Source organism: Henckelia pumila, chromosome 4 (genome assembly GCF_033568475.1).
Source record: "Henckelia pumila isolate YLH828 chromosome 4, ASM3356847v2, whole genome shotgun sequence".
Lineage (NCBI taxonomy): Eukaryota > Viridiplantae > Streptophyta > Magnoliopsida > Lamiales > Gesneriaceae > Henckelia > Henckelia pumila.
Genome location: NC_133123.1, coordinates 16,365,882 through 16,437,970, shown reverse-complemented (window position 1 = coordinate 16,437,970; position 72,089 = coordinate 16,365,882). Strand labels below are relative to the sequence as shown.

Genomic DNA, 72,089 nt, shown 5'->3' with positions numbered 1-72,089 from the left:
TCCGGCGAACAATACCGTCCTAAATCTTCAGACGAGGATCAGAAGACGGTGCAAACAACTCCAAAACCACCTAACAAAAGCCACCTGATGTGAGGTATTCATCTGAGTCCAAGATTGACAAGGAATCAAATCCAAGGGCACATATATGCGACAGGAATGGGATAAAGCACCAAAATTTCCTCAAATACCAACACTGCTTACAAAGCCACGCCACTGGAAACTATTACCAATAAATCAGCATGTGATGTTCTTTCGCACGACACCCACCTACTGCCTTTGGCATCAACGAGTAACTCAATTCCCTAAATGATACTAAAAAAAACTTGGCTTCTGCAAAGGCTAAACATCTTTGCGGAAATCCTAGTGTAGACTATCAATAAATTAAACTAACACATAACAAGTAATAATGATATGGAATAGAACATAAAATAGGCAATCAAAATCAAGGGGCTTATCAGAAGTAATAGTGTATTCACAAGAGGAACAAAGCAATGTCTAATCCCGAGGCAAAAGGGAATACTCTTTTGCTCTCGACATTTAGGTTAGACAAGCAACAACTTATAAAGACCAAATTAAAACATTAAATCGAGCTACCACGAAACTAGAAAACTTGACGCTCCATTGACTATACAATACTGGAGAAAATAGAAGAATGAATGATTTGGGTCATTCCAACAGAAACCACCGACAAAATAGAATGTCTAGGGTCATATTACATGCATGAAACTGCTAAATGGCTTCAAGACAGGGAACCTCGGAGTGAATTTTAGAACTACATGGAAAAAGCACCGCAGTGGACCAATGAGACTAGAAACAGAACCAGCAGAATACCAAAAGGAGATTACCTCAACAAACATTGACATGCACAATAAAAGTATGTTCAATCCCGTAGACCAAGCTCGACCTCGAGCTCGTCATCCTCTTCGAACAGCTTCAGCAAACGAGCATACTGCTCTTCACGCTTCTTCTTCTGCCAAAGTTTGAAAAGGAAAAATGATAAAATCGCAACTATCACAAGCAGGAAGCATATAACAGCTATCGTGGATCCCTTGCCGCCACCAGAGTGAGCATGATCTGCTGTTGCTGTTGCATTATTGTGACTCATTGAATCATCAGCATAGCCTGCCATAAAGTAAATTACATAAGATGGGATCAATTGAATTAAAAGTTCATCTTTTTACTGGGACTTGGAGAAGTCATTCCACATCGATAGCATGAAACGGCCACAACATCCAATGGGCTCAATTAATTTAGGCTATATAACTTCATTTAAAACAGAATGCTTACTGTAGAAGCAAGCATCAAGACACATCTAATCGCAGCAACACGATGTGTTTCACAAGTACACACAGTGATAATTACAAATCCAATACATTGTAAGAAAACACTCAGAAGAAAAAGGGTTAACATCGATTTCGAGAAACAAATTGAACAACAGAATGACAACATTGCTGCCGTATCCTCTTTATTCTCTGAAATTGAGAGATGATTAAAATCAGAGTACAATCGCAAAATGATCAGAAACCACGAGACCTAAATCAATTCAACCAGACTCCTCCGAGAGCTAAACAAATCAAATAAAAATGAAAAAAAAAAAAAAAAACTTGTACAGAACATAATTCCAATTTCCACCAAGAGATGATACATATCGCCTAATTTAGCAGTGGAAAATTGAAGAAACAAGGAGAATTCGGTGAAGATCTGAACCTGATGAAATCAGTGAAGAAATTGAAGAGAAAAATGCGAGAAAAAACAGCCCTCTCTTTCTTAAGATCTCGCTCATCTCTGTTTTCTTCTGAACACGTTAGCCGCCTCGCCGAGGTTTCATGTATCTTTCATTATATTATTATTATTATTATTATTATGTATTACTATTATTATGCAAAAAAATCATTTAGTTGGTCTCTTGACGTCTCAAAATATTAAAATATATTTTTTAAAAAAACACACATACACTAAAACTGCTTCTTTTCACTATTTTTATTTTTTTCTTTTTTATTTAATTATTTTTATTTAATATATAATACAATCATTTTATTTATCTATTTTCAAATTCCAAATTATTTGAAAAAAACTAATGAAATATGAAATACCTAATAGAAAAGATGGTATTTTAACTATTTAGGTTGACCATTCTTAAAAAAAAATTTATTTTTATTGCTAAAAATTTATTAATTTTTTTATTAAAATTAAATATAAAAAAAAACTTTCGTCACACACATCATGCGTACAAATATGCTAATTATTATTATACTCGAGCCGGCGGAACGTTTTGTGCTTGTATTTCATTTCTTTTAAAAAAATTTATTTGTAGTTAAAATTATAAAATATGATCGGACTATTTTCACAATTTTTAAAAGAGATCATTACAAAAGAAAAGAAAAATAAATGATAACATTTTATAAAAAAAACCATGAAAAAATAAGAAGAAAAAAAAAACAGGCCATATCACGCCATATCGTTGTGTGTTTGTACCATTTTTTAACAAAAAACCAAAAAAAAACTAAATGATAAAATAAAAAAAGTACAAAAAATTAGAATTTTATGAAGATGTGTGGTGCTTTTGTAAATTAAGTAAAATTAAATGACACAAAAATAGATGACATTTTCGTAAAAAAACCATTAAAAGGATTTAAAATGAGGGGTCTTTCAAATTTTAATATAGTATAGATAATATACATGCATGTGTACATGTTATACATTTTTTAAAAAAATAAAAGTTTATGTTATCTGGTGATATCCCGGTGAAATTTTCCGGGTTATCGCCAAACCCGAGTGGTTGTCGAGAGCTCGGACGTGGAATGATTTCTAGGTTGATGGGTAAGAGAAGACCGAGAAGAAGTAGAGCCCAAGCGAAATAGGGAGGAGTCATGTCTTGCCAAGGGCTGTCCTCTCTTGCCTTGCCTGCCAGGAGGAGTCCCTCCCTTTTCTTGCCAGGAGGAGTCTTGTCTTGCCTGCCAGAGAACCCTTCCTGGAGCACCCTGTCACCGAAGCACCCTGGCCTCGAGCACCCGGAGCACCCTTGCCCCGAGCACCCTGGCCTCGGGCACCCTGTCACCCGGAGCACCCTGGCCCCGAGAACCCTTGCCCCGAGCACCCTGGCCTCGGGCACCCTGTCACCCGGAGCACCCTAGCCTCGAGCACCCAGTCATCCCGGAGCACCCTGGCCTCGAGCACCCCGTCATCCCGGAGCACCCTGGCCTCAAGCACCCTGTCACCCGGAGCACCTGGCCCCGAGCACCCTGTCACCCCGAGCACCCTGGCCTCGAGCACCCCGTCATCCCGGAGCACCCTGTCACCCGGAGCATCCTGGCCCCGAGCACCCTGGCCTCGAGCACCCCGTTCTCCCGAGCACCCTTCCCGGGCTAGAATCAGAACGTGGGCCCCACAGCATGGGCATCATCAGGGATTGCCAAAAAACTAATAAATAGATATGGACTTTATCCAGAAATTGCGGGAAACGTCTTGTCACATTAAATAGCTGTCAGAAACCCATACCGTGCAATTATTGGGGTCTCCCAGGATTTCCTTTAAATACCAGGCTCCTTGTTTGGTTAAGGTATGTTCTCTTACGTTCATCTACATCTTCACGTTTACACTCAATTTCTCTAAGTCTTATAAGCCCACTTCATACATCTTAATCTAACTTAAGCATCGGAGTGGCAACGCTGAAGAACCCCTCCGACGCCCCCACTAACGAGTTTAATTTTTTTGTTTCTTGGTGCGTAGGCCTCAGAAAATAGTCTTCACGACGAAACAAGGAAGCTTGCTGCTATTTTATCCCCAGGATCATACCCATCCCAGGTACCCTTTTTATGATAATCGCATCATTATCAACTACTATAAGATCAAAATACATAATCATCTAGTTCTCTGTGCATATGTATATGTACTCAAACATATTAATTCTAAAAATATATATTAATATTAGTGTTGAACGAAGTGTAGGAGAATTATTCGTGTAACTAGTATATTGGAACACGTATTGTTATTCGTGTAACTAGTAAATACTTATGAAATGTAGAACATATAGGGAAAAATATATATATATATATATATATCTATATATATAGAGTTTTGCTATCTTGCCCACCCACCGTGCCCACCTAATGTGCCCATTATGAGGTGACACTCAACTATTGGACACACAATTCATCACATCCAATAGTTGAGTGTCACCTCATGGTGGGTACATTAGGTGGGCACGGTGAGTGGGCAAGATAGCAAAATTGTATATATATATATATATATATATATATATATATATATATATATATATAAAGAAATATGACATATATAATTTTGGGTATGCTTGCAAATTAAATAAGGCGGAAGGGGTCGGGCTTATTTTAAGGATCATGAACCATCGCTTGCTAACCATCCAGAGGAGAATGTTTCCATGGGCAACACACTTATTGTGCTTTTACTAAAAATAATTTCTTAGTCAAAATATATCTTAAAGTCTCATTCATTCACATATTTCAGAAGAAAATACACCAAAAACCTAAAGATGTTGTTGCGTTCGTAAAATTTATGAATGCTTAATCGTAGCCACATCTACTAAAAAAAATAAATGATAACATTTTTTAAAACCGATATGATCAACATCGGTAGTGTTTGGAAAAGCTTCTAAGAAGCACTACCATCATAGATCACAAACCCATTGCTTACTCCGACAATACTATATCCCAAATCATCGACAAAATCAACCGCTGCTGCAGGCAATTGATTTGGCGCCGAATGAGCATTCATGATGGGGTGCCTTCATCACCAGACAATTTTTGGCCGTAGGACTCGTGGCCTCATTTTCTTCTCTTATATTCGAACCCATATCACTTCTACTTCACGTAAACAATTTTCATCGTGGGATGTATAGGTTAAAAACCACGAGTAAGCTAATTCATCTAAAAAAAGAGTTGATTTGGGGATGAAATGTGTCTCCTAAAGAACAGATTGCGCATTCTTCATCAAACTCACTCCCGATTCCAATAGCTATGGCCCATAGTTTGCCTTTGGAAGTATCTAGTAATTTCCACAGGGATAATTAAATTTTTTTTTTTTTGGGTTTTGTTTTTAGGGCAAGTTTGGTTATAGAAGCATTTTGCTTTAAAAAATATCTTTTAAGTTGGCCTTAAAAACTATTTTTTTAAGTAAAAGCTGTAATAATTTTGATTTTGGATAAATAGATTAAAAGAATTTTTTTTAGTTGAGTTATAAAAAAAATATTTGAAAAGCTATAAATATCGACTTTTAAAAAAGTACTTATTTTGACTAAAATAAATGTTTTTAATTGCATATCTATCCAAATATATATGAAACAATAAAATGATGTAAACAATTTTATTTTTTTGTAAATTTGAAATTGGAAAAATATTTTTGTATAGAGATTATTTTTTAATATAACTAGTAAACATGAGAGTAATGTTTGTATAGAGATTATTTTTAATGAAAATGAAAGTGTATGAGTTTGAGACATTTTTCAATTAAATGTCCATCCAAATCTTTTTTTTTTTTGGAGAAAGTCCATCCAAATCTTTAGGTTGGACCAAAGACAATTTTTGACATTTTATTGTTGTATCTTAGGCTTTAATTCTTGTACTTAATAGAATTCCATGGAGTTTTAAAAAATCTATTGACATTCTATTGTTTTACCTTAAGCTTTAATTCTTGTACTTAATAGAATTTCATAGAATTTTTAAAAGTCTATTGACATTTTACCTCTAGACTTTTATAGAGTTTTTAAAAGTTTAGATTGAATACTTCTAAAATTTTAAACTCTACAAAAATCATTAAAAGTCTAGAACCAATACACCCCTAACATTTTGAAAGTTTCAACGATTAGTTGATCTCTCTGTTAATTTAATTTTTAAAATTAAAAGAGAAAGACCTGATTTAGTCCTAGATGATTGCCATTTTTCTTTTTGATGTTCCCAATTTTGTCCTAAACATTTACAATTTTAACTGAATTAATGATTTTTTTCGTAAATATTATAGTTAAAACTAATGGTAGATATACATGTATGGGTCACACTCCGATCCTAAGTCCCCAAAACCAACTCCACTTATTGTTTTATTTGCTCTACTTGTTATCTTATTTCCTCCGTTAGCATCGCAGTCGCAACTTGGAATTCGCAATGTTTGATGCACGCTGCTGGTTCTTCATTTCTAATTCTATAATCAATTAATCATTCAAATTTATCGATTTTTTTGGATCGATTAAGATTTGTGTTAAACTATCACTGCAAGTTGCACTTCATGTAGATGAAACAATTGTTTATGGTCAGGGGCGGATCCAGGATCTAAAGTTCGTGGGAGCCGCATATTAAGTGAAGGTTGTATGAGACAGCTTGATTTATGTTTGATGCACAAAGTCGATGTGAAATGAGTGCAATTTGATAGCTGAGACTTTTTCATTTTCAGAATTTGACGGGCTCTTGTTTTGGTTGTGTGTGTTTATCAGAGATTCTTGATTTCTGTCATTGAATTTCAATCTGATCTATTTTACTTTTACATTTCAGTTTGCAGGATCCATCAAAAACTAATATTACAGCCAATCATAATTTGATGAAGTTAGAAATGAATAGAGCAAATTCGTGTACTCCTATGTATGTGCCTAAATTGGTCGTGCACGTTTGGAAAAATCTTTGTTTTGTCTTTATGGATTATTCTTGTTTGAACGCTTTTAGTTTTGTGGGAATACTCGTAGATTCGTGGATGCATAATTGTGGATTGGTGGATATACTTGTGTATTTATGGATGTTCGTAATTTTTGGATGGATAATTTATCAATCTAATTAGTGCATTTTAAGTTTAAGATATTTTGGTGTTATTGTATCTAATTAAAATTGTTTAATTTTGATGTAGTGAAACATATGTTTTTACTTCACTGTTTGATTAAACCAGCTTGGTAGTAGTCAACTACGTCATCATTAAAAATAAATGGTGAAGTAAAAAAGAATTAATTACTTCACCAGAATATATAACCTGTGAAATTACATAAAAAATTTAATTCATCAGTCAATGTAAATGTAAAAGTCATATATGTTTTATTGCTTCGTCACTTAATAAAATTGCTGAAGTAAAATAAATGTTTTTACTTCATCACAAATACATAACCTGTGAAGTTACATAGAACATTTACTTCATCAGTCAACGTAAATACCAAAGTCATATATATTCTATTACTTCGTCACTTAATGAAAATGTTGAAGTAAAAGACATGCTTTTACTTCGGAACCGGTCCAACCCTGAACCGGTTTTGACTCCGTGAACCGACCAAAGACTTCGGTAATTTTCTGGCTAAGACTTCGGTTATTAAGCAAAGTAAAACGGTACCCTATTACTTCACGTGCATCTACTTCGGTACTTATCTATCTACGACTTCAATTAATATGCGAAGTAAAAGGCAAAAATTCTATTAGTGGCGGAAATACCAATTTCCAGTGGGGGTTTCCACTTCCGCTCTTTCGGAATTGTGGTTTATATTTGAGTATTATAAGTATAAAAACAAAAAAATTGAGAATTAGAAAACATGAACCTTTAGCAAATGCAAAAGGATTTCACGATCAATAACTTTATATTGGATCGTGAATAAATAAATAAATAAACAAATAATATATACAAACATATATATATACATACATACATACATACATATGTTTTCTATAAAGCAATAATATTTAAAAAAAAGTTCGAGGGCCAAGGAGATCCACCATTACTAGCGAAATCAAATTTTAACTTAATAAAAACCCTATTTTTTGTCATTTGCTACTTTATTTTACAATTTAATTTAAAGTCCATAAAATATTTGTATCTTTACTAATTTTGTAGATATTTAGTGGAAATAAAATTTTAGGTTTTGGTTTATCTCTATGGGAAATGTTCATGTTTAAGGTCAATATAAAAAGACAAAAATTTAGTCATTTCAACAAAAAATCAATCTGTATTCGATAACATATATTGAAATTGATTTAATAAAAAAAATTGTAGATGGGCTGATTAATTAATAAGACCAATAAAAACAAATAAGTAAAACTTAAAAAAAAACAAAATTATAGTTAAAAAAATGCAACAGAGTACATTAACTATTAATAAACCCAGAAAAAGGCAAATGAGTAAAAAGTTAAAAACAAATGAAGGGTCCAATAAAAACACCCATTAACATTCGAACCCTGCCAATTTGACGATGACATTAACGCCCCACCAACTAAGCTGCTCATTCAGATTTTCGGGTTTTTTTTAATTATTAATTTAAAAAAATAAAATTTTTTCAAAAATACCCTTTATGACTACTGCAATCCTCCGTTACAAAGAGCGGACGCTGCAGAGAAATGCAACGTCCGCACTGCCAGCACCTTTGACTTGGGGACCTGCAAATCCCCAAGTCACTTTCTTTTCTTTTTTTTAAAATTTTTTTAATTAATTATATAATTAATAAATATTTTTATAAAATTATTATTTAGATAATCTTTATATTTAATATAAATTTTGTAAAAGTTTGATTTATGTTCGGATCGAGTTCGGTTTGAAAATTTTTTTAATAGTATTTTACGTCAATCCGATCCGAATATAATTGGTTAATTTTTTTAACCATTAATTTTTTTTATTTTCGTTTCCTTAATAATTTTTTTAGTTGGACATCAAATCCAAAATTTAAAATTAAAATTTAAAATTTTTTAGAAACAAAATTATATATTAATAATAAATAAATAATGATTTAATAAATATATTTATCAATTATATAATTAATTAAAAAAAGAAGACCCGAATATATATATCCGAATTAACTCCTTTAGTTTGTTAATAGAACTGAAAGACCTCCATAAATCCAAACAAATTAAAATAAACCAACAAATTTGCTAACCAACTTTATAATTAAAATATAATATAAAATAAAAAATAATAAAAAATATGTCTTAACCAATATTTCTATAAAATAAATGATCACAAATAAATTCATTTAATCGGTTTAATTTTTATAACCGTTAAATTTTTTATTTTTTGTTCTTTAATAATTTTTTTAGTTGAACATATCCAAAATTTAAAATTAAAATTTAGATTTTTTGAAATACAAAATTTTATATCAATTATAAATAAATAATGATTTTATAAAAATATTTATTAATTATATAATTAATTTTACAAAAATTAGCAGTTAAAATAATTAAACCGATTAAATAAATTTATTTGTGATCAGTTATATTTATTGAAATATTGGTTAACACAGATTTTTGATTATTTTTTATTATATTATACTTTTAATTACAAAGTTGGTTAGTGCAGTTGTTGACTTATTTTAATTTGTTTGGATTTATGGAGGTCTTTCAGGTCTATTAACAAACATAGATGAGTTAATTCGAATATATATTCGGGTCTTTTTTTTAAAAATTAATTATATAATTGATAAATATTTTTATTAAATCATTATTTATTTATTATTAATATATAATTTTGTTTCTAAAAAAATTTAAATTTAAATTTTAAATTTCGGATTTGATGTCCAACTAAAAAAATTATTAAGAAAACGAAAATAAAAAATTTAATGATTAAAAAAATTAAACCAATTATATTCGAATCGGATTGACGTAAATACTATTAAAAAAATTTCAAACCGAACTCGATCCGAACATAAATCAAACTTGTACAAAATTTATATAAAATATAAAGATTATCTAAATAATGATTTTATAAAAATATTTATTAATTATATAATTAATTAAATAAAAAAAAAAAAAAAGAAAGTGACTTGGGGACTTGCGTTTTTGCTGGCCCCCAAGTCAAAGGTCGCTGTCAGCACCAGCGGACGCTGCATTTCTCTGCAGGTTCTTTGCAACGGAGGATTGCAGTAGTTTAGGGTATTTTTGAAATTTATTTATTTTTTTAAATTAATAATAAAAAAACCCCAGATTTTCATTTTGCTTAACTTTTTATTTATATATATATTCCTAACAAAAAATCATATATAATAATAAGGCTTCGAAAAACACGGCCCCCCGAGTTACACTGTAGATCAGTCCCTGTTTATGGTTGTTTATCCATATACGAGTTAAAAGATATTATTGCATATCATCCCTGCTCCGATATAGAATGGTTCATTTCACCCTATCTTTACAGACACTACCCCATGATAAATCTAAAGGTCCTCATTTATCAATACACGCGGGATCCATTAAAAAATAATGAACCCCACATTTATTGATAAATAATGACCGTTAGATGTATGTTAAGACAGTGCCTGTATAGATAGAATCTAACTTATTAATAAAAACCGTGGATAACCATTGGATTTGTTTTTAGTTTTCGTCCCAACTCTCATAAACACCTTGTTTGTGCCAAACAAACAATATATGTTTTCTCCTATATTTGATCATAAAGTGAAATAATTAAAAATTACTTGAAAATAATATGATTAATTTACTCCTCAAATCAAATAAAGAAGACTCACCAAATTATGAAATAAAAAAAAATTATATTCTACCTTGCTCAAAAAATAAAAAAGTTCTAATATTCTACCTGAAACAAAAAAAAAAAAAAAAAAAAGAGAGAGGAGAATTTCATCAACATCAGCTTCCATAAAATTTAATTTAATTTACTGCTCAATTTGTTTTATATTAAAAATCAAAATTATGAAAAACCTCAAAATTACAAAATCAAAATATGGGTTCTAAAAAAATAGCAACATCAAAGGGAAAAACCTAATCAATGAACAAGAACTCAAAATCCAACCAAATAACAACGCATATCCACACAAATCAATTTTTTTTTAAAAAACCCTAAATTTAAAACTCTACAAAAATCTTGGAATCTGATAAGAAGACAATGTGGTTTTCGTATGAGTGAAGAAGCCAGAGTTACACACCACATATTAGTTATATGCACCGGCAACGATTTTATTTTGAAGGTTATGCCAAAATTTCCGAATATGATGTAGCCATCCGTTCCAAGTAGACCTGGCCAAGGGCCGGGGCAAAACCGGACCCGACCCATGGTAAATGGGTTTGACTTGGAACCGTGACCGGACGGGCCACTGTTTTTCATTTTGTAAACCGTCGACCCGGCGGGTTTGTCCGGGTCAATCCAGCGGGTCGGCCTATTTTTAAATAATATAATTATTATTTTTTAAAAATTTAAATAATGTTATATAATATATATTTAATACCCACACATGTTGGATTTGAACCCAAAACCAAATGGTATTGGGGCATCACTCTTTTTTTAATGACGTGGGAACCCGCAGCCGCTATCTTTCGGTGCGCACTGGATAAACTCCCGGACTAACGCAATAGCTTGCAAACTACGTTAACCATGTAAATCATACTAGACAAGTCCTGTATGACAGACTAGTCCAAAGTATTGGGGCATTATTCTTGCCACTAGGTCAAGAGATCATTGACTAATAGAATGTGACTGGATATAATTAAATGTAATAAATTTTTTTATACAAGATGTTTAAAGTTGAAATTTAATAGATTTTTTTATTGAGATAGATAGAGTTTTTAATATAAGATGTTGAAAGTTGAAATATAATATATTTTTTATTGAATAAATGTAATAAATTTTTTATTGAGATAGATATAATTTTTAATATTAGATGTGAAAAGTTGAAATGTAATATATTTTTTATTTAATAAATATAATATTTTTTTTATTGAGATATATATAGTTTTTAATATAAAATGTTGAAAGTTGAAATACCATATATTTTTTATTGAATAAATGTAATATTATAAGATGTTAAAAGTTTAAATGTATATTTATTTTATTGAATAAATGTAATAGATTTTTTATTGAGATAATGAAATATTTGATGGAGTTTTTTAAAAGATCAATTGTAAAAGTTTTTTTTTTTTTTAAAAAATATTTTAATTTTTTTTCAAAAACAAGTGTTGACCCGGTCACAGAACCGACGTTTAATTGGACCTGGACCGGAACCGGCCATGGGCGGACCGGTTAAGGGTTGGTAAAATACCAACCCGGACCCGAACAGGATCCGGCCCGTGGCCACGTCTAGTTCCAAAATCACCTACTTGTTAAACTAAAGACATGCATTTAACTTAAAATAAAAACAAAATTAGATAAAACCAGTGGAAGTTAAACCAAGATAACAGTACAACCGTCACAAAAAACCCAATTAAACATGTTATACTACCATATTGAATAGTACGAAATACCCTCAACTAAACCAGAAACAAACATCAATCTTCGAAAACAACTACAATCCTAGCCTCAGTAACCGCTCCAACTGTGCCCGTCCAACCTAGGGGTGCCAACGAGCCGAGCTACTCGTGAGCAGCTCGTGAGTAGCACGGTAAAAGCTCGACTCGAGCTCGGTTTGACCGAGCTCGAGCATACAATCGAACTCGAGCTTCAAATATATGTGTTCGAGTAGCTCGCGAGCTACTCGTAACACACACATATATAAAATATAATATAAATATATATATAAATATAACGTATATAATATTTTATTTATTTATTTATTCATATATTTTGTATTTATATATATATATATAATTTTCGAGCTATAGACGAGCTCGAGCTCGAGTACGAAACTAACTACTCGATCGAGCTCGAGTAGTTAAATACGAGTTGAGATCGAGCTCGAGTAGTATGCTACTCGAGCTCGGCTCAATTTCACCCATATTCAAACCTAAGCCCTATCCCATGGAATGAGGTCTCCAACACAAAACCGAAGACGTAAGCGATAACAGCGCTCAGTACGGAAAAATGAGTATACACATGCTATGAGCGCGTGAAAGCAAATGAACAAGGTACTGAAAACCTATCACAATCTAACTCTGCTTAGTCAGGTAAGGGCCATGCATGGTTTGTAGCACTCTGAGCCATCTCATCAGGAGGTGGCTCACACACTAGAAAGATCGTTGATATAGGTGATCTAATTCCGTACTAGCGGGTCCAACCATCCACTAAAGAATAAGGAGCCGAGCAACCCCACTATAGGCTATAACAAAGTATATGCTCAACATAATGCATACATCATAATAATAGTTACATAATATATGCACATAAAACATGCTAGATAAACATGCAACACATAGACATGCATACTCAACCATGATATCTCGGACAGTACGTCCGTACCTCTAACCCGAAATCTAGCAACTATTTCTCACAAGTTCAAGCCTATAAGAATGTAATTACCATATCACTTATTGATTACTAAACGTCTTAGCTAGACTAATAGCTACTTCCAAAAGATATTAAGAGTCTAGACTTATACCTGTGTCTGTTGTTAGTCCTTTGGAGTCGAAGGTCCCGTCTCTTGGACGAAGCTCCGCCGATACTCCCGAAGCTCTCCGCTAGTGCCCAGACCTCGATCGGATGTCTAGAACTCCCAAGAATACACAATTTATGAGTGCATGGGAGAAGGTTAGAATATGAAGTGAAATCGGATGGCCTATATATAGGCGTCGATCGAAAGCTCCTATATCTGCATGCATTCCACATTCCAAACTGGCCACTTCGAAAACTTCGATCTCCATCTTCGAACCTTTCGATCCCATGCATGCATCGACGTTTCTAAAGTTTCTTGACACCTATGTGTCTAGCTGAGTTCGGACCTTCCGAATTATCACATGTTTGTGTGTAGTTGACACCTCACAAATTGCATGGCATAACCCTGATTGGACATTCCAAACTCTACCAATGTTTCCGATCTCAACTTAATTAGATCAGTTCGGTGCTTTCAAAGTGGCCCGTTTGGAAAGTGGAAATGCATGCAGAGATCGGACCTTTCGATCCCATGCATGCATCAACGTGTCTAAAGTTTCTTGACACCTAAGTGGTTAGTTTTTCGGACCTTCCGAACTCTCACGTGTCTGTGTGTAGTTGACACCTCACAATTTGCATGACATAACCGTGATTGGACATTCCGATCTTAGTTCGGATATTCCGAAATCTACTGATGCTTCCGATCTCAACTTAGATTAGTTCGGTGCTTCCAAATTACCTTCGGATCTTCCGAACCCTTCGGAGGGTCCGAAACCTCGAAATTGTATTTTGAGTTCGATTATGCAGTTGATTTGTTTAAATTAATTAATAACTTTTTATCGTGTTTTAACTTTTAATTATCTAAAAATGATAATCGGGTTATCACAATGATGACAATGAGAAAGAAAAAAGTTTTCTACCTGCTTCAATTGGACTAAACATTAAGGCATTTGATTTGGACTTTGATGATTTCATGGACATGAATGTCACATATGATGTCTACCGTTATTACAAGAAATCTTTATTGACTTTCTCAAAAAAAAAAAAATCTTTAATGACTTTAAAGCTTTTACTAAAATTTCTTAAATTAAAATTTTTGAGAGAAAAAAATCTTAAAAAGTATCACTACCTATTTTATATTTAATATCTTCAATTAAATTCTAGACGAAACACAATATGATGAAAACAAAGATATAAATTATAAAGTAAAATTATAATTTTGCAATACGTTACCAAATTTTAAGAGTTTAATTTTTTTCTTATAATACTGTATTAATTTTAATTGCAATAGAAGTTAATTTAGTTAAAAAAATCTGTTATCTTCATTTTACTTTTTATTACTACTATTAATATATATTTAATAAATACTACTACAGTAATATAGTTTTTAAATAAAATAAAATATTTAAAGCAACAACTTCTAATTTAATTTTTTTTATTATATCTCAATATTCAATAAATACCAGATACTCTTGTACAATAACAAAACACAAAAAATGAAAGAGATATCAGTTGTTTATATGAGTAATAATTGATATGAAAATTTAGTTATTAAATTTAAATAGGTATTGCTCTTGGACTAGCTAGCTAGGTGTGGATGATAAAAGATAAGATTACTCTTTTTTTTTTTTTTTTTTTTTGGTGTAATGTGAAATGCATGCTCGCTTAAGTTCTTAATCCAAGATAATCATCTCATGATCCATGATCGAGCGGCCTACTAACATTAAAATCATACAAATTACATGGATTAATAAGACGTCATTATTAATAGAAAAATAGAAACATTAATAATTTATCATTCTACAAATTAAAATTTAAGATGCAAATCACAATCATTGAATTGAGAAAGTTTTTTTATAATAAATAGCGAGTCAGTTATTTTATGTCAATCTTACAAATGAATATCAGAAAATTAATATCAAGAATTCAACTCAATGATCAAACAAAAGGTATCCAAAAGAGTGAGAAAATCAATCATTGGCCTAAAAAAGAGAAGGGTGAATGAAAAGTGGCCATGGAGGGATCACAAAGTTGAAGTATGAAAGAGCATATGGGAGTTGATGGCGGTAACATCTCGTGGAACCATCCACAATAATCAACTCTCTGCTCTTGAAATCATACGAATAAAGACCCAGCTTTCCGTTAATAATATACACAATGTTGGAATCGAATGGATGAAAAGACAACGGCACCGATGAGTCGCTTGGCTCTTCGAGGCCGACTCTGTGTTGCAGGCACCATCTCGCTGAATCGTAGTCGTCTAATACCCAGATGCTTACATTAGTCCATCCGCGGTCATCCAGTTTTACTTCGGCATATCTCAAATGCCCTCCATGCTCGTCGAACAAGGCGTCGTCGACATCTATTTTGCTTTCTTCATAGCTGGCAGGATCATCACTAGGCAGTCGAGTAAAGCGAACGGAGTTATTGTAAGGATCATAAGCCAATAGTCTGTGTTTGGTGATCATCCAATGCAGGGTTTGCCGAAAAACAACAGGATTCTTCCACTTATAAAAGTAAATTAGACTGTGTAGTTGAAAATATTTCCATTTACGGATTTCGGAAAAGTAGACATCGAACCTAACAAAGCCAGAATCCATATGATGGACATCTACGCGTACAACTCTAAAACTTTGGAGAACGTTGTCTTGGACTTGAGTCACAAAACCCGTGGCGACGAACTCGAAGCAATGTTGGGATGGAGGCAGTATAATCCTCTGGCCTGTGATGGGATTGCATATATCATAACTATAGATCAAAAGTCTGCTAGGACACTCCACACGAGGACCATATAGCAGCAACCCGTTGCTGATGGCGACGACTATGAAGTCCCAACCGTCCACGCCGACCTCCTGACCATGCCGCAAAACAATCAGATCCAGGCAATTGGCTCCGATGGAATTACATCCATCCAGTACTGCCAACTTCTTATTCGAAAAATGATCAATCATGGCCTTGTTTGCGAAGCTAGATACAAGAATCCAAAGCGGGAACCGCCATATTCGATCAGCGTATAACATCCGAGCAAAAGAAGGGTCTGAAATCATACAACACCATTGCTTGGAAACAACTTTACTCTGAAATAAAACTTTCAACGGCAGTCTCATCAGCACCTCCCATAACATCCATTCCGGGATATCGCCGACATCGATCAACTCCGCCGATCTCAGATTTGATGTCTCATGAGAATCCATAACCGTTTCCGAAACACAAACGGAAACAACAACTGGTGGACGATATTTTTAAGTCCAAGTTTCACTTTTATAAATTTCTTCTCCAATTCTAATCTCATTATAGTTTCGGCCACGAATATATATATAGTTTTAATTTCTTCCCGGTATATGTTTTTTGAGTTATCCTACTTACACAAGGAATGTTATATATATATTTTTGATTTATCCTACTTATAGAAGGAATGTTATCGTAATTGAAATAGCTTTTGAAAGCTTTTCGGGAATAGTTTTATAATTCTAATAATTTGCAATCTTGCTTTTACATATCTAAAATTAACTTTTATCTGCTACTCTATTAAATATTAGCTATTTTTAAGAAATAACCCAAAGTATTTTAGTTCTTAAAATAAAAATAGATGTTTCCAATTCTCGCGATTTCAATTCGTGATAGCCTTCCTTTAATACCTAATAATAATAAATTTATTTCACCCAGTAATTAAACATGTAACTAATTGCATAAATATTATCTTTTTTCTATATATAAAAAAATGCTATCAGTTATATCTTTCTCTATATATAAAAAATCTCCCCTTAGACACCATATTTTATATTACCAAAATTGCCTTTATGTATATAGATATTACATTTTTTTTATATTATTTTTTAAAATTTTTTTTGACATTTCAATTTACAGTTTAGTCTCTAAATAATTTTTACAATTAATATATTACTTTTATTTAAATATGAATCAAATTAATTATAAAAATATTATGTGCATCAACACACTAGTGTTGAATGATAGTTACACAAAAGATTGAGATCATTTTTAAGTTAGTCCCTCATTTTAGGTTGTGTTCTTGATTTCACACCCTGTTTTTCAATTGACCCGCTTTAGGCTCTGTTTGGATTTGGTAGATATTTTTTAAAAAAAGCACTTTTTTAAGCTATTATTTTTTGCTTTTGAAAAAGCTCTAATTTTGACTTAAAAAAGTGCTTATTTAAGCATTTTTTTGATCAACCAAACACTTTATTAAATGAAAAGCACTTAAAAAAGTGCTTTTTTGGCCTAGCTTTTGAAACCAAACGACCCTTAATCCTTTTTTTCCGTCGTATCTCCGCAATTGATTATTCCATCCAATTTAGTGTTAAAACTAATAGAGTTTACTTACTTAGCCCATATGTGAAGCAAAAGAAACTGGTCAAAGAAGGGAATCTTCAACGAATTAATTACAGCATGGAATCATCGGCATTTATAATCGAACGCCTACTTCCTATAATATAACCAGGTTAATAAAACCAAGTGAATATTATTACATTCTCAAAATTTATCAATACTATACAACATAGTAGTTACGTAATTAAGTTGCTAAACTATGGCAATTTATATAATAATATTATAAAATATTTATATTAATAATTAGGTGCAATACATATTATAATAGGTCGGATACCCGATCTGATTTTGGGTAGGATTTCTCCTACCCGAACTCGACCAAGGCTTTTTGCTCTTTCTTTCTCCAAAAGTTATTTCTTCTATGGATCCCTTCTTGTTAAATGACTTTTTTTCATCCTTATTTGGTCTGATACATTATGCCATGAAGTGTTCCTTTCTTTCACAGTTGTAACATGCTTGATCATCATTCATTGGCTCTTTCCTTCGAAACCTAGACTTGTTTGAGCTTTGAAAATTATCGTGGTTCTTTCTCATTAATTTGGAAAATTTCTTCACAGACAGTGACATGGCATCACTGCAAATTTTTTCTGCTGAATTTGAGGTGGAGATATTTCATCTAATGCTGTTAATGTTATGGATTATGCCGGAGTGATCATGACGATAATATCTTGCGGAATAAAATAATCAATAAGGACACCAAAGATTTACGTGGTTCATGAAAGAGTGGGTGCCCGGTTAGCCAATTTGTGGCTAAGGGCTTTTATGACTCTATGTATAAACAATCTTTGTTTAATATAATTTACATTCATTAATGGCATTTTCTTTGTCTTTCTTCATATTGTTATATTGTGATATACTATTGTTGTTTTGATAAAGACCTTGAATATACTATAGTGTAAGTAAGATGAGATAGTGAATAAAGAGAGATCACTATTATGAAATACATCTTATAGTCACTGTATATTCTAAACAGTTCCTAGTCAATTGAGCCATCCGCTAATAAGGATAAGGATCGCTCGAGATTGAGACTAGCATTTGTGATGCCAAGTACCACGTTTTATTGGTAATGGATATGGAGATGTTCAAAGCATGCAAATGGATATTCATATGATGAATGATCGAACTACCCTATTCGGACTTTCCAAGTGGTTATTATTATTTGAGTGGATAAGTCCGCGGTTTTGGTTGTACACCATTAGTCCTTACTACTTGAAATATCATTGAGACTCTATATGCTAGTACTGTACTTTGACTCGTTTACCGACTCTATTGGGGTCATTAGGTGTCGGGATTGGGTACAGTTACGACACATATAGGAGTCGATGCTTTGTTGTCAAGGATTCACCACATACTTGCGAGTGTGGATATCCTATGCGATCTGAGGAGATATTAGTGTGACGAATCTTTGGCCAGAGTACATGATGTGTTTTAGGTTACTCGGTTTTCCTAGTAGCACATGCGATGTCACTATTTGATCTTCAAGATGCATTGCATAGTTATCGAATCTCGAACGACTCTTGATGCACCAATGGTTGTTGATTCGATCGGGATATATGGATGAAGGGACCGTACTGTACGCTAACCAAAATCTACTGGTTCTTGCAGACACTATCAGTGATACCTAGGGAATCATGGGACGATGTTGCTAGACGCTCTTACCATGATTCGATGGGTAAGTCGGAAATTGTTGTTCCGAGTCACAAGGAGTTGTGAGCCCACGGCTAGCTGTATTCCTGAACCATTGAGGGTCACACAAGTAATGGATTACTAAACCCCGTTGAGATAGTTAAATTTAAAGAGTTAAATTTAATGAAAGAGAAGTTGGACTTCTTAACTAAAGGGAGTGGAATTTTCTAAAATGACATAGGGATGGACATTTTTGGAAATCACTGAATTCGGATTCAGAAAAATTATCTTGACTTTAAAAGGTGCAGAAATAGTTTCTGTGCACATTGGTAAAATCGGTTTATCAATCGGAGTCATGATGAATTTTATATTAATATCTATAATAACGGGCTTGGCTTGTTGGGCTTAAGTTATGAATTATGGGCCATAAGGAGTTAGAGTCCTAATATAATTATAACTTAATCTAGTCTAGAAATTATCTATAAATATAGGTGTAGTGTTCGAAAATTAGAGGCATTCCATCCTTGAGATTTTTGAATTACACAAAATATTTTCAAGGGGCTTTTTCGAAAATCCTCTACTCCCTTTTGAAAAAAATTCGGTCTGTGATTTTTCTGAAAATCACTTTCTGAATTAACAGATCAAATCTATTTATTCTCTACGATAAACATCTGATTGATTTCTAATGCAATCAATCAGAGGATTTTAGTTTTCTATTCGTGGACTTAATTCCGGAGGTTAATCGTGATAGTCATCGGTTCCCGGGATTTACAATAAGAGCATATTAAATTCTGTTGGAGTCCATAATCAAGCCTTTACTTGAAGAGGTAAAATATTTAACTGTGTTTATTATTTTACTTGCAACAATTTTAATCGTTAGGATTTGATATCCACGATATGGAATCGTTCCATATCGAAAAATAAAATTTTTAAACTTTCGCTGCTTCGGGTTATCACATCCGTGTGATCAGAGAACGCGTGTTCCAACAGTGGTATCAGAGACAGGTCGTAAACTTTGATCAAACGATTAAAATTAATCGATTGTACAAAATTTTTAGCCTCGGTTTTTGAAATAAAACGAAAAATTTTTAAAATTAAATTTGAAGGGAAACAAGGGCAATCGGGCAGCGATTGTCGCTGCCCAGGGGCAGCTGTAGACCGGCAGAATACAACCGGCTAATCAAACTCGATTTATACAACCCAATCGAATTACTTTTAATAAAACCTACAGCTAATCCTGCTGTCTTCAAGTTCACTGGTTACTCCAGGCTCCTGATGCTCAATCCTGCACCTACACCTGCCCCATCGAATAGGGTATCCAGATACACAGAAAAATACTGGACGTGAGCTCTAAGCTCAATACGGGAGCACGGATAAACATACAAATATGATGCATGCAAATGACCGGGTATCCATATCTGGGATAACTGTATACAAACTGCTCAAATTGGCGCCTGGGATATAAGCTCGTCACATCGGGGTAGCTAACCACTGTGTGCGACCACTCATTTCCGAATCTCGGACGCGGACCATGGAGTCTTGAGGTATCAGTACCTAAGGGTACTCGATATCAAACGTCCTAACAGGGCTGAACAACTCTAACTGGCTCATCTCGAAAGATATACAGATGTACAGACACAAGATGATATGCACATGCCACATAACAATAATAACATGCAAACACATAAATGCAACATATAAGCATGCATATCCGCTGGCAATCTCAGTTAGTACTTACGTACCTTTCTAAGGCAGTCCTAGTAGTCCCACTCTAGGTTCCAAGCCTATCATCAAGTCTACAATGCAAATACCCATGCATAATTCAATAAGCTCTAAAAGCCTTAACTAAGCTATTGCATACTCCTAAATAATTTAAGGAGACCATAGCTATACATGCATCCGTCGTCAGCCCTTTGTTGTAGATAGCCTCAAAACTTGGCCACAACTCCGCTACGACGCCTGGATTGCTATGCCACTTCCGGATTCCCCACGGGACGCCTAGAATTCCTTAGATCTGAGTTAGAAGGCTAAGGAATTGAGAGAGAAGAGAGGAATGGTGCACTTCAAAAATGAGCTCGGCACCCCCTATTTATAGACGGCGATCGGAGCTTCCGAACCGCGATCGAAACGTCCGATCCTGCCATCGGAGCTTCCGATCTTTCATTATCCGCCACGTGTCAAAATATCACTGGTTGACTTCGGATAGGGCGATCGGAGCTTCCGATCCCGATCGGAGTTTCTGATCCTGCCACACGTCATGCATGACGTAATATCGATCGGAGCTTCCGATCCTGATCGGAGTTTCCGATCTCACCTTCGGAGCTTCCGATCCGTCTGATACCAAATTGGTTTAATTAAAATAATTAATCTCTTAATTACCAATTTCGGGTACGGGGTACTAAATTCTCCCCCACTTAAGATATTTTCATCCTCGAAAACAGATCTTAAGTACTGAATGCAGTACAAGGTACAGAAACATTCCTTATTCAAATCAAACTTTACACCTGAATACAACTCAAAACAACTCAGGATGGTCTTCACGCATCCTTTCTTCAAGCTCCCAAGTAGCTTCCTCAGTGCCTCGGCGCTGTCACTGAACTAAAACCAAAGGAATGACTTTGTTCCATAAAACCTTATCCTTATAATCCAGGATACGAATAGGTTTCTCAGCATAGGTCAAATCCTTGTTCACTTGAACCTCAGACCGCTGCAGAATATGAGATTCATCCGCCACATACTGTTGCAACAGAGATACGTGGAACACGTCGTGAATACTGGATATATGTGGTGGCAAAGCTAGTCGATAGGCCAAATTGCCGATGCTCTTCAAGATCTCAAACGGACCGATAAACCTGGGAGACAACTTGCCCTTAAGACCAAATCTGAGAATCTTACGGAAAGGTGACATTCTCAGAAATACTGTCTCCCCCACTTCTTCCTAGAAGAATGGAGTATGACAAGTCGCCCGTACAATGCCTCAACAGGTGTCCTCCCAATGCTATGATGGTACCTATTGTTGTACGCGAACTTAATCAATGACAACTGATCTGGCTAACTGAACCTAAAATCCATAGTACACGCCCAAAACATGTCCTCCAAGGTATGGATAGCGCTCTCCATCTGACCACCTGTCTCTGGATGATATTCAGTATTTAAACTGAAAGCGGTGCTCGTAGCACGCTGGACACTCCCCCAGAATATGGAAGTAAACCTGGGTCTCGATCGCTGACAATGCCCATCGGCATCCTTGAAGTAGAACGATCTTTTGGATGTATAACCGAGCCCTACAATCAATAGAGTGCTCTCGACTGCTCTTCGAATACCCACTGCTCCTGCGAACCTTAGCAGTGATAGTTTCTCGTCAAGTATACCACTTGATACCGATGATCCCTCTTGCTAGAATCAGTTTGTACTAACGAGAAAGTCAGATACAACCAACCTGTATCTCCACTGGTCTAACACTGACATCGAATCCCAAAGGTAACCGCAAGTGTTAACCAATCGATTCCCACTTGACGTCCTGCCACAGATAACAACCAATTCCAAAAGTTCCTAGCATCGACAAACTTACATTCCGTACTTATTTTCTTCGATGCTGACTAATATTCTCAAAGAATATCACTGCTATAATGCTGAACACATAGATGGGACCGCAACATCTACAACATTAGTATTCTAGATTAAAGATCACCACTATCTCGTCACTCGAGATATCAATTGAATTCGCAACACTGGTTATCCAACCATAGATAACAATCCCAAGTCACACTAGACTTGCTACCAAGATGAACAAAACTAGTTCACCTCAACCCTTCGCGCAATCTACGACACATGCGGTAAACCAACGAATTTACCCAATAGATCTCGATCGATCCCAACACCTCAATGCCATAGCACATCAAAACGTACTGGGAAATCACTGAAAATAATCTCGCTAGACTCTGAACACAGTCTCAGCTGTCATATCATCCCACGAACAAACAACTGATATCGGCCTGCTAATGCTCATTGAATTCCGCAACACTCGTCGAATCATAATTTAACGAAAATCCTCCGAGAAAACTGCTGGAAACGCCTAAACAAGTACTCGGCTAACAGTTCCCAAAACTGTAATCCAATAGCATGGAACAATTCTATTTCCAAAACTGGGTCAACCATTGCTAATACCAAGCAATGTTCAGATCAATTATGTCTTCTCTTACCACTGATAACTCTACCCGAGTTATCGGACTAGCCATGACTTACCAAAGTCAAATCATGCAATCACCTCCCGTGATCTATCGAACTTGAAAGTTCAAACGACTGCACTCCGAAAATCTCAACCACCCGAGAATCCTGAATGCAAATAATTCTCTTACTGTTCCGAGACATTTACTTAAAGGATCCAAACTCATAAGCACGACGGCTTATAGTCTCGTCCTAAGTATCTCTCGGTTCATGATATCTTAATTACTGATCTGCTCAACCAATCGACTTCGTCGATAAGTTGTGACTATCACACAACTTGTCAGTACCAACCAAAATATGGCAACCATCCGCCAGGTCTTGGTCATTTTGAAATCTCACATGGCTCGATCAATAATCATGATCTCACGGCCATACGTCCGCATATCCCAAATACTTGGAATCAAAAGAATCATAGCTGATTCAACTCACCTATATCTGACAAAGTCAGACAATAGCTATTAGTAGTCACCAGTACCAATCTCGCATCGATACTGACTCACTACCAACTGTCGCTAAACTTGCTCCTGATAACTATATCTCTTGCTAAGACTGCAACAAATCGAGACTGAGGTTACTTGCCGCGGTGTCCCACCTGAAATCACCATCAAGTGTACACCGGCATAAATCATGCTATTCTCACGCCTCAAATAGTCATGTACAATCCTTAGCATCGGATATAATCTATCACTGAAGGAAACCATTAATGCTGAAAACTACTCATCTTCGAGTCAAATGTTTCAGGAATTTCACAAACCAAAACTCTTGGATAGCCCATATCGCAAGAGCATCCAAACCCCGACTAGATCCACTAGTCTAGCAGTATGCAATAGACTAAAACTATCTGTTCAGAGTACTTACTCGTCAAGGAAAATCCCTCCAACACTGGTCCTTGTGACAAAACTGCAAACCAATATCTCTGACGACAGTCAGACAATATCTAAACCGCTGACACCTAACCAGGCATCCAATCCAATGTCATACCCCGTCGTGACTATTACCAAAACTTTAGACTAAGTAGCCTTCCCACCGCCAAATCCTGAAGCACGAAGGCTTCCAGGCATTCTCTGAAGTACGAAAGACTCCCAGAGTAACATTGGCATAGGGTCGCGCTCCATCATGTCTAGTCATGGTCATAGTCCACAACTCTCGGCATATACCCGACTTGGTATCCCGATGAAATCCCATCATCACGAAGTCTCAACCTATGCAGGTCAATCAGACTACCGTCCTAAGGAAACAACTTAGAACAAAAACTCAAAATTCCAAACAAGATCGATATTTCCATGCTCCCAGATGAATTACCTCATCAATGGCACTCACTCAGTCAAACGACTAATTAGGTCAGCCCTAGGAAGATACCTAGACTAACCCCATGTCAATCCGTTACCGTTGACTTACTCAAAATCCATGAGCTATCCTAGTTGATTAGTCAACTAATTCCAAGCCAAACTTAGTAAAATTACTTGTAATCAATCACGATTTACTGAATAAGTAACACATGTATCATTACTTCAAGTTTGTACAATTTCTTTATTACAATCCCATGTAATACATACAGTATTCAAAATACAACAAAATATACATCCAATAACTTGAACTGATACAACCAAATTCTGATGATTCATTACAACTGAAATACTTTTTACAAATACATCAATACAGTATTTAAAATCGTCGAACTTGTCTTCACTCCTTGAGCATGAAGCTTCCAATCGACACACGCATCGATACAAGCATACTTCCGTCCAAGTCTCTCTACATGTCCTCCAGTGAAGAACTCCGGAGAAATGACACGTGATAGCTAACCAGCTATGCTCTGCGTCAGTGCATGTCAGTCGACTTCTTCTGCTCACGATCTACCATCAGCGTTCTTCTTGTACCTAAATCGTGCTTTTGAACATGAAGTTTTCCGTATGCCTACCAAAAGCATCGATACAAGCATACCGGCAAAACCATGTTCTGCACGAGGTTAAAGACCTCACTCTCGAAACCTATCATGCTTTAGGCACTCGAGGCAATCTCTGGTGAAGGTCTATCTGAAAATCTCTCCAACTACGAGTGGAGAATCTTCAAGGACTGGAACCACATGGATTTCTAAACACCATTCGTTCCAAAAAGCCCTCAGAGGTATCTGACGCGATATAACCGATCTTCTCTTCCAGTCTTCCCTGGCTGGAATCCATATGTTCTTCGATCAACATCCCAATGCATCGAATGATGAACCGTCCACAACAGTCAGTCTATCTATCGATATGCTACTACTGGTGTTCTCATCACTGTTGCATTTCTTATAATAAAAACTTCTGCCGCAAACCTTGGCAATGAAGAACCAAATCTTCTTTTGCTAGCCTCAATCAATCCTACAAGGATAATCAAGAAGTCTTATTATCAATTTCTTAAGTCCCTTGCATGCAGTGCTCTGATACCATAAATGTAGCGACCCGACCCGGATCCACTACCTAATCAGAGTTAAGAGCATAATTAAGCATGCATTAAATAGAATTGCTGCGGAAGACTAAATACAAGTAGACTGGCAGAATACAACCGGCTAATCAAACTCAATTTATACACCCAATCGAATTACTTTTAATAAAACCTACAGCTAATCCTGCTGTCTTCAAGGTCACAGGTTACTCCAGGCTCCTGATGCTCAATCCTGCACCTACACCTGCCCCATCGAATAGGGTATCCAGATACACAAAAAAATACTGGACGTGAGCTCTAAGCTCAATACGGGAGCACGGATAAACATACAAATATGATGCATGCAAATGACCGGGTATCCATATCTGGGATAACTGTATACAAACTGCTCAAACTGGCGCCTGGGATATAAGCTCGTCACATCGGGGTAGCTAACCACTGTGTGCGACCACTCATTCCTGAATCCCGGACGCGGACCACGGAGTCCTGAGGTATCAGTACCTAAGGGTACTCAATATCAAACGTCCTAACAGGGCTGAGCAACCCTAACTGGCTCATCTCGAAAGATATACAGATGTACAGGCACAAGATGATATGCACATGCCGCATAACAATAATAACATGCAAACACATAAATGCAACATATAAGCATGCATATCCGCTGGTAATCTCAGTCAGTACTTACGTACCTTTCTAAGGCAGTCCTAATAGTCCCACTCTAGGTTCCAAGCCTATCATCAAGTCTACAATGCAAATACCCATGCATCATTCAATAAGCTCTAAAAGCCTTAACTAAGCTATTGCATACTCCTAAATAATTTAAGGAGACCATAGTTATACCTGCGTCCGTCGTCAGCCCTTTGTTGTAGATAGCCTCAAAACTTGGCCACAACTCCGCTACGACGCCTGGATTGCTATGCCACTTCCGGATTCCCCACGGGATGCCTAGAATTCCTTAGATCTGAGTTAGAAGGCTAAGGAATTGAGAGAGAAGGGAGGAATGGTGCACTTCAAAAATGAGCTCGGCACCCCCTATTTATAGACGGCGATCGGAGCTTCCGAACCACGATCGGAACGTCCGAACACGATCGGAACGTCCGATCCTACCATCGGAGCTTCCGATCTTGCATTATCCGCCACGTGTCAAAATATCACTGGTTGACTTCGGATAGGGCGATCGGAGCTTCCGATCCCGATTGGAGTTTCCGATCCTGCCACACGTCATGCATGACGTAATATCGATCGGAGCTTCCGATCCTGATCGGAGCTTCCGATCTCACCTTCGGAGCTTCCGATCCGTCTGATACCAAATTGGTTTAATTAACATAATTAATCTCTTAATTACCAATTTCGGGTATGGGGTACTACAGTAGCGCACGGCGCTGCCCACCTCCACGTGGGCAGCCCTGTCCCACGTGGAGGCGGGGCTGCCCAGGAATGTCCCGGGCAGTCCGGAAATTTTAAAATTTGATTTTATAAATTTTTGAAATTTTAGTTTTTGGTCCGATCGAAAATTGTTTTTGGTTGGTCCACGAGGCATCGGATCAAATTGTTTGAGTCCGAAATTTTTAAAATTGATTTTTGGATAAATTTGAATTTTTTGAAAATTTAAAAATTTTATCCGTTAAATTAGATTTTATAAAATTAATTATTTTGGTACAATTGATGATAAGATATGATCTTATGAAAGGATAAGATAAAATTTGATTTTATCTTTTTAAATATGATGATAAGATATGATCTTATGAAAGGATAAGATAAAATTTGATTTTATCTTTTTAAATATGATGTCATTGCATGTTATCCAATTATTTAATTATTGAATTAATTATTGGATAAAAGGATGATCGATTGTCATGACCAAGTTTGTAGGTATATGTTAGGTTATTTACATTTGGTTTTATTGTTGTTGGGTTTTATTAATGGGCTTGGTTTATGGCCCAATTTGAATTGTCATTTGTAATAAAAAGTGGGCCTGGTTTATGGTCCGTTCCCACCCTTAAATATGTATCCCCTACTTGTCATCGAAATTTATTGTAAATTTATTATACTTAGTGGGAGATAAAGATTTAAAGACAAAGGTGGGCCCAGCAGACAATAAAGACCGAAGAAATGTAAATTGGAAGCTCAATGTAATAGGATTGCATTGCATACTTGCATATCACCTAGGATTGGACTTAGACTCGTGATTGGCAACCACGGGTCGATTAGTATTGGAGTCGATCATCCTAAATATAATATATGATATTATTGTTGTATGCATGTTTAGAACTAAATTGCATGAATCCCGCAAGCATACATATGTTGATTGATGAGACAAATTTTTCAAAATTAAAAATCCCTCATTTTAAATATGATTTAAAATTTATATCAAGATTAACAAAAGGGAATTTAAATATTGTTTAAATGTTCCTACCTTCTATCAACGATCAATGTATGAGATGCTACCCGCGGGCACGGTCTGGCTCATATTATTGGTGAGGGGGGGGGGGGGGGTTTCGTCGGAAAGCTGTACATTGGATCGACACATGTTTTAAGTTGGGTGGAACTCCCATGGGATTGGCTCATATTATTGGAGATCCACATGACGACCGTCCATCACAACTTAATATTGATGGGTTATCTTGACATGTCACAATAAACGGCGTCATATTATTGAGCCCTTATTGGACATGAGATAAAAAACATGGGGATTGCTTTGGAAGCAATTGAGCTCTACCTTTTGAAAATTATGGTTGACTGATATTATTCGGGACTATAGTTTGTCAATTGGACTCCATGTTCCCACTAAGAAAACCAATTTCCCGTTTTCACTAGAGGGTAGTGAAATCGTTAAAATAGTGGGAGTGAAATTAATAAAATAAATTTTTCCATATTTTATGTTTTAGTAAATTAATTAAGCAATCATCGATTATTGTCTGTTTCATCTCAGTATATCATTATGATGAATATTCGTAATCCACATGTTTCAATTATCGAACAAAACAAACTTTCTGGCGCAAACTATACAAAATGGTTCCATAAGTTAAGATTGTCCTGAGTTCGGAAAAGATTTTCTAAGTGTTAGAAAAGGCTCCTCCGAAAAACAGCCCCGGCTGATGTAACTTCGGAAAGGTTGGCCGAACTAGAGAAATGGTAGGACCATGATCTCAAGGCCAAATGTTACATGCAAAGATGGACAAGTCTAAATAAGTTTGCCATCACTGCAAGAAACCCGGTTACTGGAAGCACAACTGCAAAGAATGTATATCGAGTAGTTACGAACTACAAAGGATATATTTTATAAATATTTCACTTAATATTATTTCTTGGGTATTGGATACCAGATGTAGATCTCACATTTGCAATGAGTTGCAGATGATGACAAAAAGTCGTAAGCTTAGGATGGTGAGACCCAGTTAAGGCTCGGGAATGGTTCCAGAGTTGAATCCAAAAGCTATGGGAAACATTTGTTTAATTTTGAAAAAATAATTTTAAGCTATATTTTGAGAGAGATGTTTTTATTTGTACCAAGATTTCATTAAAACATTATTTCTTTTTCTATTCTTGATAGAGAAGATATTTCTTGAAAATTTGTGAATGGGATATGCAATATTTATAAGAATGAATGTTTGATTTGAAATGGACAATTTAAAAACGATCTATATAACTTAAAATTAAAAGACGTTCCAGTTGATTATGTTGATAAACCGGTAACAACAAACAAAAAGAAAATCGATAGTCAAAACCCGGCAAACCTTTGGCATGCTAGGCTAGGTCATATTTCCTCAAGGAGTATGAACAAGCTAGTGGGAGAGGGCATGTTTAATATGTCTGATATTAACTCTCTACCTACTTGTGAGTCCTGCCTAAAAGGAAAAATGACTAAATCTCCTTTCAAAGGGAAGCCTGAGCGTAGTCAAAATCTGTTGGATTTGATCCATAACGATATTTGCGGACCATTTAGTATCGGTACTAAATTTGGTCACACCTACTTCATTACCTTTACTGATGATTATTCTAGGTATGGGTATTTATATTTAATGAAATAAATCTGAATCATTTGAAAAGTTCAAAGAATTCAAGGCTAAAGTAGAAAACAAACAAGGTAGAAGTATTATAGTACTTCGATCGGATCGAGGTGGAGAATACTTAAGTACCGAGTTTTTGAGCTATCTAAAAGAGAATGAGATTCTCTCTCAGTGGACTCCTCCTATGACACCTCAGCTGAATGGTGTCTCGGAGCGTAGCAATCAAACTTTGTTGGACATGGTTCGATCTATGATGAGCTTCACTGAGCTCCCTCCTTCGTTTTGGGGGCTATGCACTTGAAACGGCGGTGTTGTTGTTGAACAATGTTCACACCAAAGCACTGAATAAAACTCCATACGAGTTATGGAATGGCAAATCTCCTAAGTATTCGTACTTGAGGATTTGGGGATGTCCTGCTTACGTGAAGCAGACAGTGGGAGATAAGTTGGATACTCGATCCACCTTATGTTATTTTGTAGGATATCCGAAGAATTCAATCGGATATTATTTCTATCATCCTACTGAAACAAAAGTGTTTGTTTCGAGGAATGCCACCTTCATGGAGAAGGAGTTCTGATTAGATAAGAAAGGCAAGATGATGGAACTCGAAGAAATTCGAGAAGAACCCGAGATACAAAATAACGATCCCACACCTCAAGAACCTTCAGTGAACACGCCTACACCTAGGAGATCCGAGAGAACTTCTAGACCTCTTATTCGATATGGTCTTCTTCTTGAAGGGGATCAAAGTGAACCCGACATTGGATGTGATCCAAGAAACTTCAAGGAAGCAATTTCTGATGCGGATTCGTATTTATGGCTTGAAGCTATGCAGTCGGAAATAGACTCGATGCATACAAACCAAGTTTGGTCTTTAGTAGATCCTCCCGATGGAATTGTTCAAATAGGGTGTAAATGGATCTACAAGAGAAAACTTGGGCCTGATGGTAAGGTACTAACCTACAAGGCACGATTGGTAGCAAAAGGTTATACTCAAAGACAAGGAGTTGACTATGATGAAACCTTTTCACCAGTCGCAATGTTCAAGTTCATAAGAATCCTTATTGCCATAGCAGCACGGTATGACTATGAGATATGGCAAATGGATGTGAAAACTGCATTTCTTAATGGAAACATTAAGGAAGAAATCTATATGATGCAGCCCGAGGGATTCACATCCATGGAAAGCGAGCATAAGGTATGCAAGCTTCAGAGATCAATTTATGGTCTCAAACAAGCATCAAGAAGTTGGAACCAAAAATTTGATGAAACAATAAAGGACTTTGGTTTCATCAAAAACCAAGAGAAACCGTGCGTGTACAAGAAAGTAGTTAAGGATGCGGTGACGTTCTTAGTGCTTTATGTTGATGACATCCTACTCATTGGAAATGACGTAGGGATGTTGCAGTCAACAAAGATATGATTATCAGGTAGATTCTCGATGAAGGATTTGGGTGAGGCCTCATATATTCTAGGGATACAGATCTATAGAGATAGATCTAAGAGAATGATAGGACTCACTCAAGCAACCTACATCGATACCATATTGAAAAGGTTTTCTATGGATGAGTCCAAGAGAGGACATTTACCTATGTGTCATGGAGTTTCTCTATCCAAGTCTATGTGTCCCAAGACTGACGAAGAGATATAGAAAATGACACACATACCATATGCGTCAGCCATAGGTAGTATTATGTATGGGATGATATCTACCAGACCGGATGTGGCCTTTGCTCTGAGTGTCACGAGCAGATATTAGGCCAACCCCGGTCAAATGCATTGGAAAACCGTGAAGGATATTCTTAAGTACTTAAGAAGGACTAAGAATATATTCATGGTTTATGGAGAAAGAGAATTGAAATTGGAAGGCTATACCGACTCTAGCTTTCAAAGCGACGTGGATGACTCGAAGTCAACCTCTGGATTTGTATTCATGCTCAATGGCGGTACTGTCTCTTGGAAGAGTTCCAAGCAGGACACCACAGCGGATTCCACCACTGAGACAGAATACATTGCAGCATCAGCTGCTGCTAAAGAGGCCGTTTGGATGAGGAATTTTGTCCAAGAGTTGGGCGTAATTCCTGAAGCTGTTGGTCCAGTTCCGGTGTACTGCGACAACACTGGTGCCGTTGCTCAGGCAAAGGAACCAAGGTCTCATCAAAGATCCAAACACGTATTGAGAAAATACCACATCATCCGGGAGATTGTGGAAAGAGGAGACATCACTGTCGAGAGAGTGGCCTCTACAGACAATATCGCTGATCCACTTCCTAAGCCCTTGTCAGGACCATTGTTTGACAAACATCGCGAAGCAATGGGATTACGTAGTATGACTAGTTGGCTTTAGGGCAAGTGGGAGATTGAAAGAGTGGGTGCCCGGTTAGCCAACTTGTGGCTAAGGGCTTTTATGACTCTATGTATAAACAATCTTTGTTTAATATAATTTACATTCATTAATGGCATTTTCTTTGTCTTTCTTCATATTGTTATATTGTGATAGACTATTGTTGTTTTGATAAAGACCTTGAATATACTATAGTGTAAGTAAGATGAGATAGTGAATAAAGAGAGATCACTATTATGAAACACATCTTATAGTCACTGTATATTCTAAACAGTTCCTAGTCAATTGAGCCGTCCGCTAATAAGGATAAGGATCGCTCGAGATTGAGACTAGCATTTGTGATGCAAAGTACCACGTTTCATTGGTAATGGACATGGAGATGTTCAAAGCATGCAAATGGATATTCATATGATGAATGATCGAACTACCCTATTCAGACTTTCCAAGTGGTTATTATTATTTGAGTGGATAAGTCCGCGGTTTTGGTTGTACACCATTAGTCCTTACTACTTGAAATATCATTGAGACTCTATATGCTAGTACTGTACTTTGACTCGTTTACCGACTCTATTGGTGTCATCAGGTGTCGGGATTGGGTACAGTTACGACACATATAGGAGTCGATGCTTTGTTGTCAAGGATTCACCACATACTTGCGAGTGTGGATATCCTATGCGATCTGAGGAGATATTAGTATGACGAATCTCTGGCCAGAGTACATGATGTGTTTTAGGTTACTCGGTTTTCCTAGTAGCACATGCGATGTCACTATTTGATCTTCAAGATGCATTGCATAGTTATCGAATCTCGAACGACTCTCGATGCACCAATGGTTGTTGATTCGATCGGGATATATGGATGAAGGAACCGTACTATATGCTAACCAAAATCTACTGGTTCTTGCAGGCACTATCAGTGATACCTAGGGAATCATGGGGCGATGTTGCTATACGCTCTTACCATGATTCGATGGGTAAGTCGGAAATTGTTGTTCCGAGTCACAAGGAGTTGTGAACCCACGGCTAGCTGTATCCCTGAACCATTGAGGGTCACACAAGTAATTGATTACTAAACCCCGTTGAGATAGTTAAATTTAAAGAGTTAAATTTAATGAAAGAGAAGTTGGACTTCTTAACTAAAGGGAGTGGAATTTTCTAAAATGACATAGGGATGGACATTTTTGGAAATCACTGAATTCGGATTCAGAAAAATTATCTTGACTTTAAAAGGTGCAGAAATGGTTTCTGTGCACATTGGTAAAATCGGTTTATCAATCGGAGTCATGATGAATTTTATATTAATATCTATAATAACGGGCTTGGCTTGTTGGGCTTAAGTTATGGATTATGGGCCCTAAGGAGTTAGAGTCCTAATATAATTATAACTTAATTTAGTCTAAAAATTATCTATAAATATAGGTGTAGTGTTCGAAAATTGGAGGCATTCCATCCTTGAGATTTTCGAATTACACAAAATATTTTCAAGGGGATTTTTCAAAAATCCTCTACTCCCTTTTGAGAAAAATTCGGTCTGTGATTTTTCTGAAAATCACTTTCTGAATTAACAGATCAAATCTGTTTATTCTCTACGATAAACATCTGATTGATTTCTAGTGCAATCAATCAGAGGGTTTTAGTTTTCTATTCGTGGACTTAATTCCGAAGGTTGATCGTGATAGTCATCGGTTCCCGGGATTTACAAGAAGAGTAGATTAAATTATGTTGGAGTCCATAATCAAGCCTTTGCTTGAAGAGGTAAAATATTTAACTGTGTTTATTATTTTACTTGCAATAATTTTAATCGTTAGAATTTGATACCCACGATATGGAATCGTTCCATATCAAAAAATAAAATTTTTAAACTTTCGCTGCTTCGGGTATCACATCCGTGTGATCAGAGAACGCGTGTTCCAACAGTTCACCCAATATAGGCTACGTCCACGGAGCTGCTGCAATATTTATAACCGAAGAAATATTACAAGTGTACACAACACTATATCTCTCACCCGATCCAACACTCGAGTATTGCCGAGAAAAAATATTTCTCTAACTCACACAAGAGAACACTCAAGAAAACCCAAAAAACTCTTTTTCTTAACTCTCTTTCTCGCTCTGGGATATCTGAAATGAGGGACGAAGACATCTATTTATAGGCTTTCCAAAAAGTGTGAACATGGAAATTGCTATCGACCTTCTCCATTCAATTTTCAAATCTGACAACTCCTGTAGGCCTCAACATTTGAAAAATCCATGTGAAATGAATTTGGTTGGTGGGTTGGTCAAATATGGCAGCTGCATGTGTCTAACATTTCTCCCACTTGAAGACTTGATCTCAATCATGGCTTCACACAATCAATGCAGCAGCTCATGCCTCCTCTCTTATACTTGCAGTCCAACTGAAGTCGAACACAACTTCAGTTTGTCAGTGGTCACCACCTTCGTGAACATATCAGCAGGATTTCTGCTTCCAGGAATCTTCTCAAGCTTCAAGACTCCATTCACCCTATCTCTAAGGATCCCGATTCCAAGGATTTGTTTTGCAGCACCCAAATCCTTCATAGCAAATTCTATCTTTAGTTTATCAATCTTCTCCAGACAAACTCCTTTTATCAACATATTATCTACATATACCAGTAGCATGATATAAGAACCATCAAGCTTCACATAACACCAGTGAACAGCGTGATACCTCGGGAAACCATCATTATTCATTACACCATCAAACTTCTTGTACCACTGTCTTGGAGCTTGTTTGAGACCGTACAAGCTTTTCTGAAGTTTGCACATCATTTTCTCTTTCTCTCGTACTTCAAATCTCTGTGATTGATTCATATCTTCATCTAGCTCACCATGAAGAAACACAGTATTTACATCTAACTGCTCCAGATGCAAATCTTCTTTTTCCATCAATCCAAGTACAGTCCTGATAGTAGTTAACTTTACCACCAGAGAAAAAATATCAGTGTAATCAATTACTTCTTTTTCACCTTTTACAACAAGGATTTCTTTGTACTGCTTGCTACCATCGTGTTCTAACTGGTACTCCCACTTGTTATGTAAAACCTTTTTACCTTCAGGAAGTTCTAACAACTCCCACATGTGATTGTATGACAGTGAATCCATCACATCTTTCATGGCTAACTCCTACTGTTTAAAGGTCTCATAAACAATAGTGCCATAATACCGTGAGCCTCCAAGGGATGTCACAGGAGATGGCCCCCACACGTCAGTATGAACCAGCTCCAACTTTGCTGCTTTCGGTTCTCTATCGCCTTTTGAAAAGCTCACCCTTTTCTGCTTTCCAAGAACACAACTTTCACACAGTTTGTGTTCGACAGTTTTTAACTCCGGTAGCTTCCCTTTTGATATCAGCATCTTCATTCCTTTCTCACTCATATGTACAAGTCTACAATGCCATAGACTTGAGTTAGCTCCACCATCCACAGATGCTAACATGTCTCTGCAACTAGAAGTCATGTACAGGGTTCTAGTTTTCGTTCCTCGAGCAATAATCATGGCTCCTTTGCTTACTTTCCAAGAGCCATCACCAAAGGTCACTTTATGGCCTTCGTCATCGAGCTGTCCCACTAAGATCAGATTTTGGGTCAACTTTGGTACATGCCTCACTTTGTTGAGCTTCCAAATGGATCCGTTTGACATTTTCAAACTGATATTACCCATACCAGCTATTTCCAACGGTTTTCCATCAGCCAAGAAAACTTTTCCGTAATTACCAGCAATGTAATTACTAAACACCTCACGATCACCGGTGGTATGAAATGAAGCTCCCGAATCCATAACCCATGAATCAACCGGGCTTTCCATGGATAGTACTAAGGCATCATGTACATCCTCAGTAACAACATTTGCATTATTCTTGGATGATCTGCAGTCCTTTTTCATGTGACCAATTTCACCACAGCTCCAGCATTTCAATTTCTTTTTGAAGGTATTTTTGTCTTTTCCAGTTCTTGATTTGGACCTGTCATGCCATCGGTTAGAACCTTTTTCACTGCTCCTGCCCCTAATCCTGTTTTCGAGATTTAGGGCAGATCTCGATGATGTTGCTTCTCCCGAATCCCTCCTGCAAACTTCTTCGCCAAGAATTCGATCTCGGACATCATTGAATTGTAACTTTCCTTTTCCAGCAGAATTGCTAACAACTGCCTGCATCGGCTCCTAAGCATTTGGTAAAGACGCCAAAAGAATAAGTGCTCGAATGTCATCATCAAATTTAATTTCAACCGATGTTAGCTGGGAAACAATCGTGTTGAATTCATTGATGTGTGCCGTCACCGAAGCACCTTCCTCCATTCTTCAAGTTGAATAACTTTTTCATGAGGAACACTTTATTATTTATTGATGGCTTCTCGTACATGTCCGACAAAATGGACATCATCTCCTCCGTGGTTTTTGCCTCCGCCACGTTGTGTGCCACGTTCTTTGTTAGGGTCAATCGTATTACCCCTAACACTTGTCGGTCAAGAAGCTCCCACTCATCATCCTCCATCTTTTCTGGCTTCACCCCGGATAGAGGTTGATGTAGCTTCTTGCTATATAGATAATCTTTAATCTGTAACCGCCAGAACATGAAATCTGTACCGTCGAACTTATTGATTCCTGGTCCCGATCCATCATTTCCGGCCATCGCTTCTACCGCCTTAATAAAATTTCAAAAAATCTTTTCTGATGTGGAAGATCAGACAAAGCTGCAACCACAGAGCATACTCATAATTTTAAGAAATTTTTCACCAAGGCTCCCGAACACCGTAACTGCTTTGATACCAGTTGTTATGGATTATGTCGGATTGATCATGACGATAATATCTTGCGGAATAAAATAATCAATAAGGACACCAAAGATTTACGTGGTTCACCCAATATAGGCTACGTCCACGGAGCTGCTGCAATATTTATAACCGGAGAAATATTAGAAGTATACAAAACACTATATCTCTCACCCGATCCCAACACCCGAGTATTACCGAGAAAAAATATTTCTCTAACTCACACAAAAGAACACTCAAGAAAACCCAAGAAACTCTTTTTTTTTAACTCTTTTTCTCGCTCTGGGATATCTGAAATGAGGGACGAAGACATCTATTTATAGGCTTTCCAAAAAGTATGAACATAGAAATTGCTATCGGCCTTCTCCATTCAATTTTCAAATCTGACAACTCTTGTAGGCCTCAACATTTGACAAATCCATGTGAAATGAATTTGGTTGGTGGGTTGGTCAAATATGGCAGCTGCATGTGTCTAACAGTTAAGACTTTGGTGGTTTGAGGGGCGGCTGGTTCTTTTTTAGTTCTAGCACCCAGCTCAAACTCATATGCTTCACGTAGTTCAATCTTATTCAGAGCAAACTCTTTGTTGTTGTAGCTCTTTCTCAATGCATTCAACTCAATGATGCTGCTGCTAATCTTTCATCAAACTCGTTCATAGTTTCTCGTGGCTTCATTTTAATGCTAACAAACTTTTGATAGCCACAGTGAGTTTGTTTTCTTTGGTCTGATCGTTGTCTTTACAAAGTTGAGTGAATTTTTCCCAAATCTCCTTGGCAGTAGTACATGTATTGATCTTGATAAACATGTTTTTGTCCAGAGTTTTGTACAATATATCCTTGCCACATTAACAAGATTGGCCTTCCTTTTGTCTTTGGCCATCCATTTTGATCTGGACTTTTCTATCATTTGAGGAGCACCTTCAGTTATGGCCACTACAGTGTTGGATTTCGATATCTTCATTGGTTAATTAGTGATGATGTACCACAAATCATCATCATGTGCAGACATGTGTGCCTGCATACGAATTTTCCAATGATCATATTCCTCTTTGAAAACATAGGAATCTTGTTAAAAGATGTCATAGCTATCAAGAGAAATTCAAATTAAGCAAAAACCAGATCTAATACCACTTGTTAGGATCAAAATATATGGAGAGGGAAGGGGGAATGAATACACACTTTAAAATATTTTCAAAAACTTGTCTTACAACTGAGCCGAGTTACCAGATCGATTGTCAAAAATTTTTCTTAACGAAATTTACTTGTGAGAACTGATCTGGTCAGACAAATTTTTTTCTCACACACTAAATTGAACTGGAAAGCTAGACAAACAAAAAGTAAGAGTAAGAACATGTGAGATTTTTTTTATAGAAGTTCGAAGTCAAAAACTTCTACGTCTCCTTTTCTTCTGTTTTCAGAAGAATTTCTATTAGAAGAGTTTGATTTATACAATATTTTGCACATACCCAATCCTATGAACCCTTGATTGGAACTCCTAGCAAAACTATCTCAAAATCAGAACACTTTTTAATAGAGTTACACAAAACAATACAATTTCTCTTCGAAGCTTGATTGAGTATCAAAACTTGCTCACCGATGTTGATCTGGTATAACAATGAGTGTGTGATAGCAGCTCGAAGTACTACTTGATCTGGTTCTTTCTTGAATAAGGATTATGAAAGGTTTGAGAACAATTTTACGCTTGATGCTATAAAAGTTCAGTAATATGTAACTGCATACATCTTTTAGTATTTATAGTGAAGAATGTCCAAAGTTTAAAAATATAGCCAGTGGGAATATGTTCCAAGAATACTAAAAAATTTACCAGAATACATCACGTGTCTTTTTCATCTTTCCAAAATAGTACAGACCATACTGGGCGATTGGAATGTAGCTAAATATGAGAATAACGTCTTTATTCTCTTTGAATTTTTCTGCAACAACCTAGATCAATCTTAAATGAACATATTAACGAAGTTCGGAGATAATAGTTGATCTATCTGAATTGTTTGTGAACTGTTTGGTGGCCTAGAATTGGTCTGGTAGTGAAGATCGATCTCGAAAGACCAAACTAGTTCCCATATAGCCAAAACTTGGTCCAATAATAATACTAATCTGATAAGAGATTTTTTTAAATCATTTTAATCTTATTTAGATCAAATAAATAAGTCTGATTGTGATACTGCAGATTGAATGTTTTCTTGGTTAATTTTGTTCAACGTATCATCTGGTCTGGTTGAACTTGTTCGAGTAAAATACTTTTATGTCATCACCAAAATTAAGATTTTGCTTTATCAGTTTAAACACCAAATCCAAATTGATCCAACATCTATATTATTTCATAAATCAATAGTCGTAAAATAAGTAATCTACACATAAGATATGAAATTAAGATAATCAATATTTAATTAATTAATGTATCTCACTTATTAACAAATATAAAACAAACTATATTGCTTCAAGAAATATATACATGCGATAGAAAATAAGACAAATTCATGGTACGGAGAATGACATAATTGCTCGAGATTAATCAACAAAACAACGAAAAATCCAAACTGTAATAATGCATAAGCTTCAATATCAATATTGTGTAGAAGCTTGCATGAGTTATTAATAATGTCTTATTTTAAATTATTAATGTAGATATAGAATAACGATGACCATAAATGATTACATTGAAAGGGTAACATTATTGTTCGAAAATGTTGCAAATATTTTTATTGGCCGTAATGTTGAAGATTATATTGATCCAATCATTAAGACATAAATACAATTTTTTCTTTCAAATTAAAGAGAATATATGATTACAAATTATTAATAAAATCTACTTTATCTATAGAAAGACAACGCTTCAATGTACTACAAGCTTTTATATATAGGCACCAAATAAAAAAGAATATACATTTATTTTCAAATAGATAAGATGGTTGAAATAAAAGACGAAATGTTAGCATTTGTAATCGAAGGCATTTAAAATTCAAGTAAAAATTTTATCAACGAAATCATTGCAACAGTAAATTTCGAACAACAAGAATTTAAAAATAAAGAAGACGTCCAAAAAAGGTATTGATCATTAATAATATTGATTTACAAGTAATAGAAGACAGTAACACAAGAATTCATATTGAACACAATAAAATTATTTCTACTCTGATTTTCTTTTTGATAAAAAAAAAATTATTTCTACTCTTGCAAAGAAAGATTTTCAACATAAAAAAAAAAAAAAAAAAAGAAGAAAAGAGAGAGATAGTTCAACAAAAGAATCAAAGAATAAAGATATGAAAATGAAAATAATTGATGGATACAAGACCACAAGAATTACTATTCACAAAAGAATGAAAAGTCCAAAATATAAATAAAGAAAAAATTTAACGAAATAATTTAATTTAAAGTTTAGAATGAATTATATATATTATTTTTTCCCTCATAAATCAATAGTGGTAAAATAAGTTTTCAACAATGTGTTATATATTTTTTTCTCAAATTTTATTTTATTATATATCATAACATCAAATTCTATATTTTTCACTATGTCTAATTTATACAAAGTTATAATCTTTATTACAAATATGGTTTTCAACAACTATAGATTCAATTAATTTTGTAAAACATAAAAAATTTTGAACAAAGATTTTTTGTACTCATTTTATAATACAAGTTGTATAGATTATATTACATTGAATTTTACTGCTGACCAGAATACCATATAAAAATCATTAATTAGCTCAACATTAATCTCTTTTCATCTCAACTTATTTATTTAACAACGCGTTTTGTTTCATTTTTTTGATTTAATTAGTCACACAATTTTTTATGCGTCCTAATTTGTTTCTTACGTTAATTTGAGTGTTAAAATGGAAGAAAATTTAGCATGTGATGCTCACGTGCAAAAATTACACGTTTTTTGCCTATAAAAATCGATCTTCATTGAGAAACCCTAATTGTCATATTCCATCACATCTTTCTCAGCGGCGTCGACGTTACCTCTTGCCAACGCTCTTCTACTCTATGTAAGTTTTCTTTGTTTTTATTTATTTCCAATTTCATTTCCAATTTCTATGATCATGAAAGTTCTTCTTTGAGATGTACTTTCTGAATTCCAATTTAATTTGTTATGTAGTTTGGAAGAATTTTAAACAAGATATCTTAAGGAAATTAATGATTAGTAAATGAGAAACAAATAAGTTAATATTTTAATTCCCCACAAATGCAACTAAAATTTTGAATGATCAATGTTTCGTTTTTGAATGATTCTAAAAAGATTTTTGAATGATTTTTTTTTCTAAGCAATGGTAAGATCCGTTTCAGTCCCATGTGTTTTTTCCCTTTCTCAATTTGATCTCAAATGTTTAATGACGTTCTTGATTGAGTCCTAAACGTTTCAAAAATTTTATGAGTTGATCCTTCTATCGTTTTAATGGTTAAAACTAATGGGGAAAAGACCTAGTTCAATCCTTAATATTTGGTCTATTTCTCGGCTTGATCCTAAATGTTTCTATGTTCTCGATTTAGTCCTAAAAATTTACAAATTTTGACCGATTTGGGGACATGATTAATACATATCATGTCTACCGTTAACTCTAACCATTAAATTGACGAAATGACCAATTTGTAAATGTTTAGACTAAGCTGACCGAAACATTTGAGACCAAATTAAGAAAGGTGCCAAAAATTTGGCACTGAGCCGGGTCTTTAATTTCCCTGCATCTTTAATCAAATAGTTGGCACCCGCGCAAACCGATATAACGTATATAATCAACATGGCTCATAAACAAATTGATCTCCTCAAGCATAATTCATACAACTCAAAACTCACTCTTAATTTTAGGTCATGAGAAACAATCCTTTATAGATAATGGATCATGAGATATATAATATGTTGGGTCATCACTTGAACCTCCGGGACAAAGTGCTACATGACGAAAGCCACTTCTAAATTCTCGGTGCTGGTGGATCGAAGATCAGGTCAGGACGAGGACGAGGACTGAAGGATGGATGATTGTGAGACCCCTATCCCACATGAGAAAAATAAAAGCTTTAAAATGAGTAAATGGACTCCAATGGACTTCTATAGCAAATTGGATTAATCATTTTTGTAAAGCAAGCACGAATTGTTATAGGGGTCCATTGTGCAGTCGCGTAGGCGCGGACCTAAGCCCGGGGCATGACAGAATGATATTAGAGACGGTCACTGACAGGAACCCTGAAAAATAAGTGCTATGCAAGACAAATTAAAGTGCTACGTGCATGGGAGCCACATCTTGAACCTGCGGAACAAAGTACTACATGACAGAAGCCACCTCTTGAACCTGTAGGAGCCACCTCTAGATTCCTCGTGCTGGTGGATAGAAGATCAGGTCACGACAAGGACGTCGCGTTCTGAAGGAGGGTGATTGTGAGACCCCTGTCCCACATGAGAAAAATGAAATGTTTAAAATGAGTTTAAAATGAGCTACAATGGAATTCTATAGCAACTTGAGTTAATCATTTTCGTAAAGCAAGGATGAATACGAAGTTGTTGCTATAGGGGCCCATTGTAAAGTCGCGCAAGCGCGGGCCTGAACCCCGGACGTGAAAGAATGAAAGATTTAAGATGAGTTTATAATGAGCTACAATAGACTTCTATAACAACTTAGATTAATCATTTTCATAAAACGAGGACAAATGCGAAGTGGTTGCTATAGGGGTTCTTTGTGCAGTCGCGCACGCACAGGCCTGGATACGGGACGTGAAAAATAGTAATTGAATTTGATGAGACTAAATTATGTTTTCCCCAAACTTTGATTTAATTTTCTTGTTTTTTATTTTTGTTTTTGTTTTTTTACAAAACTCTTATTTTACAACTTAAATACAGAAATTTATGAAACAAAATAAATTAGAAACAAAGTCACTATTAAAAATATATTTCTACAACAATTTTGATATATGTTTAATATATCAAACCTTTAAATTATTTAAAGGACCAAAACTAATATTCTAATTTAAATAAGAGAACATCCAACAACTAATAAAATCCAGTTACCTGCAAATTTAATTCAGCTCGGTGCCAATAATGGTCAAATGGGCAGCTAGGGTATTATTTTGGGTAATTGCAAACGTTCCTCTGAAATATCGAGATTGTTAGAAACCCCTTTAGAAAAAAAAATGATCTATTAGCTTCTCGTGTTTTTTAATCTTGATCACATATATCCCCATGTTTTCAAATTTTGAACGCACAACCTCTTGTCCGTACTTGTTTTCAGGGGTATTTCTGCTCAAAATTTGAAAACATAAAGGATTAATAGTCATAGAGCATTTTCAGTAATCTCATGAATTCACAAGACTAAATATGCAATTATCCTTCTTCCTTTTATTTTTTTATTTTTGGCTCTTATCTGGAATCAAATCCAGACGTCTTCTCTGTTGGGATAGTTTATAAATGTATTATATATTTGGTAGCTCAAGTTTTCCATTGGTGCTTTTTTATAAATAAATCAGTTGCGTCTTTGCATCATGATATTATATTCATGCACAAAATATCATAATTATGATTCATGATTTTATTAATTACATGTGCATAACTTTGACGGCACGAGAGTTTATTGATTATATATTTTCCAACATCTCCTCCCCAAATTGATCTTCCTTCTCTATATATCTCCCGTACAGATTATTGCCAGTACGTACGTAGTTGGTGTATTTATTAATCCAGCCGATCATGGAAAGTACTGCTATTATATGCTACAAAAGAAGACGTATAAATAGGTCAACACGCCGAAATATCCCGGAGTGCATGTTATTCGAGGTGCTGATAAGGTTGCCGGTGAAGGTTTTGTTCAAACTAAAAGTTGTTTCGAAACAATGGTTTTCTATGATTTCCGACCCTTGTTTTGCTCGCATGTACGTTTCCCGAGCATCACTGTCGCCTCATGATTCGCAACACTGGACCCTTATCCATAGCCGTGTGGATCATATGGCTACCATGGATCACTTTCTTGTGAAAAAGGTGAGGCTGCATGAATGCTCCATCGCCACTGATTGCCTCCAGAATCGACTAATTTTGCCTCGTGCAGCTCAGGGATCCGACCATACGATCTATAGAATCAACGGGGTCAGCGATGGGCTAGTGCTTTATAGTCCTCCCGACGATGTTGGTTGCCTTGCCCCTCGAGGTCGAATTTTTGGTGGTTATATATGCAATCTTATCACAGGGAAGTGCATCACCCTTCCTCCATACAAACATTTCTTTGGGAACGTTATCGTTGGTTTTGTGACTCGAGTCCAAGATAACGTCCTAGTGAGCTACAGAGTTGTGCTCACCGATTCGCGTACCATGGACGGAATCTGTAGATTCGTGGTTTTCTTGTCTGAATCAAGTAAATGGGTCGAGTTCGATATGCACTATGAGGAAGATATTTACATTTATGGGTGGAAGAAGCCCGTTGTTTTCAACAAAATCCTCCACCGCATGATCAGCCAGCACAGGCTGATGGCGTATGATCCTTATAGCCTAAAACTCGACTCCTTCCGCATGATTTCGCTGCCGGATGTGGAAGACGAAGGGGATAAAATCGCGGAAAGTTTGTTAGATGAGAATCAAGGGAAACTGAGATTTTTTGTGGTGACATTGAAGGGATCCAGGAGTTTCATCATTTGGGCATTGAACGACTATGATCGGGGGGAGTGGTGTTTGCAACATAGAGTCGGGTTGGGAAACATCCGATCCACGGATGGCGGCCGCCTGAGTTTGTTTACGGTGCCTTTGTCTTTTCATCCATCTCATCCGGAGACTGTGTACATGATCGATGACGACTTCATTTTCTGCTACAACATCAACACCAAAGCATCGAAAATTCTGGATGCTTCCAACAAGAATTATCGATGTCGCTTCCCAAGATGTTACTTGTACTCGTTTCTGATTCCGACATGGCCGACATCTATCAACTCTCCATCCTTCCAGATCGCCGCCGCCGGAGATTGATTAAAGCTTTGCTTCATTAGTTTTTGGATTATACATTAATTTGAACTATATATAATTGGTATGGATGTATCTCTAAATCTGAACTTGATTCTTTGTGGTTTGTGTCGACTATGACCCATTTATTATAAGGTGGATGATAATGTTTCAAATGTATTTATTGACTTTTAATGTTTATGGTTTGGTTATTCGTTTGTAAATCTTTCTATTATATGGATATAATTATTTCATTAATTACGTCTTGATGCTTCTAATTATATATCTTAAATTAGTATTATAAGTAAAATCTTTTTGTAAATTGATATTTACGGTTTTACTTAAATTGAAATTCCGTGGAAAATAAATGTTATTTGTTTGAGAAAACTATGTATCATTGGAATATTGGTGACATATATAGATGGACGGGGGAATTAGGGGCATGAAGTATTTATTTTGTATCAGAATGTAGATGGTCACTAGCTACTTAATACTTTTCACACGCGCGTGTGCATTGGATGAACTCGAGATATTTACATGTAAACAACACATCAAGTAAACCCGTGGAAAATTCTCTTTTATTGTTCTTTTCAATAAAACAACTTGTGATAAATTTATTTAAAGTTGGAGATTTATCAATAAATACAGTATATTATTTTTTCATCGAAGTACTTCACATATAATTTGTTCATCGATCTTTAGATGCACAATGCAGAAATAGGATGAAATTTTCCAATTCCTAGAAACAATCACACGGAAAGATGAAAGATAGCGAAGCGAATGCAATTATGAATGAATAACGTAAGATATAAAATATGCATGCACGCCGATAAAACAACAATGGGTGATGCTACATGTACACGGAGAGTTAATGTTAAGTTACACGTTATACTTGACATTACATAAATATCCTTGATGCATTTTGGAAAGAATTATTTCAAATAAAATAGAGGGATAATTTTGTAATTTCATGTGGAATGTGTAACCCAACATGTAACCTTTTATGTACATATGTACATGTAGCATTTCCCAACAACATAAACAACAATGAAAAGAATACAAATCACAAACGAGTAAAACAAGATATTACATTAACGTGGAAAGAAATCAGCAAAGATCAATGAAAAACTAGACAATATCCAAATTAAAGAAATTGTGTAGATCAGGAATTCACAGGTACTGCATGTTTCTCGAATTGTCAATCCATCTTGCATATATATATATATATATATATATATATAAAAGAAACCTAGAAATGGCAACAACAGTAGCTAGCAGCAACATTGGATCGAAGGCTTCTTCGTGCAGCTGTTGTCACTACTGATTAAAATCAAGATGAAACCTAGTATTTTTCTGAAAATATATATATCGCTACGTGTACACGAAGGTGGATCGTTGGTGAGGAACATGATTATCAACTACGTACGTACAGAAAGAGTTAAGTATACAATATTATAAAGAACTTCATGACAGTATAACTATTCTTAAGTTGGACGAATTAATAATGCGAAGAGCATCGTTTAAGTATAGCAAGAGCGTGAAAAATTTATTGGTGTTTTTTTATTTATATATCACAACTCCTGGATGTTGACGTAAACGGATTTTAGCCAAGCTACCATTTGGAAGAAGTACTCGATCGGCTGTTCCTGCACCTGACGATTAACGAACATAGGATAATGGACAATAAGCCTGAATCCGTTCGCCTCTGCCCATTGAAACTTATGGGAGAAGCTGCATGTATCGACTTTGTTGAAAGCTTGTTAGACCAACATCAAGGGCATTTGAGATTTTTTTTGTAGTGGAATTGAATGGAAGTCCAAGTGAGTTGTCGGGTACGTGTGGGTATTGAATGTGATGTAGCTAAAAATCACTTGTACTCGAGACGTTGTTTCCGCAAAGTCCGGAGTATGAATAAGTCCTTGTACGTTCCCTTGGGAGATCTTCAGTGGGTTGTTCCTACGTCACAAAACAAAGTCAGAGGAGCCGGGAGGGTTCCCGGCGAAGGCGCTCCGACGCTCAAGTCAACGATTACTCAAGGAATAATAATCGAGAGTAGAGCGATATAGTGCTTAAGAAAGTGTGTACCTTAATAATGAGGTGACTTGAACTATTTATAGATATTCGGAGAGTTTTCACGGGCTTGAGCCTTTTATGGGCTTTTGTAGAATTCAGAGTCTGCTTGATTTAAATATATATAATATTTAAATAAGCTTGGGTCTCAAAAATATTTGGAGTTGACCTTCATGATTGGGCTCAGGCCCAGTTGAATTTTCAGGTGTAACCTATCATAGGCTTCCCACACTCGGGCATGTCGCATGTGTGGAGAAGTCCGAGAGTAGAATTTTTACCGGAGTATTGCCAGAAAATTAGTTGCCGAGAACGAATATTGTTTGCCACTGCGAAAATTACGGGGATCGACCTGGTAGAATAATAATAATCACCATGTAATTGGATAGAATTAAAATCCTACTAGAATATTAATTGTAGAATCTCAGTAGAACTCTATCAGCTACGACTATTATAAATTCAACACCGCAGTATAGTTTTCATCACAATTTACTAACTTAGTTTGAATTTTCTGAGTTGTGATTGCAGTATTTGCGTGCCAATACTTAATAGCAAAGGTCAAATAATCTCATGACAGGTAAAGACCAATTCTCTCCCCATGTGCCTTTAATTTTATTAATACATACACATTGTTCTCTCTCTTCTATCCCTCTCTCAACGTAAAAAAGATGAATATACTGTGTATGTATATGTTGTGTGGATCCTTTCTATCCAATCCTCCACCATCTCCTTGGACCATCGGTCGGCCGATGGCGGCGACGGAGGCTAGGAGAGCAGCAGGCGGCGGCGTGCGACTCCAGAGAAGCAACAGGCGTCGGCGATGCAGATCCAGAGGGAGGGAGGCGGCGGCCTGGCTAGACTTGGAACAAGGAGGAGAGGCGGCGATGCAGTGCGAAGAAGGCGGAGGTGCGGCGCTCTCAGACCTGTGATGGAGGCACGGGGGCGCTCTCAGACCTGTGATGGATGCGCAGCGGCGGCGACGCGGCAGGGCGGCGATGCTGCGGCGGCGGCGACTGGGCGGCGATCTAGCGGCGGCGGCGGCAAGGGCGCGACGATGAACTCTTTGGGCCGTGAGAGGGATGGATAGATACACATATACACACATATGCATATACAATATATCGTGTCTTTATTACTAATTTGCAATTATTATGTGTTTATACTTTTGATAATAATTATTCTATTGTTGTTTAAAATTATGAGAATTTGATTTTCCTACACTGAACTCTCTTATCAAATATTAAAAATATTATCATTTGATTAATTATATCGCAATGTGTAAGAGAATGAAGTATATATATATTTTTAAAATATATATATTTTTGCAGGACGTTCGTTTCGGGGCAAGGTATTATCCTTATTGAGGGAGAATCGGAGTAAAAATTTATCTGCTCGTACGAAGTATAGTGACAATAGTGACTTTGAAGAGCACGTTCCTCCTTTAAGTGACTTATATGCCCCTTTGTCGCACAATCCGGAGAGTCCGACTCCCTTAAAAATTGTTAGTGAACCTGATTATTGGGAAAGTAGTAGATCCGAAGGTTCGTCGGATGGGAATGGATGAATGTGTATTGGGTAATTCGGATATTCTAAACCCGTGTGAGAAACTTGATTTATTGTCAAGAAATATTATGAAGATCCTACCAAAGAGGATTCTTGTCAGAACCCGCCCGCGGGTTATTTCACCGTTTACTTGGAATATTTTAATTATGGGTTTTCGCTCCCTCCCAATGTCATTCTGATAGAAATCGTGTGTAGGCTTGGTGTGAGTTTTAGTCAGTTGACCCCAGGGGCTATCCTTGTATTTTCATGTTTTCTTCGTAGAATGAATGAAATTCAATTGATTCCGACTGCGGAGCTATTTTTCTCGCTCTTCGTGGTGCGTCGTTCCATGCCCGACTCTTATATTTATTTTCAACCTCGTGTGGACTGTAAATTTTTATCCCGTTTTTCGTCTCCAAAGAGTGCGTGGAGATCGGAATTTTTTACGTTTGGGATTATAGTGGGGGGGTTCCCACGAGTTGGAGTCCGGGGCCTAGAAAAATCATACTTGGTAAAACTCACCGCACTTTGCAGCTTGACTGTCGATCCTTAGGTCTTTTTGACGAAATAGTCGATCCTAGGAGTTTGGTTCCTACTGGTAATTCTTTGTCCATGTTGAATTTTGATAACTGTATTTTGCGTCTTCTTGGGATTCTTCTACTTGTGTTAATTTAAAATTTATTAAATTTATTTATTGATCATTCTCTCTTTTCTCTTTGTGTTTGTTTGTAGGTGACAAAATAAGTTTGGCGGAGGTTCGCGCTTGCATAGAGAAAAATGAGAAGACTTCGTAAAAAATGTCGAGAAAAGAGTCACCAATGGATCGAGGTAATCATAATTCCCAAGGGATTTCAAGGAGGAGGAATTCTCCCGGGCCATCCGACCGTGTCAATCGTTCTGGTCCTCCATCTAGAAATACTGACGCTCGGGACCGAAGGAATGGTGGTAGAAGAAATGATGCTGATCGTGATACCCGTATTAGGGAGAATGATAATGGTAGAATAAATCCAAAAAGAAGACGCGATGATGAATGAACAGCTCCTCCCGACACCCGTGAGGGTCGCCACTTGTTCTTGGAGGGTGTGAATCATATGAATAATGCTGGCTCTTTTTGGGATTTGAAGGATCCAGAGATTGGTTGGAGAACCGGAGCTAATCTCATTGGAGATCACGACAGGTTGCATCTACTGCCTCAGCCTACCGAAGTATTAACTCGGTCTCTTACCTCGTCTGCCTTCCAGGTATATTATTATATGTTTGTTACTTGTTATGATTTTTATGTAGTAAATAATACTCTTTATCTATGGGTGTTTACAGATTTTATCGCTTGCTCACACTTTTCAATTTCGAGAAGAGAGGTCTCGAAATTCCGGGAAAAAATTTGATGACGAGCTGACGTCCTTAAGGGGTGAGTGCCAAAGACTTGGCGAGGAAAACACTAAGGCTCAAGATGATTTTCTCAAGTCGCAAAAGGAACTTGAAGAAAAATCCAAAAAATACGATGTCTTGTGCAAGGAGATGGAGCAACTTAAGGGGAAATATTCCCATGAACCGGAGACCGGAGAGGACTTTCTCAACTCGACAGTAGGCAAGAGTCTTTTGCGAATTACCGGAGAAAAAGCGATTGAAGGCTATCGAGCATCCACAGCTTTTAGAAATGAAGTGATTCAGCGGGCGATTGTTATTCATGATGAAGTTGTAGTGGATTGTCGCAAAGAACTGCGGAAAACACAATTAGTTCCGGAGAAAATTATTATGAAGATTTACCCTAAAATTCCGGAGCCTAGGACTGTATCTGAAAGAGTTGAAGATGACTTAGACCCAGCCTTAGGAAATTTATTGGGAGGTCTGGGTGATGAGGAGATGATCGAAGCTTTGCTTTCGAATTTTTAGCTTATACAATCAATAATAACGGTGTGTGTCGAAGCTACATGGAGACTACTCTTTGGAGCCGTGGAGCAGTTTAGCTTTATTATTTCTTGGCACTTTTGGGCAAAAATTTTTTTGTAACAAAGTCATAGACTTTGTCTGTTCTTTTTGAGTAAGTAAGTAGTTGGTGGAGGAGCAAAGGAAAAACAATAATTCCTATATATATATATATATATATATATATATATATATATATATATATATATATATATATATTCAATTTTGTCGATTATTATATCTCTTTTGCATTTTGAATTTGCTATTGCATACTTGTTTGATGAATAAAATATTATCGCTTTAATATTGGAGTACTTGGGAGGGGATCAGTCTCCCAAGATTTTGTCTCATGGGAAGTCCTAAACCCACTTAGTACGTGGTGAGGTATCCCGGGACTTGTAATATTATTATTTCGTCTTGACCTCTTACAGCGTCATAATTTCAAATGTCCCATGGGGCTGGCCAAGCCTCTTATTGTTGGGATTTTTTTTTTTATGATTGTTAGGGTCTATGACGTTTACATCGTAAGTAAGCGTTAGTATAGGAGATGAGAGGAGAGGAGATATGATAAGTTTTCGACAAAGTGATCTGCTTGAATAACAAAATAATCATATTAGTTGAAAACTACATAACAAAATTGTAGTATCAAAACATAAAGAAAATATGCTAGTAACAAAAAAGGTAGATTTAGCCTATTATTAGCGAGAGTTTCAGTTTATGCATAAAAATTCTTCAGGTTGGCCACGTTCCAAGGTCTGGGAAGTATTCTTCCATCTAAATGTTGGAGGCGATATGTTCCCATCTTCACAATCTCAATTACTTTGTACGGGCCTTCCCATTTTTGGTCTAATTTACCCACAGACTTCAAGATGTCGGATTTTCTCAAGACCAGGTCTCCTACTTGGAAAGATCTTGGTTTGAATCTGTCATTGTATGCTTTACTCATACAAGCTCGATATCTCTCGGCTCGTGTCGAAACTTCATCTCTCAGTTCATCCACCAAGTCCAATGAAATTCGGAGGGCTTGGTGATTCCCAGATGAAGTGTACTGTTTCACTCGCCATGATTGCTCTCCAATTTCGGCAGGAGCCACAGCTTCCGCTCCATAGGCCAGGTTGAAAGGAGATTCTCCAGTTGAAGAGCGTGGAGTAGTTCGATATGCCCATAGAACACTTGGCAACTCATCCACCCATTTTCCTTTGGCATTGCCTAGGAGTGTTTTGAGGTGCTGTAGAATGGTCCGGTTGGTGACCTCGGTTTGCCCATTTGCTTGAGGATTCCCTACAGAAGTGAAGAACTGCTTGATAAAGAGTCTTTTGCACCAGTCTTTTATCTTCGCTCCAGAGAATTGAGTTCCATTGTCTGAAACCAAGGTTTGAGGAATGCCAAATCTGCATATTATATTCTTCCATAAGAAATTGATTACATCTCTCTCGGATATTTTGGCCAATGGTTCAGTTTCGACCCATTTGGTGAAATAATCCACAGCTACTATCAGAAATTTTCTGTGTCCGGTATCAGGAGGAAAAGGACCTACCAAATCCATTCCCCATTGAGCAAAAGGTAGAGGACTTTCCAGGGGCTGTAAGATTGTAGCCGGCTGGTGATGAAAGTTAGCATGCTCTTGACATGCGTGACAATGTTTTGCTAACTCAATAGCGTCTTGCTTCATCGTTGGCCAAAAGTACCCTTGGAGCAATGCTTTCCCCGCGAGAGCTCTACCAGCTAAGTGATTTCCACATATTCCTTCATGAATTTCATGGAGCACGTAGTTTCCCTTAGCTGGCGTTAGACACTTTAGGTAAGGTGAAGAGAAACCTCTTTTGTACAGTTCTCCGTCAATGATCGTGAACCGAGCAGCTCTCACTCTAAGTTTTCGAGCTTCGACTTGGTTAGCAGGTAGTTTCTCCTGCTTCAAATAGTCGATTATTTCATCTTTTCAACTAGGTTCTTCGCTGTCAGCACAGAAGATTGTAACATCACTTCCATCATTTTTTTCCTTGCCATAATTTAGGAATGTAATTTCCCTATTATCAATATTGGCCAAGGAGCTTGCTAACTTGGAAAGGCGGTCTGCTGACTCATTTTCCCCTCTAGGTATCTGATTTATATCATAGCTGTCTAAACGTGAGAGAAGCTCATTCACTTGAGTGAGGTATTCAAGCATTTTATCTTCCTTCGCTTCATAATTTCCATTAACCTGACTGACGATAAGTTGGGAGTCACTGTGTATCGTCAGTCTTTTTTCTCCGACCGACAGGGCCAATTTAATTCCCATGATGAAAGCTTCATATTCTGCCTCATTATTTGTTGCAGAGAATAGAAATTTGATGGCATATTGAAATTTATCTCCCTGTGGGCTATCAACAACTATACCTGCACCGCTTCCTGTAGAGGTTGATGACCCGTCGACATAAACCATCCATGTCTGGGTGGAGCTTTCTTCTTGAGTTACTGTCATCTCTACTAGAAAATTAGCCAGAATTTGTGTTTTAATCGCTGGACGCGGGCGATATTCAATTCCATATTGGCTCAGTTCAACAGCCCACTTAACCATTCTTCCTGATGCTTCAGGACTCGAGATAATTTGTTTGAGAGGATGATTGGTGAGTACAATTATTGGATGAGATTGAAAGTAAGGACGTAGTTTTCTCGCTGCAGTTACCAAAGCCAGTGCCAGTTTCTCGATCTTCGTATATCTTAATTCTGCTCCGTGTAAAGTTCGACTGATATAATAAACTGGTTTGTTCTCACGTCCTACTTCAGAGACCAATACTGCACTTACCGCCTCCGCAGATATTGCCAGATAAATCAACAGGGTGTCACCTTCGTTTGGTTTTACCAACAACGGCAGAGAGGTCAGATGTACTTTCAACTCGTCAAATGCTCGCTGATACTCTTCTGTCCATTGAAAACCTTTCCCATTCTCAACATTTTGAAAAATGGTAAACTCTTGTCTGCAGATCTTGAGATAAATCGGTTGAGGGCGGCCAAACGTCCTGTCAACTCTTGGATGCCTTTTACACTCTTCGGAGGATTCATGTTTAAAATTGCTTTGATTTTTTCAGGGTTGGCCTCTATTCCTCGTTCTGACACCATATAATCGAGAAATTTGCCTCCTCGTACACCAAAAGTGCATTTATCCGGATTAAGTTTCATCCTATATTTTCTGAGTATACTGAAGCATTCCTCAAGATCTTCCAAGTGATTAGATGCTTGAATACTTTTGACGAGCATGTCATCTATATAAACTTCCATGTTACGCCCGATCAAGTGTTCGAACATGGTATTTACCAGACGTTGATAGATAGCTCCAGCATTTTTCAACCCAAACGGCATTACATCATAACAATAAATTCCTCGATCAGTGACGAAACTTGCTTTTTCCTGGTCTTCTGGCGCTAGGCCGATCTGATTGTATCCTTGATATGCATCAAGAAAAGTGAGCAGCTCGCATCCTGCTGTTGAATCGACTAACAAGTCAATTCGAGGGAGTGGAAACGGATCTTTGGGCCAAGCTTTGTTGAAATCAGTGAAATCTATACACAAACGCCACTTTCCTCCCGGCTTCGGTACTAAAACCACATTTGCAAGCCATTCCGGGTATGAAACTGGCCTGATGTACTTTGCCGCTAAGAGTTTCTCCACTACAGCGGCTATATGCCGATTTTTTTCTGGACCAAATGCTCTTTTCTTTTGTTTCACCGGTCTCATTTTCGGATCAACACAGAGGTGATGAAACGCATATTCATGAGGTATTCCTGGCAGATGCTCATCACCCCAAGCAAACACGTCCAAATTGCGACCAAGAAAATTTTTCAACTTCTCTTCCAATTCAGGAGGTAATTCGGTCCCTATTTTCAGTGTCTTCTTGGGATTACTCGGTACGATTTCTACATGCTTTAGATTTTCGGTTGCTATTATTCTTTCTTTGCTCTCGGCTTCCTTATCCACCAAGTGTATTCCGTTTTCACGTAAAATTTTATCAGGTTTCGGTGCTCTTTCCTCACTAGAAACTTGTCTTTTACGATTTCCTGATGAACCCCGTAGTGTCACCGCATGACACTCTCTGGCTAGACGATGGTCACCAATGGCTTTTCCTACTCCTTCTGGAGTCGGAAACTTCAGCTTCATATGATATGTCGATCCGATGGCTTGGAATATATTGAGACTTGGTCGTCCCAATATCACATTGTATGCAGATGAAGCCTTTACTAAAAGGAATTTCACCATCTTAGTAGACCTTTTGGGGTAAGAACCCAAAGAAAGAGGAAGCGTTACTTCTCCCAAAGCTTCAACTATTTCTCCGAAAAATTCAACTAGTGGAGTGTTGACTGGAGCTAACTATGCATTACTAATACCCAACTTCACGAATGCATCATGAAAAATTATGTCGGCTGAACTTCCTGAATCCACTAGAATTTTCTTTACCCAAAAATTGGAGATTGTGGCTGAGATAATTAAAGCATCATTATGGGTGCCCCGAGGGTTCTCCAGATCTTTGTCACTGAATGATAATCCCTCTTGGATGGTTCCAGTTTCATATATCGACAAGGATGTGGGGCTAGATAAATTGTTGGTTCCTTTTGCTGCCCGCAGAAGAGCTTTTCTTGCATTGTTCGAGTCGCCACAAGCAGGCCCCCCAGTGATTACGGCGATTACCCCTCCCGAGGGCAAATTTTCATCAGCTCGTTCATGTTGTTTTCCAGTTTCATCATGTCGCTTTTGATAGTCACGTTTTGGTTGTTCGTCCCGACGCCTGTCATCTCGCTTCTCACCGCGGGACTTGTCCACAAAATTTCCCAAATGCCCGCGTTTTATGAGTTTTTCAATTTCTGCTCGCAAACTGAAGCAATCTTCTGTAGTATGACCTTTATCTTTATGAAAATGGAAGTACTTGTTCGAATGCTGGCGCTTTGGGTTATTTTGCATTGGGCGAGGGGGACGCAACAACCCTTGTTTTTCAGCCACTACCAGTATATCGGTCAGACGTGCATTGAGGGGTGTATTTTGGAGGCGGGGGCTCTGTGATGTTCGCTTCTCGTCTCGCTTTCTAATATCTGATTTATTTTCTTCTCTCTTTCTTTTATTCAAGTAGTGTGGCTCTACAGATTCTTCAACCCGTATGTATTTCTCAGCTCTTTCCAATAATTCCTCTAAGTTTTTGGGCGGCCTTCCCGCTATTGATTCTTTGAACTTCCGATGGCGCAAGTTTTGTTGCATTATTCCAGCTAACAAATCATGATTCACGTGTAAGACTTCGTGCACCGCATGAGTAAATTGCCAAACATAGTCCCTAAAAAATTCTCCTTCTTTTTGAATGACTGTGAACAAATATGTTGCTGTTTTTGGGTATTTTTTGTTAATTGAAAATTGCTGGATGAAGCAGTCAGTAAGTTGCTCCAAATTGGCAATAGATCCAGAGGGTAACTTATTGAACCATGTGAGTGTTCTTCCTGATAATGTTGTTCGGAAAATTTTACAGTATGCAGCATCTGTGATATCATACAAATCCGCTTTCGCGTAGAATTTGTCAATATGGTCTTGGGGGTCACTCGTTCCATCGAACTCAGGTAAGCTGGGAATTTTGACTCTCTTTGGTAATGCTTCAGATAATATGTCATCAGTGAAGGGGCTTCGACGTGACGGCAAAATTGCGGACATATTCTCTCCAGTTACATGTGTGCGAGATCCATCCTTCCGAGCTGGATTAATGATCTTGTTTTCGCCAGAAATGTCATGAACTGTGTGAACACTTGCTTCACCGTCTTTCTGAGTAGTATTTTTCTTGGTCCCCCCTTGATCTTTATCATTCACTTTAGACTTACCTTTATTTGGGTCTCCGTTATTAGGGTCAAGAGATGACGAGCCTTCAGTCTGAGCCTTTTTCTTGCTGCTTTTGCGCTTGCGGGTTTCTAGGTACTGAGCAACTGCATCTTTTGCTGCGAGTGCTGCTGTGTTTTCCATTAGCGCAGTCAAGTCTTCACGGGTGAGAGTAATACTCGGCGGTGCGTTTCCATTGTTAATATTTCCTTGAGACATTTTTGAAGTAATATGTGTTCTCAATGACGTAGTGAATGGTTTTCCACAGACGGCGCCAAGCTGATGTAGCCAAAAATCACTTGTACTCGACACGTTGCTTCCGCAAAGTCCGGAGTATGAATAAGTTCTTGTACGTTCCCTTGGGAGATCTTCAATGGGTTGTTCCTACGTCACAAAACAAAGTCAGAGGAGCCAGAAGGATTCCCGGCGAAGGCGCTCCGACGCTCAAGTCAGCGATTACTCAAGGAATAATAATCGAGAGTAGAGCGATATAGTGCTTAAGAAAGTGTGTACCTTAATAATGAGGTGACTTGAGCTATTTATAGATATTCGGAGAGTTTTTTCACGGGCTTGAGTCTTTTATGGGCTTTTGTAGAATTCAGAGTCTGCTTGATTTAAATATATATAATATTTAAATAAGCTTGGGCCTCAAAAATATTTGGAGTGGACCTTCATGATTGGGCTCAGGCCCAGTTGAATTTTCAGGTGTAACCTATCAGAATTATATATTATATATGAATGCGGAAAATGGTGTCTGCAACACAGAGTCGACATCCGAATGGATGCATGGCTTGTTGAGATTCATTATTTCCTGCAGTACCGTTATCCTTTCATTCATGCGATCCAAACAAGGTAAAGGTCGTTCGTAGTGATAATTGTCCTGAATTCAAACTTGAAAATTTTTATGCGCAAAAGGACATAATTCATCAAACTAGCTGTGTCAATACTCCACAACCAAATGGAGTGGTAAAACGTAAACACAGACATTTGTTGAATATGGCACGTGCCTTGCTCATTCAAGCTGGTCTTCCAAATCAATTTTGGGATGATTCCATTCTTACTTCAGCGTACCTCATCAATCGAACACCCACTCCACTTCTCAAAGGGGAAACCCCATATGAAATGTTATTCGAAAAAATTTCAAGTTATTCACATTTACGTGTCTTTGGTTGATTGTGCTTTGTTTTTACTCATGCCCAAAATCGTACAAAGTTTGATCCACGAGCATCTCGATGCATTTTTCTTGGATAACCTTATGGACAAAAAGGGTATCGAGTATTTGACATTGCTCAAAACAAGACAATAGTTTCAAGAGATGTCATTTTCTTTGAAACTAATTTTCCTTTCCAAATGGATGCATCACAAAATGATTCCGCTGCACCAAAGTTTTGTTCTCAAGAAAATAACTCACATGACCTACGTATTAACATGGATCCCTTCTCTAAACCAAATTCATCTTCAAATGTCTCACCTTCTCCTAGCAGTCCCACAGAACAAACAAACACCATGACATCTTTGCATGAATCTGTTTTCACTATTCCTGATTCCTCATATCCAGAAGATTTTCAATCATCACCATCTCATAACCAAACCATCACACCACTTGAATCACCCATTGAACACATCCTACCAGCTCGACGTGGCACTCGTATTATCAAATCTCCTCACTATTTGCAGAATTTTCACCTTGAGATGACTCTCCCTTCAAGGACCGAACCACCATCATCCACGCATCTGGCCAAAACTTCAGGTATTCCACATCCTATCTCTCAATTTTTGTGTTATGATAACATTTCTTCTGCTCATAAAACATACACTACTGCACTCACGATCCTCAAAGAACCCACTAGCTTCTCACAGGCTGTTCAAAGCCCCAAATGGCGTGCAGCTATGCAAAATGAGATAATAGCTTTACAAGAAAATAAGACTTGGAGTTTGGTTCCATTACCATCTCATAAACGACCAATTGGCTGTAAATAGGTATATAAAATCAAATTCAAGGCTGATGGGATAGTGGAGCGATATAAGGCCCGCTTGGTGGCCAAAGGTTATAGTCAAGTTGAAGGAGTCGATTACAAGGAAACGTTTGCTCCAGTGGCCAAAATGGCCACCGTTAGCATGTTACTAAGTGTTGCATCTGTCCGTGGTTGGCATTTACATCAATTGGATGTTAATAATGTCTTTCTCCATGGTGAAATTGAAGAATAAGTTTACATGTCTTTGCCTCTGGGTTTCGGACGAAAGGGGGAGAACCGTGTTTGCAAACTTCACAAATCAATCTATGGATTAAAACAAGCCTCTAGACAATGGTTTATCAAGTTTTTCAATGCACTCAAGGCAGCAGGATTCCACCAATCTCTATCGGATTATTCTTTATTCGTCCGAAGTCGTCAAGGTAAATTCTTGGCATTGCTTGTATATGTTGATGATGTGATATTGGCTGAAAATGATTTACAGGATATAGAGAACACCAAAATTTTCTTGTCCAAGCAATTCAAACTCAAGGATTTCGGACAACTTAAATATTTCCTTGGCATTGATGTTGCAAGAACACGACATGGAACTAATCTGTCACAGAGAAAGTATGATTTGGAAATTTTGGAAGATACAGGTTTCTTGGGTGCCAAACCTTCACGTTTTCCTGCAGAGAAGAACATGTCCCTTACACAATCCGATGGAAGACTTTTGGATGATGCGGCAGCGTACAGAAGATTGGTAGGAAGATTGATCTACCTAACTATAACTAGACCGAACTTGACTTATGCAGTGCACATACTAAGTTAGTTTATGGAAAAACCTCGACAACCGCATTTGGATGCAGCCCATAAAGTGTTGAGATATATCAAGCAAACGCCTGGGCAAGGCATCTTGCTGCCATCCAAGGGTTCACTCAAATTGCAAGCATTTTGTGATGCTGATTGGGCTCGTTGCAAGGACACAAGGAGATCGATTACAGGTTACTGAATTTTACTTGGTCAAGCACTGGTCTCTTGGAAAACTAAGAAACAAACAACCATATCCCGTTCAAGTGCAGAAGCAAAGTATCGCTCTATGGCCAACACATGTTGTGAGATTACATGGTTGAATGTTTTAAAGGATCTGAAAGTAAATCACACACAGTCAGTGAATTTGTTCTGTGATAATCTGGTGGCTATGCATATAGCCTCAAATCCAATCTTTTATGAGCGAACTAAGCACATAGAAATAGATTGTCATTTGATACGCGAAAAGATTCAAGAAGGGATGATTCATACAACTCATATTCGAACCACAGATCAACCTGCAGATTTGTTCACCAAGCCATTAAGTTCTTCACAGTTTGAAGTCTTGCTTAGCAAGTTGGGTGTTAACAACATACACGCCAACTTGAAGGGGAGTGTTAAAGGAAATCTAGATTAGTGCATCAGTAATTCTTGTCTAATATTCTTAAATTGATTTTTTATTATTTGTTTCCTTATTTGTAAATATTTAGACTTGATTATAGGCAAGATCGTAGGACATTGATGTATTACCACCAATATAAGATTGTGTTGTCTGTTAATGAAAATTATGAATGAATTTATTATCCATTACGTTCTTCTTCCATTTGTTTCATATTTTATGCCAAAAATATTACTTATTATTAATATGAGTAGATTTAACACGTTTCACGGATGAGACCGTCTCATAGGAGTGTTACCCGTCTCAACATGAAGCTTAAGTTGTGAAACCCCTTTTTATATATATTTTAAATTTTATGGCTGCCGAACTTGCCCCGACGACCCGCAACCGAAATAGAATAACCCGTTTTGACATACCTTAAAACATGTTGCTAAAATCACGACTTAATAGTATATTATTTTTAATGGCGGGTTGAATCTTTCTTTTAACAAGGCGAACCCAAGTGACAATTACAAATATGTTTTATAATTTCAAATATTTGAATTGTGGCGTTATCACTAGTTATAACTTTGTTGTAAAATGACAAATGTTTTATTCTAGAGTAACACTTCTGTGAGACAGTCTCATCCATGAGACGGGTTAACCCTACCAATATTTATAATAATAAGTAATACTTTTGACATAAAATATAATATTTTTTAATGGATAACTCATATAAGAGATCCGTCTCAAAAAAATGTCCATTAAGACCGTCTCATAGAAGTTTGTGTCTTTATTCTATAATTAGTGTTAGAGTTAAGGTGGTATGTTCGATCCATTTGAATTGCAAAGTGTAATTATCGTGCGGATGATTATTTCACTAGAAGGAGAACGAATAGAATGCAGAGCTTGGACTAGAGTATTATAAAAGATATGAATTACACATTCATCATCGGGTATAAATTCTTGCGAAGCAATAAACGTTTGATTTTTGATAGTGGAAGAAGATTAATTTCATAATGACAAAAACTCATATGAGACGGTCTCAAGGGTCATTTTTATGAGACATATATCTTATATGGTTATCCATTAAAAAGTATTACAATTTATATCAAAAGTATTACTTATTATTATAAATATGGGTAGAGTTGACACATCTCAAGGATGAGACCGTCTCACAAAAATATTACTCTACGATAATATATTTCGTAATTTTATTTAGATTTAGATCTACTTTCAATTATCACAAAAGTTAAATTATGATTTGAAAATAGAACATACATGTCAACCAAATTCATACTTACAATTTTTAACTCAATATATTTTTGACTTAAAAATTAATATTTTTCACAAATTCCACACGTATGACACAATATTTTGTCATAAAATAACTAAATAAAATAAAATATTTTCTTTGTACGTAGAAAATAATATTTTAAATATAAAAGTAATATTTTCAAAGATAAAAGGTTTTTTTATATTTAATTTAAAAAAAATACAAAAATAATTTAAAATAGAACGTTTTGCAGTACTAACAGCGGACCCTACAATAAAAAATGCAGGGTCCACTATTGTGTAAAGCGGACTCCGCTCATGCTGGCAGCGAACGCTGCCAACATGTCACATGGGGACTTGCAAAGTCCCCATGTGACACCTTTTTTTTTTTTTTATTTGTTTTTTAATTAATTAATAATGTTTAATAAAATTATATTTAGTGGTATGATCATTTTTTTTTCAAAATTCTAAATTTCGAATTTGATAATCGGACTGAAAAATTATTAAAAGAAAAAATATATAATTTACGGTTAAAAAATTATATTGATTAAATAAATTTACGATTTAACTTAAATTTTGGTCAGTTGAGTTATATATTTATTTTAATCGTTTGAATTTGTGGAGATCCCTCGTTTACGTGGATAAATCTAGAGTAGTTAATTCAAATCTATTTAAACCAAACTGATGCAAAAATATTACAAAATTTCTCAATCCGAATTCAAGCCGAAACAAAATCATCTCGAAAATTAGAATTAAAATTTATGGTTAAAAAATTCAATTGATTAAATAATTTTTTTGTGATCAGTTATCAACATATTTTGATAAATTTATTTTAATATAAATTTTATTTTTTTGATAAATTTATTTTATATCATATTTTTATTATAAATTTTATTTTTTTATTAAAAATTGGTTAGCGGAGTTATTGACTTATTTTAATTCGTTTGGATCTCTGCAAGTTCTTATGAATAGACAAAGAGAATTAATTCGGATATATTCCGGTCAGTTCGAGTTCATAATTTTCGAGATGATTTTGTTTCGGCTTGAATTCGGATTGAAAAATTTTGTAATAGCATTTTTGCATCAGTTCGGTTTAAATAGATTTGAATTAACTACTCTATATTTATCCACATAACCGAGGGATCTCCACAAATCCAAACGATTAAAATAAATATATAACTTCACTGACCAAAATTTAAGTTAAATCGTAAATTTATTTAATCAATATAATTTTTTTAACCGTTTTTTATGTTTTGTTTTTTTAATAATTTTTCAGTCCGATTATCAAATTCAAAATTTAGAATTTAGGAAAAAAAATGATCATACTATTAAATTTAATTTTATAAAACATTATTAGTTATATAATTAATTAATTAAAAAAACAAAGGTGTCACATGGAAACGCCCATGTGACATGCTGGCAGCGCCAGCATGAACGATAAACAATAGCGGACCTTGCATTTTTTTATTGCAGGGTCCACTGTTAGCAAGGGCGTTTTGCAGTACTTTTGCAAAACGCCATATTTCAAATTATTTTTGTAATTTAATTTTTTTTTAAAATTAAATATAAAAATAACCCAAGATAAAAGCTGATATTTATCACGTGAGATTAGACCATGAGACAATCACAAAAAAATTTTACGTTAAAATTAATTAAAGAAAATGTAATAATTTTTTATGATAAATTTTCCTTAAATCAAGGGGACCGAATCCGAAGTTGAAAAATGTCTGGATATTAATGGTCATAGGTAGTGTTATATAGATTTCAAAAAAAAAGGTAGTGTTATATATGTTGTGAAAAAGTAAAAATTTACGGTAAAAAGTAAATATTCCAAAACTCAAAATATATCAAACTCTACACTTTATAATATTTTTCTCTCAACTTCAATTGTATTTTTCATCACAAATGAAGACCTATTTATAGATCCACATTTGAGATTAGTCCAAAAATTAAAACATCACATCATCACACACTAATTTTCCACATTTTACAACTCAATATTCAACATTCAATATTCAATATTTAACATAATAATAATATATTTTTCAACACTCCCCCTTGTGATGATGACCGTGATATGATGACTGTATTCATTACGTGTTTTATACTGCCTCGTTAAAAACCTTACTAGGAAAAACCCAGTGGGATAAAAACCATAGTAAGGGAAAATGTGCAGCCACGTAAACTCCCCCTCATGTTAACATGAGTGATTCTTTACATATTCCGTAGATTGCGCATCCCAATGTTGTATATATGCTTTCTGAATATCGTCGTGGGAAGAGCCTTTGTGAAGAGATCTGATGAGTTCTCACTTGATTGAATGTAACAGATATCAATATCTTTATTCTTCTCAAGCTCTTGAGTGTAGGCAAAGAATTTTGGGGGGATATGTTTGGTTCTGTCACTTTTGATGTATCCTTCTTTCATTTGAGCAATACATGCAGCATTATCTTCATATAGTGTCACAGGCTTCTTTTCTACTGTCAATCCACACGATATTTGAATATGTTTGGTCATTGACTTTAACCATACACATTCACGACTTGCTTCATGTAATGCAATAATCTCGGCGTGATTTGATGAAGTTGTTACGAGTGTTTGTTTCTGTGAACGCCAAGAAATTGCGGTGTCTCCACGAGTAAATACATATCCGGTTTGGGAACGTGCCTTATGTGGATCAGATAAGTATCCAGCATCAGCATAACCAATGATACTTTGATTGGTGTCTTTTGAGTACAAAAGTCCCAAATCTGTCGTTCCTCGTAGATAACGGAATATATGTTTAATTCCGTTCCAGTGCCTCTTTGTTGGATATGAACTGAATCTTGCCAATAAATTTACAGCAAAAGATATATCAGGTCTAGTGCAATTTGCAAGATACATAAGGGCACCAATGGCACTTAGATATGGTACTTCTGGACCAAGAATAACTTCATCATCTCCACATGGACGGAATGGATCCTTTTCTATGTTTAATGATCTTACAACCATTGGAGTACTTAATGGATTTGATTTATCCATATTAAAACGTTTAAGGATCTTTTCTGTATAATTTGCCTGGTGAACAAAAATTCCACATTCTTTTTGTTCGATTTGCAAACCCAGACAATACTTGGTTTTTCCAAGATCCTTCATTTCGAATTCTTCCTTCAAGTACATCATAACTTCTTGAATTTCTTTATTCATTCCAATGATGTTTAAATCATCAACATATACAGCAATAATTACACATCCGGATGTTGTTTTCTTGATGAAAACACAAGGGCATATTGGATCATTTACATATCCCTTTTTCATCAAGTGCTCACTTAGCCGATTATACCACATTCGGCCGGATTGCTTTAACCCATATAATGATCTTTGCAATTTTACAGAATAAAATTCTCTGGGTTTTGAACTTTGTGCTTCAGGCATCTTAAATCCTTCAGGGATTTTCATGTATATATCACTATCAAGTGATCCGTATAAGTAAGCTGTAACAACATCCATAAGACACATTTCCAAATTTTCAGACACTGCCAAACTAATCAAATATCGAAACATAATTGCATCCATAACAGGAGAATACGTTTCTTCATAATTAATTCCAGGCCTTTGAGAAAAACCTTGTGCAACAAGTCTAGCTTTATATCTGACTATTTCATTTTTCTCATTTCGCTTTCGAATAAAAACCCATTTGTATCCAACAGGTTTTACACCTTCAGGTGTGAGGACTATAGGTCCAAAAACATTACGTTTATTCAGCGAATCCAATTCAACCTGGATGGCATCTTTCCATTTGACCCAATCATGACGAGTTTTACATTCACCAAAAGATTTTGGTTCATGATCCTCATTTTCATTTACGATGTCACAAGCCACATTATAAGAAAATATCTCATCAATATCTTCTATGTCTTTTCGGTTCCATATTTTTCCAGTATTAATATAATTGATAGAGATTTCACGATTCTCGTCAGTTTGTGGTTCTGACAGAATATTTTCATCATCAGGTGATTCTTCTGGAACACCATTTTCTATTTTATGATCGTTGTGTTTCTCTATGCCTTTTCTTTTCCGAGGATTTTTATCCTTGGAACCGACTGGTCTTCCACGCTTCAAGCGTTTTATGACATCATGAGTGTCTTCAATTTGTTTCTTTGGAATTTCAATTCGAGCAGGGGCATTTACAGCATGTATATATGATTTTGTTACCCCTTTTGTGTCTGCAAATGCATCTGGCATTTGATTTGCAATTCTTTGCATGTGCATAATTTGCTGTACATCTTTCTCACATTGTTTGGTCCTTGGATCCAAATGTAACAATGATGGTACATACCATGTGATTTCTTTTTCGACGTGTTTCTTTTCTCCCCCTAACACTGGGAAGATTTCTTCATTAAAATGACAATCAGCAAAGCGTGCTGTAAACACATCGCCTGTCTGAGGCTCAAGATATCTAATGATTGATGGACTGTCATAACCGATATAAATACCAATTTTTCTTTGAGGACCCATTTTTGATCGTTGAGGTGGTGCAATAGGCACATACACCATACATCCAAAAATTCTCAGATGAGAGATATTTGGTTCTTTACCAAATGCAAGTTGCAATGGGGAGAATTTATGATATGCACTTGGTCTGATGCGAATTAATGCCGCAGCATGTAAAATTGCATGTCCCCATATAGAAATAGGGAGTTTTGTTTTCATAATCATTGGTCTAGCAATCAGTTGTAGACGTTTAATCAATGATTCAGCTAATCCATTTTGCGTATGAACATGAGCTACAGGATGTTCAACAGTGATTCCCATTGACATACAATAATCATTGAAAGTCTGGGATGTAAATTCTCCAGCATTATCAAGTCTTATTTTCTTGATTGTATAATCTGGAAATTGATTCCGCAATTTTATTATTTGAGCCATTAATCTTGCAAATGCCACATTTCGAGTTGACAATAAGCATACATGTGACCATCTGCTAGAAGCATCGATCAATACCATAAAATATCGAAATGGTCCACATGGTGGATGAATTGGCCCACAAATATCACCCTGAATGCGTTCAAGAAATATGGGTGATTCTGTTTGGATTTTAGCTGGTGATGGTCTTATAATAAGTTTTCCAAGAGAACATGCTTTACATTGAAACTTATTATTCTGAAAGATCTTCTGGTCTTTCAATGGATGACCATGCGTATTTTCAATAATTCTTCGCATCATTATTGAACCAGGATGTCCCAATCTATCATGCCAATTTGTTAATATTGAAGAACTATTAACCACCATATTTGATTTGATTGGCCTTATATGTGTATAATGCAATCCAGTAGGGAGCATTGATAATTTTTCAACCACATATTTCTTTCCTGATTTATATGTGGTAAGACACATATATTTCTGATTTCCATCAGTTATCGTCTCAGTATCATACCCATGAGAGTATATGTCATTAAAACTCAACAAATTTCTTTTCGATTGTGGTGAATATAAAGCATCATTTATCAGAAATTTTGTACCATTAGGTAACAAAAAATGTGCTTTTCCACAACCTTCAATCAAGTCTACAGGACCTGATATGGTATTCACCATTGTTTTTGTTGGTTTTATTTCCAAGAAATATCTTTCATCTCGCAGAATAGTGTGTGTTGTACCACTATCTGGTATGCAAATTTCCATGATATTATTTCCATGTTTGCTCATAGCATTTTCCATATCAAACTTCACAAAAAATGCAATAAAGAAAAATTAAGTACAATACAAATGCAAAATATAACATGCTTTATAATACAAGAATGCATTAAAAATACAAATTTGTTACAATATAGTCCCACCAATCTTTTAATCAATGTCTTCGAAATCATTCAAAAAATCTGCAGCATTGAAACTAGTTGAGCCAATTAAATGGTCACTATTTTCAACAAAATTGGTCTCTTTTCCTTTCCCTTTTGTCGATTCTTTATAAAGCTTACATAGATGCTTAGGGGTTCGACAAATATGTGACCAATGTCCTGGAGTGCCACATCTATAACAAACACTCTCAGATCTTTTTGAGTGATTTTCATTTTCACTCGGGTTTTCATGCTGCCTTTTTGGTGGGTGGTTCGCGACGTTCTTTTGAGATGAGTTATTGAAGTAACTATCTCTATTATTTTCATATCCACGGCCGCGACCACGACCGCGATCATTTTTACGTCCACGCCCACGTCCTCGACCTCTTCCACGACCAAAATCTGGTCTATGCCTTTGATTTTGATTTTCATTTTTCATTACGACATTTGCTTCAGGAAATGCCGTTGATCCAGTGGGTCGGGATTGATGATTTCTTATTAACAATTCGTTGTTCTTTTCCGCCACAAGAAGACATGCAATGAGTTTGGAATATCTCGTAAAACCACGTACTCTATATTGTTGCTGTAGAGTTATATTTGATGCGTGAAAAGTGGAAAATGTTTTCTCAAGCATTTCCATCTCTGTGACTTCAAGTCCACAGAATCTTAATTGTGAGACTATTCGATACATTGCAGAATTATATTCACTGACTTTTTTAAAGTCTTGGATTCTCAACGAATTCCATTCATCACGGGCGGTCGGAAGTATCACTTCCCTTATATGCTCAAATCTTTCTTTCAACCCTTTCCATAAAATCATTGGGTCTTTTTCTGTGAGATACTCACATTTCAACCCTTCATCAAGATGTCGGCGTAAGAAAATCATTGCCTTTGCTTTATCTTGTGAGGTTGATATATTAATTTCTTTGATGGTATCACTTAGACCCAATGACTCAAGATGCATTTCTACATCGAGAGTCCATGGCATATAATTCTTTCCAGTGATATCGAGCGCAACGAATTCAATCTTTGCCAAATTTGACATGGTGGTACTAGAAAAATAACAATACATTTTATTAGTTAATTTCCATTAATATGACAATACAAAATAATGGATAAACGAAGATTACAAGTGCGTATACAAATAGAGAAAAAATAGGTGGTGGAAAATCGCTGGTGAGTACAAAACTCGTGAACATGATGATCATAGTCGTTATGAAAAATATCCTTAGAAAAGCCAAAAACTCCATCTTCTTTTTCGAAAAAAACCGAGGAGAATGTTTTGAGATGAAGAATGAATTTTGGTGTGATTGAAAATGAGTTTGAGTGAACATATTTATAGGCAAAAAAACTAGCCGTTTATGACCGTTTGTGACCGTTGAGGGTAAGAAAAAAATGATTATGTGTTGAATAAAAATTCGTGATAATCATGTGATGCGTATAATGATAATCATAATTAAATATACGCAATAAAATATATCATATCACGTTATTATAAGGTCAGTGTCCTAGACAACCTCTTATATAATAACATGAAATTATATATTGATATAGTTAGTATATATACATATATCATATCACGTTATTGTTTAAAAACCTTAGAGGCTTTTATACTTGTCGTATCCCTTACCGGGAGTGTGGGATGTCGTCTTAACATCCTCCCAGGATTTATAACAAGTTTTTAAAAACTAATTTTTTTTTTTCATAACATGATAATATATATTAAATATATACACAATAAACAATAAAATAATTATTCTTACTTGTTGAATATTTTTGACTTCTTCTTGTATTTTGGATCGTCGGAAAATATAGAGAACCTTCGAGCGATCGTGCTGATAACGTGTTGTGAAAAAGTAAAAATTTACGGTAAAAAGTAAATATTCCAAAACTCAAAATATATCAAACTCTACACTTTATAATATTTTTCTCTCAACTTCAATTGTATTTTTCATCACAAATGAAGACCTATTTATAGATCCACATTTGAGATTAGTCCAAAAATTAAAACATCATCATCTACATCATCACACACTAATTTTCCACATTTTACAACTCAATATTCAACATTCAATATTCAATATTCAACATAATAATAATATATTTTTCAACAATATATACATATATATAATTTATTATTATTATATTAGAAACGTCCCAATTCGGGACATGTGTATTGGTGGAAAGACTCGGGAACACGTGTCGAGTTCACGACAAATGTAAACGCCTCAAATTTAAAAAAGAAAAAAAAAACTGGAGAGATCATCTGAATCAAGCAAAGGGATTCGTGCAATTAATTTCAACTTACAGTTTCTTGGTTTTGTCTATCTACCCCATTTGGTACTGCCCGAATGGGATCCAACGATCCATGTTTTTTTGGATTTGATATGATCTTATTTAAAATGAGATCAAATCAAATCCAAAAAATTATGGATCATTAGATGCAGCACATGGGCAGTCACTGCCACATAGACAAAACCAAGTTTCTTATATAAAAATACCAAGATATAATTAACTTCGTGTTCAGTTATGATATCTCATCTTTACTATTTAATTAGTATTTCGCTGCGCAACGTGTACATTTCATTTTTTTAAAAAATATAATAAATAATAAATTATAAAATTAAAAAATAATAAAAATATAACGTTTTTTTAAACAAATATTCTATAAAATGAGTGTGTTGAATCCGACATTTTGGTGATAACAAAAAACAACTCATTGTATAGGAATGTGCTGTCAATCTTTTGTATTTTAGGAATCTACTACAACTCCTACCGCAACCGTCTAAACCCTTCAAGTTATCTACCGGAAGCTTGTCAACCGCCTTTGTCTCTCGACCGGTTGCAGTCACAAGCCTATCGACTGGTTATTCAAACCAGCAGAGGATAAATCTATCTATCGGTAGAATGCCAACTGCTTATCAAGATATCTCAAGACAAATACTTGAGACAAGACGTTCATTGCAAGATCTTTTATCAAAAGCAGAACCGGCGTATCAGAAGATCTGTTGACTCTTGCATCGAGACAACAGGTTGCACTAAAATGGCAAAAACGCAGAATGGCTACAGAAAAGCATTCGACCGTTTATACCAGTTTTGGACCCTGGAAGTTGTCTGCATTTAAAGAAGTGTACGAACTTCATGCAGAATCATCAATGCATTTATGAAGCATTAAATGTGCATTCATGCAGCATCAGAACGTTCAAAATAAAGACGTTGATGATTGACCTATATAAAGGGAAGATTGCTCAAGAAGTGACAAGAAGACAAGCAACACGAAAAATCTCAATCAACTCAATCACTCGAATACTATCAGAAGTCCTCATCTGATATACTGAAGCAATACTTGAGCACACTTACAAGATCATTCACTTGCTGCTCAAATAAACCCTCGCCTACAGTTTACATATCTGATCTTCAAGGATCATCCTAGGGTTTCCAAGCCTCTCGACCGCTCTGCAGTTTGAGAAGCTCAACCGGACTGTATTCATTATTGAAGAGACTTGAAGCTACTCTGAAAGCTTCCACCAGTCTGATAAGAACTGAGAATCTTATCTGTGTAAATCTAGGAGTTTCGGATTAGGCATTGGATAAGTCCTAAGTCTGAAGTGGGTGTATTGCAAGACGTTGTAATAACCAAAGTCTTCTAGTGAATTCCTTCCTAAGTGGAAGAAGGGGAGACGTAGAAGGATTAAGCCTTCGAACTTCCATAAATCGTGCCTTAGTCTTTACTGCATATTTATCTTATATATTGCTCATACATCGTGTTAAAACTTGCCTTTGCATCACTAAAACCTCTGAACTATTTTCGCACTATTTAAGTTGTTCAAACCGTTTTAGAAGTTGAGAAAACAGATTAAGTGAACTAAACTTCACTTGATCATTTTGAAAAGAAAGAAAATAAGTTTCAGAGTGTATTCACCCCCCCTCTACCCTCTGAACCGATCCCAACAAGTGGTATCAGAGCGGGTTCCTTTCTCAACTGCTGATCTAAAGTTTTAAAATCATGGCTTCTTTCAACAAAATTCCTATGTTTTCTAAAGAAGATTATGATGACTGGAAAATTCGCATGCAGGAACATCTTGCAGCACAGGACGATGACATGCTATATGTCATAACAGACGGTCCTATCAAAATCATGAAGGTCAACCCAGCTCTAACCGTTGGTGCAGGACAAATGATTGAGAAACCAAGAGCTGAGTGGACTACTGAGGACAAAAAGAAGGCCAATCTTGACAATGTGGCCCGGGACATTCTATACAAAACACTGAACAAGAACATGTTCAGCAAAATCAAGTCATGCTCCACAGCAAAGGAGATTTGGGAGAAGCTCACTCAGCTGTGTGAAGGAAATGACCAGACCAAGGAAAACAAGCTCACCATGGCCATTCAAAAATATGACAATGCCAAAATGAAGCCAGGGGAAACCATGGCTGAATTTTATGAACGGTTCAGTAGTATCATTTTTGATCTTATTGCTTTAGGAAAAACTTATACTAACCGTGAAATTGCTGTGAAGGTTATGAGAGCTTTGCCCAAAGAATGGGAGATCAAGACAGTGGCCATGAGGGAGTCAAAAGACTTAAGCAAGGTTGAACTGCATGATCTCTTTGCAGATCTCAAAGCCTACGAGTTCGAGCTCAACATGAGGACAGAAGATGAACCATCGACCTCTCAACCAACCAAGGCCTTAACCTCAACGGTGATGCGTCCACCGGTCGAGGAAGCTCCAAAGAGATCAGCTGAGCAAATCAGCAACGAAGTCATGACACTCTTTGTCAAGAAATTTGGTAGATTTATGCGTAAAAATAATTTTAAATTTAAAAATTATTATAAATCGGACCATACAGACGATGGTCCTACTTGTTTTAACTGTGGCAAGCCAGGCCACTTCATTGCAGATTGCACCAAGCCTAAGAGCAATGATCAGAAGCAATTCTTCGAAAGAAGAAGGGGCAAGGAGGACAAGAGGACGTTTAGAAAAGGAAGAGACCAAAGGGTTCTAGTAGCAGACGAAAGCAAAAGCAAGTGGGCTGAGTCTGACTCTGACAATCCCAATACCGGAAGCTCTTCAGATGACAGCGATGATGAAAAGGTGGAATGCCTTATGGCTGACATCGAAGAAGAAGCTGAGGAGGTATTTGACTTTGGTTCACCTGAATTTACTCACAGTGATCTAGTTACTGCTTTACACGAAATGGCTAATGAATACAAAGCATTATCCAAGGAATTCGAGGAGGTAAAGGCAGAAAGAGCTGACCTAAAAGATAAGTCAAGCGAATCAAGCTGCATGTAGCGAAAAGAGCTTGATGGTCTTAAGGTCAAGCTAAGTCTGCTGGCTACTGAGAATGAC

At 36.2% G+C, this 72,089-nt stretch overlaps 3 protein-coding genes across 3 annotated transcripts; 1 reads left to right on the top strand and 2 right to left on the bottom strand.

Annotated features, from left to right (window-relative positions):
* Nucleotides 1-15,212: 15,212 nt before the first annotated feature.
* LOC140860562 (putative F-box/kelch-repeat protein At1g15680) lies at nt 15,213-16,424 on the bottom strand. The gene has a single exon (XM_073263567.1). The coding sequence runs from the start codon at nt 16,422-16,424 to the stop codon at nt 15,213-15,215; it is 1,212 nt and encodes a 403-aa protein (XP_073119668.1).
* A 27,270-nt stretch (nt 16,425-43,694) lies between these two features.
* On the top strand, nt 43,695-44,957 carry LOC140860561 (putative F-box protein At3g23970). Its single transcript, XM_073263566.1, has one exon. The coding sequence runs from the start codon at nt 43,695-43,697 to the stop codon at nt 44,955-44,957; it is 1,263 nt and encodes a 420-aa protein (XP_073119667.1).
* A 9,852-nt stretch (nt 44,958-54,809) lies between these two features.
* On the bottom strand, nt 54,810-55,688 carry LOC140860560 (uncharacterized). The gene has a single exon (XM_073263565.1). It carries the CDS (start codon nt 55,686-55,688, stop codon nt 54,810-54,812), a length of 879 nt encoding a protein of 292 aa, XP_073119666.1.
* Between the last annotated feature and the right edge of the window lie 16,401 nt (nt 55,689-72,089).

What these genes read in the sequence shown, in the direction of transcription:
- LOC140860562 (XM_073263567.1), bottom strand. Translation starts at nt 16,424, where the DNA reads ATGGATTCTCATGAGACATCAAATCTGAGATCGGCGGAGTTGATCGAT.
- LOC140860561 (XM_073263566.1), top strand. Translation starts at nt 43,695, where the DNA reads ATGGAAAGTACTGCTATTATATGCTACAAAAGAAGACGTATAAATAGG.
- LOC140860560 (XM_073263565.1), bottom strand. Translation starts at nt 55,688, where the DNA reads ATGCAACAAAACTTGCGCCATCGGAAGTTCAAAGAATCAATAGCGGGA.